The sequence below is a fragment of the Meriones unguiculatus genome, chromosome 2 (genome assembly GCF_030254825.1).
Source record: "Meriones unguiculatus strain TT.TT164.6M chromosome 2, Bangor_MerUng_6.1, whole genome shotgun sequence".
NCBI classification, from domain to species: Eukaryota; Metazoa; Chordata; class Mammalia; order Rodentia; family Muridae; genus Meriones; species Meriones unguiculatus.
The window spans coordinates 73,601,136-73,673,224 of NC_083350.1; the positions used below are offsets into that span (position 1 = coordinate 73,601,136).

The 72,089-nt window shown below is 44.9% G+C and overlaps 1 long non-coding RNA gene across 1 annotated transcript; it reads right to left on the reverse strand.

Moving 5' to 3' along the window:
* Nucleotides 1–7,189: 7,189 nt before the first annotated feature.
* LOC132652147 (uncharacterized) lies at nucleotides 7,190–47,609 on the reverse strand. The gene is made up of 3 exons (XR_009589630.1): nucleotides 47,505–47,609; nucleotides 14,921–15,009; nucleotides 7,190–8,020 (listed from the first exon to the last, which is right to left on the reverse strand). It is a non-coding gene; the product is annotated as an uncharacterized LOC132652147 (long non-coding RNA).
* Between the last annotated feature and the right edge of the window lie 24,480 nt (nucleotides 47,610–72,089).

Sequence of the window (72,089 nt, forward strand, 5' to 3'; positions counted from 1 at the left end):
AGGTAGTGCACACAAATGCTATCAGATCTCGCACAATGATACCTAAGGATGGTTCTTGGAGGGGTTACTAAAACAGTTTAGCTTGCACACCCTCCCTCAAGAACAGGAGGATGAAATGCAAGCTGCCGGAAATGCCCAAGTCACCCTTCCTGGCTCTTTCTCATCTGGAGCCTCTCTAGGGCGTCTTCAGGGGTGGTAATCTCTGCGCTCAGTGCCAAGTTCTGGTTTCACACTTTAGATTTGTGGAAGACCACTGTGAACCATTCTCTGACTTCAAGAGTTTGCTTGCTTAAAGTGTGAGTCTGAAATTTAACCATTCTCTTACTATTTAGCCTCGATGGAATAGCCTTTCTTAAAGCCTTGTTTTTCCATAGCCCCGATTTTTGCTCAGACTGACGGTTGACAAGCTATTCTCTGAGCAGAGGGGCACTGCAGGGCTGTGAGCAGGCCACTGAACTGCTCGACACGTCTTGGTCTTGAAGAAGATGGTATCCTGATGCACACACTGTGCAAATGCCTTTCAGGCACGGAAGGCAGGCCAACTTGCTTATATAAATTGCCGCTGAACCCTCTAGATAATCCCATGTTTGTCACCTAACAGCCTACATAAATCTTAACAGAAGGAGGGTCGCAGCTCAATTCCTTGGGTCAGTATTTTTCTCATTCCGTAGAGATTTTATTAGTCGCCTGGTTTTTGTTATTCTATTTTCTGTCATAGTCCTGCTAATGGGAAAAAAATGTGTAAAACAGATCAGGTCTCTTCTCTAGTAACATTTGCATGTTAGTATGAAATCACTGGGATAGAAACATGAGGAAAACCTGCCAAGGAATCTCAACGTGCAAAAGAAACTGCTCACAGACATAGTACAGCAGGAAGGAGGGGACAGAATGTGGGAGATGATGTCCTGCCTCAGAAAGCAGTGCAAAATCTAAGGAAGGAAGATAGAGTTGCCAGGCAACCTTGGAGGTCCGTGCTTATAAATCTGCTCATCACTACTGATCAATAGTATTGAACTAAGCAATTACATGAAGGAGTACATGGGTATTTGTGAATATAATCAAGATACACTGGAAGTGTGTACGGAATTCTAAGGCTCAGGGAATGCTGAAGAAGAGGCGGAAAGATTTTAAGAGCCAAAGGGCCAGGACGTCTGCTATGAGACAGTATCTTCTACATACAACAGGAAGCTGTGCACACGAAATCCCAACAACATGGTCGCCTAAAGAAGACCAGAGCAGTAATAACACCAGTTGACATGAAATAGGGAGGAAAATTTCACAAGGCCCAGCCTCTAGGTGAAGAACTACACGCAATTAATGGCTGCTAAGAAAGGGGGAATCAGAGACAAACCTCCTGATAGCTTATCTAACCCAAAGTGGCCTGCTATGGACACATATACATACATGTGAGCAACAGGTTGAATTTATATATGTTTGTGTGCATGCAACAATAATAATTTCAGAAGAAAATGTTAGACATCTGAGAGGACTTGGGGGAGACACGGAAGGAGCTGGCGGGGTGAAAGGATGTAAACACAGTATTTGCATATGGAATTCACCCCTCCAAAATAAAATAAATGTAAAATAGTTAACATGTTTAGAATTAAAGAACTCTGAAGTCCTAATGTTTTCATAAAAGGAAGATTTTAAAAATGAAATATATTAGATCTTCTTAAGCTATCTAGATGTGGTAAAGTTTCCAGAGTCATACTTACAGAGCAAAGGTGGCTGTGTTTAAATCATGGCAGGGGGCCAAAATTAAGAGTCAAGGAAAGCAGAAAACACGAAAATTGTAATAAAGATAGATAGAAGATAAAATGGTGGAAAATGCCTACACCTGTGATCACCAGAAGGCAACCCTCCAACTGAAACACTGGTGCTGACAGAAGTTTTCAACCTAGGTATACGCTTTTCAAGCAGAAACCTGCACACAACAGAAGGACATAAAGAAGTTAAGACAGAAGACAGGATAGCATCTGGAGGCAAAGCTTGTAAGAAAATCCATGTTTTCTGATAAATATCAGGGACAAGAGAAAATTTGAGGATTGAGAAGAACCATTTAGTGTACACCAAATATCTATTTTTATGTTTTTTGTTTGTTTGTTTGTTTGTTTTGTTTTGTTTTGTTTTGTTTTTTACTGAAATCATTACTAAACTACATTATCCAGCATCCTTTGCAGGTGGTGGGGCCATCTGACTGAACCCAGTCAAGGCTCTGTGATCAGAATGAGCACAGTACTTCCAGGCCTGCCACTTAAGCAAATATGACTGTGTGTTACGGGTAAATTTGAGACTACCACTACCACCTCGCCTTCTTCCTCCTCCTCCTCCTCCTCAATTCCACCACACACACTCACACTCCCACACACTCACACATCTCACTAGGCAACCTCAAGTTCCTGGGAAAAGAGAAAAGTATGAAATGGAGAGGACGCAATCCCTGAAGCTCAGAAGAAAGCCACTGCTGACCAAAGGCACGGGCTGAACACAAAGAAGTTTGTGTTAAAGCTGGCAAAGCATTTTGCTTAATAAGCACGAAGGAATGCATGCATTTACAAAGCATCCGTGTAAATATACTAGAAAATTCCAACAAGGGAGGAGCACTGAAGGGATTAATAAAGAGCAGAATAAAAATTTAAGTATTATAAAAACAGAAATTAAAAAATAAAGCCTGCATTGAGGATATAGCTCAGCCATAAAGCTCTTTCCTGACACATGCAAAACCCCAAGTTCAATCCCAATATGAAAAGGAAAAAAATAAATAAATCTAAAAATTCAAAATTAGGTCAAAATAAAATTTAAAATCTTATAGCTACTCCATTGAAAAATTAAAAAAAAATAACTTAAAATAGATTAAATCAGGAATTAGGAGGTAACAAACACAGAAGATATCCATGGAATCTTAAGAGAGTGGCCTGTTTCCAAGAGAATATAAATTGCCAAATGTGACAATTTGTATTGCGAACTTGACAGAATCTAGAAGCAGGAAACACCTGGCAACAGGTCCCTGGACATTATTGGGTGGTGGGGTGGGAGGGCATCTTTATTACATTAATTACAGTGGGAAAAGCTGTCCCCTGTGGGCAGCACCCAATTCCAGGCCTGGCATCCACGACTGTGAAGTGGAGAAAGCCGGCTCGGTGGAAGTAGCCTGTGGTCACTGTTCTTTGTTATTCTCTATGGATACGGTATGACCAGCGGCTTCAGGGTCCCACTGCCTTAGACTCCCTACTGTGATGGACTTGGTCTGAGAGTTAAATTATATCCTTTCTTCCTAATGTCAGAATCTTCTCATCATAGCAACAAGAAATGAAAATGAAACTAAGCTTCCCTAGGAAAATGTAGAGAACCAAAATAGTAAAATAATTAGAAATAGACATGGACGACATTAATGCCTGTGTTTACGCAAAATACTACATGGCATAATTTTAAGTTTTTATTTAATTTTACAAAGCTAGCATATAATTTTATGAAAACTCAAAATTATTACCACAAGAAGAAAAATTGTAGGCTTCCGTGTTGAATAAAAAACATTCTGGACCTTTCCATTGGTTCTCTACAATTCCATCTTTCCCCTTCCCTGTACTGTTCAAGGAGGGTACCCTTCATTTTCATCACCCAGCAGGTCTACTGCGAATGCTTTAGCCACTGAGGTGAAGAGTTCATCAAGACAGTGACAGAACCCAGATGATTGGTATTATTTTCCACCTCTTAGCACCTCACATGAAAGCTCAGCCAAAGAGAGGAGTTTTCCTGTCACTCTTCATACTTCAGAAATTTAAGTAAATGCAATTTACTAGGGCCTCGGAGAATTCCACATAGACAAACACAGGCTAAGGGGGTACATTTGCCAAGAAACGCACTTAGTTCATCACTGGAAAACTATGTAATTGCCCCTGGCACCCAGCACAGGTTGATAGAAACTGCAGATTCCTTCCACAACCGAAGCATCTCTGAGTATCTTAAGAATGGTCTCTACTCTCTTTTCTGGAACCAGGGCCAACATCCCCCTGAAGGTACATTCCCTTGGCCTCTCCACACTGTATGCCTTCTCGGAGTTAGGAAAACAGAATCAGAGTGTCTTCCTTCCGTTTCCAGTTGGTAAAATCATCAGCTTTTCTCACATCAAGAAGCCGCCTTGCTCTATCACCAGGCTTCCACTAGCTTTTCTCCCCATCCACCCAACTCTATACGCACAAGTACTTAAAGTCACCAGTGTGCTGCGAACAAAAGGCTCAGTACACATGATAAGCAGAAGCAGAACATCAAGTCACAGCTAGCGGCATAGAAATACAACCGTCCCTTCAACCTTCCACAGTTGACCAGCTGCTAAGAAGCGGGGCCCTGACTCCCTGTCTAAGCCTGGGTACCAGAGACCGTTGAATCAGATGGCAAGTTCCCTGACCAATTTCGTCTAATCCTTGGCCTGCAAGATTTGCCTCATGCAGCGCCCCCCCCCATTTCAACAGGCACCTTACATCATATGGCTTCACTATGTCCCCAAAGTTCACAGGAGAAACTCCATTCTCTGTGCAACAGTGTTGAAAAATAGAACCTTTAAAAGGGGGATTGGGTGGGTCTGAGGAGCCGAGGGTTTGCCACTGGAACTTGAACACATGAGCAGAGGCGGGTGAATATCAGGAAGCTCACTGACTTGCTTTGGTTTCGGGACCCAATTGTTTTGTCTATTACTCTAAAAAAAAAAAAAAAAAAAAAAACACTCCTCTGATGTGCAGATGCTCAAAAAGTAGCAGCTGAACGTCATAGGAAGCTCTGAGTCTGGAATGCAGATGGGACAGGCTAAAGCGTCCTGCTCCGAGTGGCCTTGGCTGAGGTCAGCCACACTGCAGCACTGAGCCAGGAGGATTAACACACTCTTCCTGCTGTGATAAAATTTCTTTTTCTCCATAAGGGTTTTTGTTTTGTTTTTGTTTTTGTTTTTGTTTTTGTTTTTGTTTTGTGGAATTTAGCTGGTGAGTGAATGCAGGCACAGACATATCACTTGCTCACATCCTCAATATGCTCTCAAGAAATCCACAGTCACACTGTAGATGCTATTTAAATATACAAGACAATGGCAGCAAGAATGAGAAAGAGAGTATTCAAATTAAAAAAAAAAACAGATTTAGGAGACGAAATCAAGACATGTTGATCGAGCTAAAGGTAATGTGTGAAGAGACAGAAGAAGTAAACTCATTGGCTTTACTCCGGCTTGTCTGGGCAGATGGTGCCGACATGAAGTGAGTAAAGATCACGAGGACGGCTCCAGCTTTGAGTGGGAGAGAGAGAAGAGCAAACTGAGCCTACGTGGTACTTGAGAGCATCCAGGAGAAATGCCAACCGTTTAGTCGGTGTATTTGTCAGATGCTGCCGCTGGGACAGCTTAGGGTTGGATGTGGATACAGGAGAGGCCTCTTTTCTAGGAAATGCATGCCCTGAGCATCAGTGTGAGCCCAGAGAGAGTGGGGAGAGGAAAGAGCTGAGAGACAGCAGCACTTACCTACTAGACAGAGGACATAGGGGTGGTCTGTAACAGATAGGGGGTACGCAGAATGAGGATCTGAAGAGCTCAATGGCCAGTGCAGTATCCCTAGGAGGCCCACTTGTGAAATGGCAGTAGGAGGCCTTTCAGCATGGTGATGTGGAAAACACACACACACACACACACACACGACTGAAGCAGTTAGGAAAACCTTGCTCACAGCCTTGCATCTGTTGGTGAGCCAACTCCATGACTTGGGCACGCTCCTCCTTAGTCTCTTCATGGCCAGCCCCTCATCTAAAAGACACATACAAATGCTTTGGTAGCGGTAAAGCACGTCACACCATAAAAAAATTTAACTTTGGGAGAGGGCTTAATGATTATGTAGAAATGCCAGAAGCGGGCAGTATTTGAGGAGCTCATGAGAACATTGCTAAAGCTCCTCAAATGGACTGAATCACACTGAGTGCTCCTTCCTCCGAGACCCGTGTGAGCAGCTGCATTATGCTCGGCAGCCTCAGCACAGGCTCCGTGTCCCGCCCTATAACTGTCTCGTCAACTTGCCACAGCCGGCTGTAAGTCTGTAACACCTGGTCCAGTCTTTTGGACTGTGGGTGCCTTAGCGGCGGCCCATGCTTTACCCTTTCTTCCATTTTCATCTATAGCTCAGAGCATACTACATGACACATGTTGGGACCCCATCAACATTCACCAAAGTGCAGAATAGTGTCTTTGGTCATTAAATTTTAGTTCTGTTACTAGAGAATTAAGGTAGAGTGTAAGCATTCTCAAAATCCTTATGCCATTAACATTTTCTTCAGAAACATTAATCACATTATTCAGAATGTATAATTATGAACATGGAAATGAAAGAGTATGAGTATTTGCAACCATCTGTGTCAATGGAAACAAAACTCAGCAAATAGCACTACAGTTACGGTTCAGTATTTAACACTGGCAGAGTGATTTCCTTCACAGAAAACAAAAAATAATGACAACTTGGGCAGCAAGTAAACACCAGTCTAGAAAAGACTCTTGCCCTCCTCTTTCCCTCAGTTTTGTTGCTTTTGTCTGAATGCATCTTCACCTGTCAACCCCTATCTCACCTTTCCATCACACGAAAGATACTTGTCGGTTCTTTCCCAGCATCAAAAAAGGTGCTATGTTGATTTGAATTGGAATGGCCCCCATAGACTACATTTGTGAATGCTTGACCCACAGGGAGTGGAGGAGGTGTGGCCTTGTCAGAAGAAGCATGTCATGGTGGGGGCGGGCTTTGAAGTCTCCTATGCACAAGCTAAGCCTAGCGTGACAGGCAGTATCTCCCTGATGCCTGCAGATCAAGATGCGGAACTCTTGGCTCCTCCAGCACCATGTCTGCCTGCATGCTGCCATGCTTCCCGCCATGATGATAATAGACTAAACCTCTGAAATTCTAAGACAGCTCCAATTAAATGTTTTCCTTTGTAAGAGCTGCCTTGGTCATGGTGTCTCTTCACAGCAATGAAACCCTAGCACCATCAGAACAGGAGTAATTAGAGGGGAGGCAATTCGAGCACCTCTGGGTGGCACCTCTTTGGCCTGGAGCAGCTGCAGCCATGCTGTGGGAGAAATCATGGAAAGTCAACACAGGACATGTTTATCCAACATTCTGTTCATTTACATGGGCAGCAAAAGGGGCAACTGCCAGTCATAGGGATTTGCTGCAAATATAACTGTGTTTATTGAATTTAGGATGTTACATTGGAGCTGCCCCCCATGCTATCTGCCATCCTTGGAAATTTGAAAACAAGGGGTCCAAATTCAGAAGTCTAACGTCACTGAAACAATGAGGAACAGGCACAACTTCCAAACGGGAAACTGTGTGCCTCAGTAGTCAGGCTACAAAGCCAAATTGCTTTTTCTGCTTGGCTTCCTCTCTTATTGAGGCTGTTGTTGTTTAATCAAAATCTCCTTCGTGGCCTAGCATGGTGATATATACATGACTATAGTTTAAATACTCTAGAGCCGAGGTAGAAGGATTGTGGAGACTATGTGCTCAAGGCAAGAGATAGAGAGTGAGAGTGAAAGACAGACAGAGAGAGAGAAAGGGAGAAAGGGAGGAAAAAAAGGAAGGAAGGAAGGAAGGAAGGAAGGAAGGAAGGAAGGAAGGAAGGAAGGAAGGAAGGAAGGAAGGAAGGAAATCTCTCTGATAAACTAGACACCACAAAGCACTCAACTAGGAAAGGCCCCTCTTGGAAAGGCGTCATGGAAACAAAAAAAATGCTAGAACATATCTGCTTCAGTCATGCATAAGTGTACAATTCATAATTCACTTATATGTGGGAGTCTGGGGTCACTCTCTGTCACTTCCTGTGGTTTCAGGATGAGTCTCACAGCCATGTCATATGTGGTGGTGTGGGGTAACTGTCTGTCACGTCCTGGGGTCCAGGGATGAATCTCAATGCCATTTCAAATGCAGTTTCATCTTCTCTTTCAAGTGACACTTGATGCATCGTGACATGGGTTCTAGAAGAACGAGGCAACCACAAGGACAACCTGAGGACACACATGAATTTTGTCAGTGCCAGGGAACAAACTAGATAGATAGATACACACAATTCCACAACACTGCCAAAGAGAAAACTGAAAAAGGGCAGAGGCCCGTCTGCCTTCCACATCGCTCTCTGGAAAGACCTTCTGTTTAACACCTGAAAAGGTGCTTTCCGATGGAAGGGTTCTCAGTGGGGAACTCATGGTCCAACTGAGACGGCAAAAGGTGAAGGGTCAGTAACACTTCCATTATGCAGCTGTGAAACCCTAACGGGTTCGGAAAGTCGTCTTTCCAAGACTTCAATCAATGAAACATCATCACTCAGGCAATGCAGGTGTACAGGCTTCACCCAAGTTAGATCCTTGCACTTGTTCTTCTAATTCATGTCATTATCCAGTGGGATTTAGATTGTGTTTTATCAGAGCATCGCTTTTCCTCACTCTGTGACTCCTTTAAAGAATGTCTTTCATGTCACTCTGTCCTCCAGGGATTATGCCCTTTGAAGCATGCCCTTGGCCTCTTCTCTAGGAGTTGGGGGATGCTGACTGTGAACCAAACACTGCGCTGAGCTCTTCCTCAGACACCGTCCTGAAGATCACACACAGCCTTGCCATCAGGGTTCAAGTACTCCAGTGTGGTCACACAGCCAGGCGTTTAAAGGTTGGACTGTCTAGCTCTAAGCTCTATTCTTTCTCAGCGGGGTGTCATCTTCTCCATGGGAAGTATCTCCTGACTGCATCCTCCCCTTCCAAGGACATGAAAAAGTATCCAGTTCAATTTTTGGGGATGCATTTCAAGGCAATCACTTCAAGAGCTATTGGACGATCTGATACATTTCTTCTGGTTTTTCTTTCATGTCCTATTCATGCTCACAAAACAATGTTAGAACCTGTCCCTAAGGTTCAGAGGCATCCAAAACAACACAAGTTGCTGTCATTGCTCTTCTGCCTACCAGAGCTAAGTGGTAAGATCGACCCTATTGCTGAAAACATGACACACTCTAGTTGCAGGACATAGAGAAATCAAGCTTAATCATCTGTCCTACTGGCTAGCTTTCAGAGTTCCAGAAGGTACTATGGAGGTCACTGGGAGAGAAAAATCATCATCAATGAAATCATCTAGCAATGAACTTGGGAACTGCCTGACAGACTGCACTCACTGATGTAGCAGTGACACAAAGGTGATGGGGGAGACCAGGGGCTTTTGCATTGTTTTGGAGGGCTGCCCCTCAGGAGGGAATTCAAGACTGATACTGTAAACCTGGTCAAAATTCCATGGCTCGGAAGGTCATAAGCAAGGCCTAAGGGAGAGCCTGGTGTCATCTTACTGGGTGGGTGTTTTTCCAAACTGCCGTCTCCACATTTATGTCCATACCCACAGGTTAGTCCTGGCCTCGACCGCGGCTGGAAAACATTCCGCTGCAAAGATCAGCAGTTAATGCAGACTCATCACCGGTCAAGGGCTGAGAGGAAGTGGCTCCTGAGTGCTCTCCTCTACTCTGGGAGTCCATACCAACCTCCCACACAAAGCTTAGGGAACATCAAGGAGAGGGGGCTGAAACATGTAAGAGCTGGGAATGTGCGATGACGCCTTCTGGACATAAGATGAGCGTGACAGCCCTCAGGAACTTGCCGTAGCTGTGTCCTCCTGCCCAGGTTCAAGCCACCAGAGTCAGGCAACTTCCTCAGGGGCAGCCCTGTGTGGACTCAGTGACTTACAAAACTAAAAGGAGAGGACGTGAGGGGGAGGGCAGGTGCTGTGGGTTCCTGAAGGGGGGAGGGTGTTGTGGTAGGTACAATTAAGACACACTGTTTACATCTATGAAAGTGCCAACGAATAGAATCTATTTTTTTCTTTTCATAGACTTTATTGTTCTAGATTCTCCAGTTACAGAAGGTCAGAAGCAACAGAGCGCTTGTCAGAATTAAATCCCGAAGAGCATTAAATGTCATCTGTTTGCCTCATGAGTGCTCGTGCTCTGGAACGCTGCTCATTCAAGCACATCGCTGTGCTGTGCTGTGCTGTCCTAAGTAGCAGCGGAGCCATTCCTGCTGCTTTCATCTGCAAGCTACAGAAAAGCCATCTCAAAGTAGCTGAAGGCTGTGGAAACACGTAGGTTGCATTGTCTGCATGCATGTGCACATATATGATATGCTCTGATGGATCAGGAAGTCTGATGGGCTCGGCTCACAGAAGCTGGGTGACTTGGCGTCCTCATTGTTACCACTGGATAAGCCCTCCTATGTCGTGACAGTTGGCTATAGCAATTGCAGCTGGGACACACAAATGTGGCATCCGACAAGATGAGGCCACTCTTCCATGCTTCTCTATGATGTCAGAGAAAAACATTTACTTGAATACTTCTGACCACTCCAATTAGAGAAAGGTACTTGTTACCTCATGGGAATTCATAGTCTAAACAAATTAAGTTCTCTACAGGAAAGAGAAAGGAGATGGTCGTGAATAACGTGGATACCAGATGTTCAGCAAAATGACTCCATCGTGACCTACTCATAGCAGGATTCCTGCATTTATTTATACCTGTTCAATCTCTCTCTCTCTCTCTCTGTGTGTGTGTGTGTGTGTGTGTGTGTGTTTTGTTTGCTTGTTTGGTTTTGACCACCCATCACACTCATGCTTCCAGGTATGAAGGAAATCCATTCACGTTATCAACAGACTTTTCTGTCTTGAGCCATCTTTTCTAACACTTCAAAGTCATACACTCCTGCAAAGAGTTTTGACTCAGTTTTGATCCTTCTGTGAGGAAACACGTCAAGGTGCCTCCGACCTGTCCTGATGGAGGGTGATCTAGTGAAACCTCCCAACCCAACTCTCCTGAGAAAATGCGCCTCACAGAGTAACAAAAATTAGCATTGCTTAACCCACCCTTGTGGTGGTTCTCAACCTTCCCAACGCTGTGACTTTAATACAGTTGTGGTGACCTCCAACCATAAAATTATTTTCATTGCTACTTTGTAACTGTAATTTTGCTACTGTTACAAATCGTACTGTCTATATCTGTGACTCCTGTGAAAGGGTTGTTCACCCTCCAAAGGGGTCGTGACTCCTTTGAGAACCATAGCTTTAGAGGCTGAAGAGTGGAATCTGCAGGAAGAGAGGAGGTGTCCAGAGATCCTGCTGGGTACAAGGACTGAAAGTCATTAGCCCTTTCTCTGTTGTGGTTGTTTACACATGTGCATGGGCATACTAAGATTACAAATGCCTCAGAAACTTTCCACCTAAACCTGAAAATGGAGGGCTACAAAGGAACTCTTCCACAGACAGCCTCCTGCGGGGGAGGGGGGCCTTTGAAATCATCTTCACCTGAACTTCACTCTGTTGCAAGGACCCGGTTAAGTAGAAACCACATAAAATGCATGGCAAATCCGGATGGATTTGCTTGCTAGTGTCTTTCTTCTAAAATAACGTCTATTTTCATAGTAGCCTCATCCCTGTCTACACTAGAGGGCACGGGAACGCTATGTTCTTTGTAGACCGTCTTTGGCATGTGCACTAGGCGTGCTCTGGGGAAGAGGGCAGGAAGAACAACTGTGGGAGGATGATAGAAGGCATCTATTTATTTTACCATGTCTCCCCTAAACCCATCACTATCTGAGGAAGCTACCGAGTCCCACTTGGGAACCCAAACCTTAATTATACACTATAATTGTTGTTAATGGAACGTGTACATTTCAACCCAGCAAGATCGGTGGCGCGTCATGCCAGTGTGACATAGCTCCCAGATTGCTGTCTTTATTTGTATAAATAGGAATGAAGCAAAATCTCATCTGCTCTTCGCATAATGAAGAGGGAGGAGATGTGAGCCTGGGCTATGATGGCCAGATGCTCTTTTTATCTCCTTGAAAATCAACATGCAGAGCTGGTGATCCTCAAATAGAAAGCATCTCTCCTTGGGGATGGTAGCTCTGTATGTTTGGAATGATAACATTCTATAAATAAATAAAAAAGATTATTAAGAACACTGTGTAAATCTCCTAGTCAAACATCCCTTCAAGCAACTATCAGCAGTGGTTCGGCTTGGTCCCCTAATCCCACTGTATACAAACACATGGCATAAATACAGTATTTAACAAGCACCAGAGAAGATGCTTCACGCTTGCAGGAGAGGCTCCTCCTGTAGGAAGGAGCACTTCCTGTCCCTGTGCTGGCTGCTTCCCGACTTTAGTTCTTGCATTGATTCTTCTACCTGACTGAGGCCTCCAGCTCACAGTTGAATGAGTCTCAGGTATGGCGTGCTAATTAAGTCAAACCTCAAAATATTAACTTGTTCCCATATCCTTTTTGTTCTGTTTCAGTGAATTCATGAGTACCCATTAGAAAGCACATTACATTTGCAAGCACACATGGGCTTCTTTAAAGCCTGACCACAGTCTCCGGGTTTAAAACAAAACCAGAGGAGGTCAGGGCAACCCCCAAAGAGACGGGAAAGGCAATACCAGGGGACCCACGCTCTTCTGGGGAATGACAGTCCCTCGGGACTCTCTTTCCTGGTGACTGTCTCCTTCACTCTACTGCTTTCGCTCTCTCCCCCATGCCTCCATTTGTGTGTGCAGGTGTGTGTGTTTGTGTCTGTCTGTTTGTCTGTCTGTCTCTGTAGGTGTGCATGTATGTGTGGTCATGTGTGTGCACATGTGTGTGCCAGTGTCTATCTATTCTTCTCCTCTCAGTCTGAGTTTGTAATTCTCCTTCAGTTTCATTTCACATGAGAGAGTAGGTGCTTAGGAGCACACACGTGGTCCAAAGGTTCACATGCACACATGTGTATACATATGGAGATCAGAAGATAGCATCCACCTTTTGTTTGAGAACAGGTCTCTTCTTGGCCTCGAACTTACAAGCAAAGCTAGGATAGCTGCTAGAAAGTTTTGGGGTCCACCTGTCCTGTCTTGCCATCTCTCAGAGAATGAAAGTGTTTTTGCAACCACCACACTTAGCTTCTTACACAGTCACGAAGGAGGGATCTTGAGTCCTTCCACACGTAAGTCAGGAGCTTTAACAACTGAGCCACCTCCCCAGTCCTCGGTTGCATTCTTGGCCATTCAGTGACTGTGTCTAGGGCTTGGCACACGAGTGCTGTGCTAACAGACAGCATGGCTCTCGAATGGTGACGATCTGGACATCATGCTCTGACTTTCTCTGCTGGCCTTTGACAACATTCCATCTCCAGGTTTGCAGCCGCAGAGAAGCCAACTCGGAAGTGTTTCCTCGGCCTCGTGACAGGCCTGGAACAAGCGCTGTTTAGCATATAGTTAAATGAATCAACTGCTGTTTTTCTTTCCCAGCCTGGTTATAGAAGTCAGCCACTCCTGCGAGCCCAGGAGGCTCAGCCAAGGAAGGATCTTCTCTGTGGGAGGCGGTCTCTCAAAGTCCACTGCAGTGTCCTCCCCCCAGGGTTGGCTTCTATCCAGAACGATGATAAAATGAGGGAATGGACTCTCCAGTTCTCGGCCCACCGGGGACACTCACCATCAGAAGCACCCTTCGCTAATCTCCTCTTCCTCTTTCACACCTTCCCTATCAGGCAAGCCTTCCTTGAGGGCTCGGGAGACCCTCAAAGAACAGCTCCACCTGGAAGCTCGAGACCAGGCCAACTGGATGCCTCGCAGGTGACCCAGCCAAGCCGCTCCGTATGGTTAAGTTTCTCTGCAAGGCTCTAACATTTAAATTTGCCACTCTTAGCCAAACTGGGTTAAGAAGTGTCTTATCCATATTTTTTATATGGTCTTTTAATATCCAGTTTAAAACTCAAATACAGATAAATATAAGCTGTATTCATTTGGCCAAGGTGCTATAACAAGAATCCATGCACTGGATAGCTTAAACTATAGAAATTCGTTCTCTAGCCGAGCTGAAATGCTAACATTCCAGACCACAGTGTCGGCAGATTTGGTTTTCTTGGATGTTGCCGCCCTGCCATGCCTTCACACGCCTTCTCTAAGTTCAACCCTGGCTTCTCAGAACGTGTCTAAATTTCCCCCTCTTACACAAGGTCCTTACCTATGTGAACTCGTTGATCCCAATTTTCTTTCTAAAAGCCCAGCTAGCTTCAGTGAGTGTCAGAGGCTGAGACTCTGGGAGTTAAGAACTTGGAGACCCGATGTCTAGTATCCTGTGTCTCAAGTAGCATCTGGATTCCTTCCACATTTTGTCTGAACCTTAGTTCTCTGATGTCACGCTTCCCATAATGTGACAACGAATGTTAACAGCACACCAGCTACAGAGAAAATATTGTGTTGTGCTCACAAAGCAGCAAGGTGGTTCCACTCTATTTAAATAAAGAAACGGGGTCTTCTCTGGGACAGTTTGTGGTCTGGTGGGTTTTTAGTTAAAGGGGGAGATAGAACTGTATTGTTTTTAAGATGCTCTATACGGCACTTTAAATGTTTAATTGTTTAAACCTGTATTGCATAGATATTAATATTAATAGGGCTCGGTGTGGTGTTTCCACACATAGCTGCAGCGAGTCCCTCACTCCCCAATCTCTCATGAGTCTTCACTATCCTACCGTCAGGTTGACTGCTTTTGGCTCCTATGTATAAGAGAAGCCTTCATTGATCTGGTATTTGTCCTTCCACGTCTGATTTGTTTTACTCAACACCTTGTCTTCCAGCTTCACTCATTTTGAGGAAAACTACATAATTTGATTTTTCTTTGATGCTAAATAATATCCCGTTGTGTTTGCCTGCCATATTTTCTGGAGCTTTTCCTATCTATCCTAGGCTGACTCACACCTCAGCTATTCCAAAGAGTGTGTCTGGCAGTTTCTCAATTGTCTAATAGGTTGCTGGCTTTATTTGTATGTTATAATCACCTTCTTTTAACAAGTATCACTTCTACTCTCTTCAAGAAAGTCTGCGAGAACTTCAGAAATGCTGGTTACTCACATCTGGTAGATAAAGGAAGGAGGGTCTGTTGAGTCCATTCCCGTGTGACAAGATTTCTAGGACATAATCTTCGTCTCTTCATTTTCTTCCTTTAAGAACATCACCAGCAGTGTGGAGTGAGTATGAATATCACAGAGAGATAGGAGGAGTCCAGCTCCAGACCTCAATTAATTATACAAAGCCCTCCCAGAAGCTGGCCTCCCAGACTCCTGATGTTGCAGCAGCTGCTCGAGGGGAGACAATTCTCTGAGGCTCTTAGCCCTAGCCTCACTGGAGCCTGGCACAGTGAAGGATGCACAGAGGCCAGAAATGCAAATGGCTGTTCCCTACACAGTGACTCAGAAGTGTATGAAATTCTTAGTTATGGTGTTCTCTGTGCCTTGGTGCTTGCTCTCTCTAATTGTCTCTCTCTCAAACACACACACACACACACATACACACACACACACACACACTGCTGCCATTTCTTGAAGTTATATTAAAAAAAAATAACATTTTGCTTAAATATGTTAGATGGAGTAAACTTGTCCCCCATCTAAAACCTTTCTGAAATGACAGGAGAGAAATCAAATACTTATAAATGCTTACACCAGAGTGGTAACAACAATGGCCAACTGTCAAAACATTTGGGGGAGGAAAAGGTGATAGAGAGAAAGAGGACCTGAGCAGGGTGGAGGCATCCAGAGTCTCAGGACATCTGGTCCACCTGCAGAACCTGGAGACGATGGGTCCTCAGACACTGAGCATTCCTTGAGCAGAGGGTGAAGAGTCTGCAAGTGCACATGGCTTCAGTGTCCCTCCCCTTACCTACCCCAGCCCACCAAGCACTAACTGGTCCTTTCCCACCAGCCTCCATCACCTGGTCTCTTTTCTCACCCCTACAAGAGACTTGAGAGAACCTGAACCAGAGGGGATCTGGTCTCAGCTAACGAAAGGATGCTGGGCTCAAAGTAAAGCCATTGAGTAAAGGTTGGTTCCAAATGCTCCTGGATAAAGAGCTCAGATATGTTTGTCCCAGGCAGAAATAAGGGTGGTTCTGCAAAGGAACAGATTGGTGCTAAGGAAAAAAAATCTGCAGAGACTCGATTTGAGATCTTTATCAAATAAGCCTGTTTATATTTTCACAATCCCTTCTGTGGAACCAGCTGCCCCCTGCACACAGTCAGCTCATTCTTACAACACCCACCGAGAGACCAGCTGCCAGGGGGCACTCAGTCTTCCGTGGACTGAATGTGTGACTATTTCGTAAACACTGACAAGGGTACAGCTACTGCCACAGTGGAGGACAGCACCAAGCAGTTAGCAAAGGGCAAAACACAAACAAGTTCACCTATCATCTATCTATTTACCTACCTACCTACCTACTTATGCATCATGGACTGTGCAGTTAAGACACAGAGGCAGAAGACGGAACAAAATAAAAAACTGCACAGCAATTATCACCAGAAAGTTTTGAGAATATACAGTCCGCCTTACACGGGAATGGGATACAGCTGAAAAGAACAATCAGAGGGCAAAAGAAAGAGGGCAGGAGTCGCACATATAATAGCCAAATGCAAACAATCTTCAACAGATCACGTGGAAGTCAAGATTTACCAACGCTCCTTTAAAAGTCAAAGAAATAGACCAAAAGAGAAGAACTCTGAGGCTTTATGCACGATCTTATAGACGGTGTGGATGCTACAGAAGTCAGGGCCTTAAAACCAAACAGAGTCAAGCCTTCGTAGAAGTGGGAAATCGGAGTGTATTCAGAAAGGCTCAAAAAACTCCGGGTAGAGTCGAAGAGCAGCAACCCAAGGACAAGGTATTTTGAGGAAAAGCATGAAGGTGGGAAGAAAGCCGTGTTCAGAGAGGGGCTATGTCAATAGCACACAACCAAGATTTGGTTGATGTCTTGGTGAGCCCTGCTGGGTGAGCAGAGAACACTGCTTTTAAGAGCAGCTGTCCAAAACCTCAGTGGAGGAGACATGGATCAGAAGTATCAGAACTTGAACGGGAGAAGAACTCGCAACCCTGCCGACTGTTAGCATGTCCAGCCCATATTGCTTCATAACTATCAATAGGCAGTATGACCCTTTCTTTTGTACATTGATCCAACTCTATATCAATTTGACTGTTCTCTTGCTCCTTTAGGACTCTTTCAAAATAGGAAGAAAAAGAAACACACACACACACACACACACACACACAAATCTCTTTAAGTCTCTTTGGTATTACTAACGCCCAGATACTGGACACTGGACCCACAGCCTCAGGTGTGCCAGGAGGCTAGGTTGCCTATAACCCTGCCCAATGAGCCACTGTTTTCCTAGAGAATCTTATGTCCTTATGTTGTGGCTCTGTGTAGATTCTATACAGATAGAGACACGCAATTTAAGGAAAAAAATATTTAAAAAGAATGTGAATAACTTCAGAAACCAAAGGTTCTATGAACTGTTTCTCAGCAATTTCACGTCCTATGTGACTACTTGTTTCTTGGGGCCTTTGTGATCACTGAACTTCAGCAAGAGGGGACAATTCTGCTGCCACCGAATGGTTCTAGTCAGCTTCTCCTCAGACCATTAGAGGTGGTAACCACACAGGCTGTTCCCAAGAGAAACCTCTGACCTTCCTGAGAGAGGCTCTAGTGGAAATGTGAGGTTGAGATTCATCAGTCAAACAGGTCTCCCTCAGAACCTGCCCCCTGCCATTCAGCAGAGGCATGAGGGAGATGGCTGAAAGCTGTCATAGGTCAGAACTTGCTACCTAGATCCCTGCCTCACAGAGACACTTTTTTTTTCTTAATCTGTGCACATGAGTGCCCATGGATGTGGTGGCTAGAAGGCAAACTTTGATTCAGAAATGCTGTCTACCTCCTTGGAGACAGGATCTCCCAATGGTCTGGAGCTCGCTGACCATGCAAGAGGGAACGCCCACTAAACCCCAGAGATCCTGTCTCTCCCTCCCCGGCATGAAGTGTATAAGCACACAATGCCATACCTTGAAAATTTGTCATGGGCTCTAGAGCATAAAACCTGAGTCGTTTTACACTCAAGGAAAGCACTTGAACAAGCAAACTGTCTTCCCAGACTCCGGGTACCATTTGTATCATGTAATATTAAAACCATGACACAAGAAAGGAGGGATGCAGGCAGCATCCGCACTGGTCACCTCCGAGTCCAAAGAACTTTTTGCCCCCCATGACTGCCTGCTACCACGTGGCTAGATGCTCAATTGACCTGGGAAAAACGTGAGTAGTAGCCTGGAGAAAGAAGGGGAAAGTGTGAGAGAAAAGAGGTATGCTTTCCCTCCTTTATTCAGAGAGCGATAGAGAGACAGAGAGACAGAGAGGGAGGTGAAGGGGGAGAGAGATTAAAGATCTAGAGGAGAAATAACACAGAGCCCACCCCAGGAACCTTCACACACTGTGCCAAGCCACGCTGCGGCTATTGTGTGGAAGGGCTTTGATGACTTCATTCTCCAGCCAGACAGGAGGCTGGCGCCATGGGTCTGGGTGCACAGCAGCTGTGCTGTCTCTACCTGCTGCCACTGGCTCTGTCCTTTAGGCACCCGTGAGGACGCATCTGCAGGAACTGCCAGGGCAATTGATAAGCTGTTGGTCAGGAAGTGGGACTTTTCACAGGTTCCGACCTTAAGCTTGATCCTCAAAATGCATTGGAAGCATCTGGCTGTTTTGCTGTCGGTAGGTAATGATGCAGCCGCGTCACACGCCCAGATGTGATTCTACATTGCCGCAGCTGTTCTGGTGGGAGTTTCAACACCCAGAACATCTGCTGCTGGGGCTCTGTGGTACCATTCTCACTCCATCTCTCTAGGCTCTTATTCTCTTCCTAGAAAGTGTACTTTCTTTCCACTCAGTTTTTTTTTTTTTTTTATTTGCCAAAGGTGTTATTTCCAGCCAAGGCATGCCCATGAAATTCTGTGGAGCATGGAAGAGAGAGATGCAAAACCTCTGAGCCCAACCAAGGGGGTGGGATACAGATTATTTTTCTGAGCTTTGATGAAACATAATATTTTAAGCAGACAAAGGATACATTGTATGTTGCACACTTGAAAGGAATGGCAAATAATGAAGCGACCTTTGGGGTGTTACGCATGGTAGGCAAAGGACACCTTGACGTCAGAAAATGGCAATCTCAGTCACTTCCTTGCCCTTGTGGTACAGCTCATGTGACCCACACAGCGCCCGCAAAGAGCACAGTCCTCAAACACCTCAGGTGACGCTGGACCCATCTCAGTTGTGAAGAGCAACAGGAGGTATGCAGAGCCATAAAATCTTCACAGATACTGAGTAATATCTGGGACATATTCCAAAGAAATAATCTCCTACGTGGAAAAGTGTGACATATAAATATGCTTGTCATGGGATTCATCATATTGAAAAAAATGGTTTTGATTGATGGTACCGTCTATGGAAATGGTTAAAATAATGGGGTGTCTCTGCTTTTGCAGAACTCATGGAAAATCCATATGAGGGACTGAGTTGTTCCAGCTGCTCGGGCAGCAATTAAAAAGATATTCACTGATGCTAAGAGTAGCACGAGAGAGTGCCCCTGACATCTAGCAAGTGAAAAATTGCACAGCAAAGTTGTTTGCACATTGCGCATGCATCCTACCAAAACATGGAATTTGAAAATGACCCCAAGTAACAGCCCAAGAGCAATAGAGCTGTTGTATTTGAATGGTGCAATTATGGGCAATCTTCTTTTCTCAATTTTCCTAATTATTTACAAAATGACTGTATTATTTGAGTCAATAAAAAAGACAAATAAAGGTGAGTTGATGCAGTACGACCAAGACCTGCCAGCTGCCACCACTCAATCAAGTTTACCCCTGTGTTAAGTAGATCCAAAGTCAGCAGCCTTCGCCCAAGAGATGTTTTCCACCATAGCCCCCTGCCTGCTTTCTCTAGCATCATACTTTCCTATTTGCTTCTTATCTATTAATTTTCTATGTGTGTGTGTGTGTGTGTGTGTGTGTGTGTGTGTGCACGCGTGCACGCACACACCCATGGCCACAAATGCCACTGCATAGGAATCGAGGTCAGAAGACCACTCTTGGGAGTCTATTGTCTCTTTCTACCCAGTTCAGTCCTGAGGATTGAACTCGGGTCCTCAGGCCTGGCGGCAGAGCTCCTCAGAGTGGCACCTGCTGGGCCAGCATTTTAAGGAATGTAGAATGAAATTAGTCCAACGTTCCTTCATCTGTCGGGGTGGGTAATAACAGTGATAGACCAATCCAGCCTTGCATGACACTTCATGAATAAGTGGAGTGGGGAAACTCACTTAGTGATTGACAGGACATGGGGGCTGGCATGACGCCTCAGCAGGTAAAGGGGCTTTCATCCAACCCTTACTACCTAAATCTAATCTCTGGAAGCCACACCGTGGAAGACAGCTCACCCCTGCAAGTTGACCTCTGACCTCCACACGTGTGCCATGGCACACGAGCAAACACAAGTTCAAAACAAGGACCATCTCTCTTGTTCCACCTGGTACATTTCTGAACCCCACAAATTTGGGAAGAGTGATTTGTGCCCAAATGTCTTTCCTACCCTCACATCAGAAGAAGAGAGAAGAAGAGAGAAGAAGAGTCGTCGGCCGTGCTTTGGGATGGCTTGTCCCCCAGAAGTCCTCTCAGCTTTTACAACTGAATTGCGAATATCTAAAAACGCATTACTATTTCTTCGCATTTTGGAGGCCAACTTAATTGAGGAGTGGAAAGGGATGACAGAGTGGCCACAAACTGATTAATTTCAGAATTTCTCAAGGAAATGCTGACCCAGCGCTGTGGCCCTCGTACACACCATTATAATGCTTTGATTTCCTGTCACTGTGGATGGTTTAAAAAAGCGTAAGTAAATAGGAGACATGGAAAATCGATGTGAGGTGCTGAATCGTTCCAGCTGCCGAGGCTCTGTTAATTACATCATATTTTCCCGGAGACATTCAGCTCAGACTTGCCAAGTGCCCGCATCTGGAGGCTGCCTGTCATCCTGCTGGGGGAAGCGCCTCTCCCCGGGCAGCTCAGTTAACGGCGAAAGGACAAGCTAGCCCAGGAAAGCAGCTTGTTCAGGCCAACTCTCTGAGGCAAATCTCTAGCATCACCATGCCTTCCGTTACCATAGAGATAAGAGGTGCCAGGGGCTGGAGAGGGGCTCCCGGCGCCGGCGCCGGGGAGGAGGTCGGTCAGGGTGCACAGTACGAACCTGAAAAAGAGGCAAGTCCATCCTATCTGGACGGCTGGCCGGGCGATGTGGGGGGCGAATGGGGAGGGAGAGAAGAGTTGAGAGGCCATGGACGGCAAGCAAAGAGAAGCAAAGAGGCATTGTGAAGAACCAGCCACAATGGCCTCCAAAGCAAAGCCTCTGAACACCTACTAAGGCTGGGGCCGTAAGAAGCAGCTACGAGGACCGTGGCTCTGCGGGCCTCCACTCCTCCTCATCACCGACTATGCCGAAATCCACTCACAGGTCTTCCTCTTCTCCGTCTCATCCCTTCTCTGCAACAGACTGAGAAAACAAAGCCAGCTTTGCATGACACTTCCCGTTCCTCCAGAAATTTCTGAGACGCCCTTCCCTGGTAACGCATACTGGAAGACAGCTTTTGCGGTGTCTCTTTCTTACGCTCTGTTTTTATCTGTATTTCTGACCCTCCCATTCACCTCCAGCTACTTCTCATTTTTAACATTTCTAAAATCTATGTGTACGTATGTGTGTGAGTAGACACAGATGCATGCTAAGGTGCCTAAAATACTGAGTGCCGAAGAGAGAGCACCTGTGAGCATTTGGAAGACACCCAGTGGGTCTGGGGGACTGAGCTTCAGGCCTCTGCAAGAGCACAAGTGCTTGGAACAGCTGAAATGCCTCCCCAAGCCTCTTTCTATTTTCTCTCAGCCTGGCTTCTCAAGCCAAGTATCCAGGGATAAAAAAGGTCCAGGGCTATAAAAAAAAAAAAAAAAAAAAAAAGCTTTGAGATACTCCCTAATGTCCATTCCCTGAGCCAGGCTCTGGCCTCCACGACAGGGTCTATATTAAGCAACCGCAGCTCAGCCTGTCTTTCCCAACCCCGACATTCCTCAGAGAGGCTCCAGGATTTGCATACATATTTTATTTGAAATCCACCATCCAAATATCTATTTCCCAATGTGCGGTACCTACTTTGTATTTTCTCCCTGACGTCTCATGCATCTGAGTTTCAGTTAAAGGTATGTTCCTTTAACTTAACATGCATACAGGTTATGTATATGTACAGCTAGCACACATGCATGTGCACTTGATGCCACCGTTTACATGGAGATAAAGTTAAAATCTTCCCACGTTTTAACACGCTATGGACTTGAGCCAACCAACTAAGTCACTGTTGGTAAATTTGGAAATCAGGATTCTTCTAGTTTTCAGGAACTGACTGAGGACACTGCAGGCCTGCACCACTGAGCAAGGACAGCCCAGGACTGCACTGGTGTTGCAGCTGTGCATGGCTATGTATGTGAAATGGCACGAAAGCACAGCGTTGTTTTTCCCTTTACATCTTTAGTGTCTGAGGCTTTTGTTTGTTTGTTTTGAGACAGGGTCTCCCAGACCATGCGTCTGAATGGGCCTCAAACTCAGCAGTGTTCATTCACACTTCCGTAGCAAGTGTCAGGAGTACAGGCCTGTGCCCGGCACCAGTTGAAAGCCTGTGAGTGAAGGGCTGGATTCGGGGCTCAGCCAGAGCCTGCCTGAGTGCAAGATGTCCTCTAATGCAGGGAAAATGCCCTGAGATGGTAGTAAAGTAAAGAGGTTACTGTCACCCTAAGTGACAGTGGCTTTAGCTCTGGCTTTAGTGTCCTGGTTGCTTTCCAAGTGGCTGTTAATAAAAAGGTCTGGGGATACAACTCACTTGCTAAGAGTGCTTGCCAGCAGGCACACAGCCCCGTGTTCCCGCACATACCAGACATGGTGGCACACACATGAAGTCCCCGAGCACTGGCGGACAGGCAGAATGATCAGAAGTCTAAGGCCATTCTCGGTTACGTAGAAATTTGAGGCCTGAGATACATGAGTTGGTGTCCGAAAAAAAGGGCGGGGAGGGGCAATTTGAACCCTTACTAACTTATCATCATTGATCTAACTTTAACATAGAATTTCCTGCTACTCCCCACTCAGGAATCCAAATCAATTTGATTAAGGGGTGGCCTAAAATTGGAAAGCCAACTATCAACAAACCATTACCATTTATATATCATTTATCTCAGCCAACCTGCTGCCTACAGAGGCTGACAAGGTTGAACCACCATCTGTGGTTCCTGGTTTCAACTTTTTTTCTTGTTGTTGTTGTTCAGTGAAATAACTTCAGCTGCATCATTTATCAACTCTGTAAAAATAAGTGATATAAATTATGAATGAATTGTATATTAATAGTTATTTTATTTTTTTATATGTTGATATTTATATACTAAAAATACTTGCCTTGTGACCAATAATCACAGTTGAGAACCCTGGGTGTCACAGGTCCCTTGGTGCCCACTGTCCTGACTTCAGCTTCAGCCCTGGAAAGACCTGTGTCTTCTCTCTGATTGTCCTTGCTTGTGATCAGCTTTCAAAGTTGTTCCACGATCTCCTAAGCCTCTAGCTCTGGTGAATTCCCCTTCCAGTCCTAAGCAACAAGCTCTTGTTTCACTGACCCTACATACCAAAAACCTAAGAGGCCGCTGCTGTCTTGCAGGGGCAGATTTACATCTAATTTTGAATTTGCAAAGTCTTAGTGAAGCAGTATAAAAATGTCACTTGGACATAAAGGTTCTCCTGAGCTATACTCAGTCAACTCCCCTTTCAAGGCAATGAGCGTAGTTAACATTCAGAGTGCTTTGGAAGTGCTCTCTAGAATCAGGGGTGTCCCAAGACATAGGAACTCTCTGTGGGAGAAGAGCTGAAGTCCCAGGGGCTGTGTCACTAAACTCCTGCACTTTGGGATAGAAACTGGGGTTGTGAGGAGAACTGGCTCCCCTTGCCTCACAGAAAAGACACAGCCTAGGAGGTAACCTTTGAAGTGCACAAGCAAAATAACAAATATACCAAAAGAAGACAGAAAACATCACAAGAGATTCCCAAGACCATGAGAAAAAGAAAAAGAAAAAATCTAGGTCTCTTTTCTCCCTCCTCAGACTGATTGGTCAGCAGAAGCAAAACAGAAACCTGAGCTAAGGAAAGTAGGAGCCAAAGAGGCCCAACTCCATGTGTATCTTGAGGGATCGTAGCAGGAAAAGGAGGGTGTTGAAGAATAGGAAATGAAGATGAGTCTACAGATACTGGAGGGCAGGGGTCTAGTGAGGGTACCAAGCCCAGCCCTATGCCTACAGGCCTCTGCAGAAAGGGCAACAGGATGGCTTCCTTCTTCAGCTCTCTAGGCAGACCCCAAATCCCTGAACAGAGGACAGAGAGAAGCTGACAAAGCAAGCGGCTTCCCCGCTCTAAGCCTGAAAGACGCCGTCTGTACCAGGCTTCCTCATGAAAATCTGAAAGAAGGACTTCTTCGTTCTTACTCCACGAGCAGCTCGTTTGTCTTCAGTGGGTTCGTCCATAATCTCATCATTATCGCTATGGCCCTCGGAGGACTCCTGACTTGCATTCATCAGCCAGGCCCCTCATCGCTCACCAGATTCCTTACACTTTTACCGAGCCCCAGGGCATCCTAACTTACTTGAAAAATTAATAAACCTCCCCCCCTCTTATCTTACCTTATTAATGTCTGTCATCGTAACCCATTATCCCCTGCACATCATCAGAGATCACTGAAGGGTGCAATGGTCACCAGCTTGTGCCTCCAATTCTATCCTAAAACTGGACCGCCTCTCTTTGAGTGACCAGAAAGAAAAAAATGGCCTTCATGGGCCTGCATGGGCGTGCGGCAGCTTTGCTCAGCAGCTCAGACAGCACCATGGAGGGAAGGCAGGAGGACTCTCAGGCTTCAACTAAAGGCCATTAAGGCCCATTAAGTTGTTCTCCCATTCTCTACCTCCCCCCTCCCTCTCCTGTGCACCCTACTAAATCTGACTCATTAGCTTTGAATGTTTTGAAATACTGGTACATTAATCACTTGTGTTTGCACACAGTTTATGTGGGTTGTTGGTCATGGTTTGTAGTTATACTAGCTGTCTCCCTTGCTTACTTAAAGGTACAATCCAATTGAAAATAAAGATTTTTGCAGGTTTGCTCATTACACACAGTGTCGGCAGCTGGTGAGTGTCTTTTGCAATTCATCAGAGGCCTCCCACACCACCTGCTCACGGCAGCCTGCAAACAGCTGGCTCTGGTAAGTACCATAAGCTCTTACCTTATACAGCAAATAAATAAATAAATGGATGGATAGGTAGACAAATAAATTAATTGAATTGTCAGCTCCGAATCCCTGCTATTTGAAGGATAAAGGGTCTATTTTTAGAGAAAAAAAAGTAACTTTATCGTCCCACTTTAATGAAAAAAAAGGGGGGGCTGGAAGGAGGTGACACAAAACTTTGAATGGAAATGTTTTGTCATTTGGGAAGCAAGGAACCACAGAGTAAATAGAAAGACAGGCTCCCAGGCTGGCAGTGTGGCTGGGGGTAGGATGGGAGATGAGGGGTGAATTTATCTGCCTGATGGATTTTTCCCCGTTATCTTATCTAACAAAGCCACAGGGACACTTTGCAGAGGTGGAGCTCTGGTCACAGATGTCTCGGGGTTGAGAAGCTGGTTCTTCTCTTCGGCATTGTTGGGACTTTGTGACTATGTGACTAGCGTGAGTGCTTGTGAGTGCGTTTGCAATGTCTGTCTGACGGTGAATGTGAGCTGCTGCTCTACCCCAGCATCTGAGGAAAGGCTCCAGCTGACAGAACCTGACTGCGGCGCAGAGGCGTGAGCACATAGTAGGAAGGACAGCGTTACGCGGGAGATGTGTTCTTGACTGACTTGTGGCAGGACATGGCAATATAGAAAGTTAGGGGAAGGAGGGCTGGGTGTTCGGCAAGGTGTCATTCTGAACAACTTCTGAGGTTTTAGCACAGCCGGAACCTTCTTGAAGTCTCCATGGAAACCTCATCATGTGAGGGTCTTATGAGAATCACCCGATGCAGCTAAGACTCTCACTAAGGGAGAAACAATGCATGACATCTGTCAGATAGAGACGCTGCTCCAAGTGGTATGCTGTCATCCGGAGGGAAGGGACAGGGCGAGCTCAGCTCCTGGCCTTACAGGAGTCTTACTCCAGGAAAGCCAAGAGTAGTCAGACACTATGGGTAGATGGAGGATGGTGGGAAGGACATGTGATCAGGCTTGAAGGTCATCAGACACCAAGTAATCAGATATGCATACACTGCCAGGGATTTGAGCAACACTGGCTTAGCAACTATGTTAACAGGCTTGGTTTTTTATCCTGCTAACAAAACACCTTAGTCTAGCCGCTTAAGAAATTGTTTTGTTTAACTCATGTCTTGGAAGAATCAAGGGCCTAGTGCTTCCTCAGCTTGGGTCTGGTGAAGGTCCTCTTGCTATAGCATGTCACAGCAGGGACATGCGCAGGATCAGGCGATCACCTTGTCAGCAGGAAGCCAGGGAGAACTGTGCCAGGCTAGGCTCGGGCTTTGAGAAATCATCCCAGAGAACCCATTTTAGGAGCCAGCTTTCCCCTCCCTCAGGCACCGCCTCTTAAAAGACCATACTACACTGTACACCTAAAGAAACTAATCAAGAGGGAGGACTCTGGCTAAAATGCTCAATCCCTATCCAGAAAGGCAAAGAGAATGGACATCAGAAGAAGGAGAAAAGAGGGAACAAGTCAGGAGCCTGACTCAGAGGACCTCTGAAAGGCTCTGCCCTGCAGACTATCAATGTAGATGCTGAGACTTATGGGCAACCTTTGGGCAGAGTGTAGGGAACCTTATGAAAGAAGTGGGAAACAGTAAGATCTGGAGAGGACAGGAACTCCACAAGGAGAGCAACAGAACCAAAAAATCTGAGCACAGGGGTCTTTCCTGAGACTGATACTCCAACCAAGGACCATGCATGGAGATAACCTAAGACCCCTGCACAGATGTAGCCCATGGCAGTTCAGGGTCCAAGTGGGTTCCATAGTAATAGGAACAGGGACTGTCTCTGATATGAACTGATACTGATTGGCCTGCTCTTTAATCACCTCCCCCTGAGGGGGGAACAGCATTACAGGCCACAGAAGAAGACAATGCAGCCACTCCTGATGAGACTTAATTGACTAGGATCAGAAGGAAGGAAAAGAAGACCTCCCCTATCAGTGGACTTGGGGAGGGGCATGCATGCAGAGGGGGGAGGAAGAGAGGGATTGGGACGGGAGGAGGGAGGGAACCATAGGGGGGATACAAAGTGAATAAAGTGTAATTAATAAAGAATTTTAAAAAAAGACCATACTACCTCATTCCCACTACCTCTGGAAGCAAGCCCCAGCCGAGACACACAGGGGCTGAGCCACAGCTAAGCAGAGCAGCTGGCTCCCTGCTAAAACCAAGGATGAATGGAAGTGGATGAATCCAGACCTATAAAATCAGGGCCTTTGGATTCAGAAGAACCTGACTAGACTTGGGTCAACTGAAGAATCCCTTCCCCCAACCCCCGTCATAGCTTACAAAATGGCTCACTCTGGTGCGGTCTATCAAATTTTGGCTGTCTCTGACTTGTTGATGTCTGCATTGGACAGGTAAGGTATCTACCTCAGCATTCGTCAGCTTCCTTGATCACACATTTGACTGAGAGTCCCAGAAATGGTTATTTTATAATGTGGCTGATTCTATTTTGATTTTTCCAGCTCTATTTTTGTTATTGTGTATTTGCTTTTAGATTTTCATGGAATGGATTGACATGGGAATACATTTCATAGCTTACCAAACTGCAAAGTTGGAAAGTTATATTTGTGCATCTTTCTTTCTTTAATGTGGCAAGAAGTTTTCTATAAAGAACCACGGCTCTGTGTGGTCAGCCAGCAGCCTCAGCAGGACCCAAGGATCACGTCAGAAACACAGACCTCTACACTCAGAATCCACATTTGACTGTTAAGATCCCCAGCGGACATGCTTGCACACTGAAAGGTCCGCAAAGCCCTGCTCTCCCATGTCCTTGATTCTTTCAGGTCAAAAGTATGTGATAAAGATTCGCCACCAGCCACATCAATACTGAAACGATGCTCAGAATCCAAATGAGAACATGCAAACCAGACAATTCCTCATGAGCTCTTTGGAGATGCAGCACAGTGAGACAGAAAGGCGTGAGCACGGATGTTTGCGTTGACACTGTGACCCTGCAGCTCCAGAGAATCCCAGCTTTGAGCTAGCCGTGCCACTGGGGCTGGTTCTTTATCTGAGAAAGAAGAGGGCTGAACACATAGCTCAGTGAGTGGGGTAAAGCGCTTGCTGTGCCAGCACGAGGACCTGAGTTTTACCCCCAATATCCACAATATAGGTTTAAAAAAAAACAAACAAGCTGGACATACTGGTGTTAAGAGTGAAATCCCAATGCTGGAGAGATGGAGCCAGTTGGATACCTGACTCACTGATCATCCAGCCTAAAACTAGTCATCCAGTTCAAAGCCATGTGTCAAAGGAAGGAGGGGAAAAATACACCCAAGGTTGTCTTCTAGACTACACACATGTATGTGCACACATACTCACTTGCACACAATCATGCACACACGCTCATGCACACATACACTAAAGGAGATGACAGCAGCACTGACATCAGTCTTCAAGTTCAGAAATAAGTGAGGGCTTGTGTGGAATCACATTGTAAGATCTAAAATGTCTGCGTGTGTATAATGGGACTGTGGCAGGAATAAGTGGCCGGAGTGTGAAATCATTCATCCTTTGGATGGAAAGGAGAACTCCATCCTGACAGTCGGTAAGAAAGAGAAAAAATGAATCCGGGGATGCTTTGATGGGACTGTTAATATTTTCACTAGTGGAAGGCGAGGGACCAGCTCACACAATTGCCAGCCCTTGAAGACGATAAGAGAGGTGTCAGATGCAGAGAATTGGATAGCAGCTGCTGAGAACTGATGATTTGCTGAAGCAAGATTATGACCATCCGTGTGGATATCTGATAATTCAGGTAAATGTAGGGAAGCCAGGCGGCATTCTAGGCAGTAATTAAGATGCTGATCTTCCGCAGCTGGTGGGTGGACAGAGCAGACAATGACACTGTTAACTGGGGAAGTATCAGCATGTCAAAGCAAATTAAACACTCATCCTAGAATGTTTCTAATACAGAGATCAAATAGGGACAGCGCAAGACACTGAGGCCTGGGGTATCTGAGGGACAAACTTGGCCATTTTACTCTCAAATTTTCCTGAGCCTTCTGGGTCCACGGAAGAGGCCCACTCCCTTGTATTAGAAGGTGTAACTCCTCCTGACTTTCTTGATGGTCATTCAGAGACCTCAGATAAAGCAGGGTCAGCAAGAATGTGTCAGAGGTCCCCAGGGCCACCCTCAAGTTTGATGTTTGGCTAGGCAGGTCCACAGGACCCAGCATATGGTCCTACTCATGGCTATGATTTATTACAGCTCAAGAATACATAACAAAATCAGCAAAGGGAACAGAACATGGAGGGAGTCCCAAGGAACCCAGGCACAAGGCTTCTCAAGTCCTCAGTGGGCCCTGGGCTCCAAAGGAAGACAGAGAGAGGTTGTGTGGGCTTTACGGCCTTGGTTCATGCCATATAATACCACTTCTAACCTTCCTGTTCAAAGCAAGTTATACAATGATCCCAGGCTCAACACGAGAAGAGTAGACTCTGCGTACTAACAGACGTAAATGACAAAGAAGAATGGGAGGCATTCGGCACGTTTTTCAACTCACCACATCACTTCTTCCAGTCATCAGCGTGTTTCCCCTGAGTTCCACGCCATGTGTTTATCACTCTGTTCTGTCCTCCTGGAGCTCTGCTTTGTCACTAGCCCTTTTTTTGGGGAGTGGGGTAATATCTTGATCAACAGAAGATGCTGGAGTGACACTGCATATCCACAGCCCCAGCTCAAGGCTTCTCTGATTGCTTCCATTGGTTTATTTATTTATTTATTTATTTTGATGGAATGGATACCAGCAGATCTGCATGCAGGAGGTCTGGTCCTCCAAACCTTCCCAGCTCTCCTGGACCAGGTCTAGCCTCCCTGCATCCCCCAGAAATTGTCTGCACCACCCAGTGGGCTACCTCCTGAAGAGAAGCTCCATCTGTGCCTTCTAGTCGGTTTCTACATTACCAGCACTCTGTGTGTTCCCATAGCAACTGCATCTTCTCCAAGGTGATCTGGACCTCAGCCGCAGAGGAAGACGGTAGGCATCTCAGGTCCTGAGCTCTCAATCCTCTCTATATTAAGCTTCATTTGGGACTATCCATGGACACCATCTCCCTTTGTTTCTGCATTCATTAGACACCTCTTGTTTATGCTTAAATGCATTTTACTACTTCACACTTCTCTGGAATAAAATAACTTTCTCTGTTCAGCTTATTGCTATAGCTCTGGCTCTCCACTGGACTCTGATGCCATGCCCTAAAGGACAGGCTTTGCCCTGTGGCCTCTTGTAGAAAAAAAAATTAACATGGCAAATCTTAGTGTGATGAATCACCCGAGAGTTGCTATCACAGTGAGAGTACACAGAATGTGCAGCAAGAGAGTACCTAGCTAATAAGTGGGTGATGTGTTCGTGAGAATGGAGATTGAGATCTGGGGACACAGAAGCGGACAAAGGGGCAGTCATAGTAAGTGGGGCAGAAATGCCAGAGAGCCCTGTAAGATACTGAAGGGGGACAACTCTTAGAATCTTAGAAGATGTAATGGTCCCCGTGATTAGACCAACTGACGTGTGGATGAAAGGCTCAGGGAAGCCTAGCAGTGACATCCTGAGCAAGTGAGGAGACCCTTTACCAGTCAGTAGTGACCTCTTGGTCAAGATGCTTTCCCACAGGAAGGGGGTCTCACTGACACTGCTGAGAAACTCATTGGTGACCATCCTTTGTGGGCCAAGGTTGGGGCCAGGAAAACAGAACTAAGTGTTCCTGGAACAGTAAGATCTCAAAATAGCAACAGCGTGGGGACAGCACCGTGTCATCGAAGGCAAGGTCAGAATGGTAGCCAAAAGCTATCAGAGTGCTTTAGACATGGCCTCAGAGGAAGAGTGGCAGACAAAGCTCGTGGGGTTGGTACGTTACCCACTCACTGAAAGGGGAAATGGATGATCAAGACTGCAAGTCACTATTCTAATGTAACATTATGACTGACAGACAGGCTAACTAGTAGCCTAAGGTGACATCATGACTCACTGACAGAAGCCAGTGCTGAGCTCCACAACAGTTCAAGGAGAAGCCAGGTCGCCAAGGTAACAGAAGCTGCAATACCACAGCCAGTGCCTCTGACAGCGTTTTCTTCTTGTTTCCCCAAAGTGACCATAGCAATTTACTTATCCAGACAACTTGCCGGTGAAGAAATAGAAACACCAAAACCTTCCAAGGATTAATGGGCCCAAAGTGCCATGGTGTCCCTTCATTAAGATAAGGTAGCCTGGGGACTGGGCACAGTACTTATCGAGATTATTAAAACTCTATAGGGCCCAAGAATACCTCCAGTGGTTATTTCTTAATATTCACATTTTACGAGGATGTTAACCCCCATGTTGGAATTGACCTTGATACCCAGATGCCCAAAGCACTGTCATGCCCTCTTTATAATAGTGAATACTGAGACTAATGATGACCTCGTTCCAATTCTCTAAAGCTTCACGTCCTTGCACCGAAGTATAAGCAGTATGGATACACTTGATGATCCCAGAACTCTTATATCGGTCTCTTTATTTGTACAGTAAGAGCTGTTGTGGTGAGGAAAGCCTATGGAAGCCTCGTGGCCCACAATAGTACATATTAAATAATGTCACAGCCCAAGGACAAGGTCAACATCCAGTCCCATCAGCAAAGTTTTAATGAATGTGGTAATGGGAGCGGCCATACCATGCTATTTAATTTTACCTCCCTACCCCTTACTCAAATGATGATAACAATGGATGGCTGACTCTTCTGCTCCTGATGATGAACGTTTCACCAACTGCCCTTCAGGGCTCAGGGGAGGACTGCATTTAAGCATTCGTCAATTTACTTGGTGATTTCTTTCCTTCCTATAAGTTCAACACCACCTCTCAATACCCCTGAAAACAGAATGATGAGTCTCACTGTGGGCCTACTTCTACACACCAATGTCATAACCCTGACTAAAGAGAATTTGCCATCGCCGCTGCTGTTCTAGTCATGGTGTTGGTTAGAAAGAACGACTGTACTATGTCAGCTCCACAATTCAGAGGCCTCAGAGTAAATCAAAAGGCAAGAGCAAGCAAACACCAGCCTTTACCTCTCTACTTCCTGACTGTGATGCATTATGACCAGTCCCTCACATTCCTGCACATTCCTCCTGTGTGTCAAAATAAATCTTTTTTTATGAAGTCGCTTTGTCAGGTGTTTGATCACAGCAATGAGAGAAGTAACTAATACAAAAACAAACAAATTATTGCGTCTTATACTGCAAGCCTTCTAAAAAGCATTAGTGTGTCAGCGTGGTTAGAGCTGCTACACAGACCAGAAGACACAGTAGATTGCCTGTTACAGGAAAAAGAAACACAGAAAAACTATACCACGTGCTCACTTGGACCTGCTTCAGGCAAGGTTACTATCCCACAAGCCCAGAGACAGCCCAAAGCTAATGAACGGGCAACAGAAAAAAGCCATAGTCCTTTCAACAATTCAGAAAAATTTCAAAGAACATTCCACTGTAAGAATTCCCCCACAGGACACCAATCCATACATAAATACTTCAACCCAAAATTTGTTTTGCCTACAAGAAGTGTAGGGATAAAGATGGAGCAGAAACAGAGGAAATGACAAACCAATGTGGGTCTTTGAACATGGGAGTAAGGGCTGTCTCGGACTCTGTTGCCTGCCTCTGGGTTCCTTTCCCCTAGCTGTGCTGTCTGGTCTGGCCTCAGACAGAGAGGATGTGCTTAGTCCTCCTGCAGCCTGAGGTGCCAGGGGGTTTGACAGCCCTTGGGGGCCTCCCCTTCTCTGAGAAGGAAAGGAGGAATGGGATTGGGAGGGACATGAAGGTGGGATTGGGAGAGAAGGAGGGAGGGAGCTGGGATCAAGCTGTAAAGTGACTAGATAGATAGATAGATAGATAGATAGATAGATAGATAGATAGATAGATAGATAGAAAATAATCCCCCCACAGAGTGCCAAGGGAGGTTCAGTGCCAGCTGAAACCTCCCTTGGTAATGCAGTCTGCTGGACCTTCTCTCTGCATTCACATCCCCACCTTGGAGCTGTCTCCAGTCAGGAACTGCTCCATCTCTGAGCTTGTTTCCAAGGGGCCCGATCTGTCTGTACCCAGTCGAATTCTGAATCTCACTCTATCTGCCTTTTTAACTTCATTGCTTCTGAGTGTTGCTGTTACTCTTAATGCTTCCTAGTAAGATGTCCTTCGAAGGGGAAAAAATGGCAAAAGTAGAATCAAGTAGCACCTCACAGGTGAAGGGATTCCTACATCCACTGCTTATGATGAGCCGCTATCTGCTGACATGTGATGTGTTTAGATTTTGTAACAAGGTCCAGGATGTCAAGTACGGTGCTGTGTCATTTGGTGCTAGCAGCAAAACCATAAAAGGTATTCCGGGGTCATAGTAATCAGAAAATTACCAGGATCAATTAATCAATTGCCTACCTAAAGCCATGGGACACTAGCTGCACTGACACCTCTTGATGACCTCATCTTCAAGCATGAGGACATCTCTGCTGTCAATCATCTCTGGGTTACTAAGTTTCTCCTGGTAGGAACACTCCTCAGATCTTTCACCACTCAGGGAGACTGGGGCTGTAGCTCAGTTGGTAGAGAACCTCCCTTACATAGCAAAAATGAAGCCCAAGACTCCATCCTCAGAACTGCATTAAAACCAGGTGTGGGAGGGGTGCAGGGGGATCCAAAAGCCACAATTACCCTTAACTTCATAGTGACTTACAAGAGATCTCATCTCAAAAATAAGAGATGGCTCAGCAGTTAAGAGAACTGGCTGTTTTTCCAGGGGACCCCGATTCGATTTCCAGCACCTACATGGAAGGCTCACAACTGTAACTCAGTGTAGAATCCAATGCCCTCTTCCTCATCAGACACTGCACACACATGGTGCAAACATTACACGCAGGCAAAACACCACGCACATTGCATGAAATGAAAGGATGATGCTATGAAGCATAAGTTTGCAGAAACAACCTATCATGGATAGAAAAAGAATTATAGACTTGAAAGCAACTGGACCTGTGGGTAATGTGGTGGCTGGAGTGTGAAAAACTAAAATATAAATAACTGCGATGCCTGAAAGAAATGAAGTAGCACAGTCAATAAAATGTGTGGTGGGAGAAAATATTTCTGAAATAAAGGAAGATTTGCGTGTAGAGCTCATCAGGCTCACCTTATACTAGCAAAATCCTCATCGCCACCACCATCATCAACATCATCATCATCATGATCATCACCAACAATACCACCACCAGCAGCAGTAGCAGCATCCACTGCAAATGAGACTCTAGCAAATTTTACACTTGAAATATAAAAAAAAATGTGAAATAAGAATTCATACAGACGTAATAATTTTTCAGCATAATAAAGAAGCTCGGTAATTTTGAGGGTTCTCAGGAGACACGTGAAACAGTCAAAGGTGGTGCTGCCGGGTCTACAGAATGCAAGGGAAGAGATTCCCATAGGCACATGAGTGAGTGCGCATGTGTGGGAGCAGAAACGAGAGGATGTCACAGAACGACCGGGAAATATGGATGCCTCCTGGAAACAAACGGAAAGTCTGTCTGCCAATTGAGAGAAACTGAAGTAATTCTGACGCCAGCTCAATGCATCCTATTACTTAAGAAGCTGCAACTGTGAAGATTCAAAAGAGGCGCAAATCAGTTCTTGATGCCGTGCGCCTAGTGCGGGACGGAAGTCTCAGAGTGTCCTCGGAACAGAAGGGTTAGATAGGTGGAAAGATCGCACACGGGGCAGCCTCCTTATCCTAACCGAAGCCCGACGGTGCCTGCATCTGAAGGATGTAGAAATACATTTTTATCTGGGAAAAGAAGCAACACTCTAAAGCATACAGGGGAACAAAAAAGCTGAAATGCTTAACAATAAAACATGTTTACTCAGTCCGCATTCTTTGTTGAGTTAGTGAGTTTCTAGTTTTACAGAAAGTTGAAAGAATAATGCTGAGAATGCTTGTATACCCTACCCGGAATCCTGTGTCATGGTAACGTACTATAGCAATGGATAGAACCCAGGTTCGTGCTGTCTTTCCCCAGTTTCTAGTTCTTTTGCCTGGAAATAATTCCTGGGTCCATTTAGATTCCATGGCCTTGCAGGTTTCTTCCTTGGTAAAGAGCTGTCAGTGTTAACTTATAATTAGACCAGGAATCAATACCCATTATGTTGTTCCTAGTGGCATCTCTCCTATGACTACAGTAAGGTGGATCTATTTTCATTGCAAGAAATTTCATTCTCTTTTGTGATAAAGTGCATCTTTAGGAATATACTCTACAAATTTTGTCAAATTCTCTTCCTCGGCCTCCAAGTCATGAGATAGATTTTACTTCCATGCTATTTCATGTCTGTATTGGCTATTACTGTAAAATGGCTACGTAGTACATTTACATCGCCTCCCTTCTAGTTAAACAAGAAAACTTTTATTTCTATATCTTAATCAATTATATCAATGTAGACTTCAACATGCCTACTTTATGTCTGGATAATGTTAAAATTGTTCTTTAATTTGATGTTCATACCACCTGAGAGGCAGCCAGTGGGAGCCACTGAGAACTGGCTCTGTGCCCTTATCTCTCCTTGAGTAATTCCTGACACAGAAGACTCCTCTCATTTCCCTGCTGTCTGTCCCAAGCCTTGGAGTCAGAGCACAAATGCAAGCCCTACTAAAAGAATCAGGGGCCCTGGGGGAATCCGACAGCCAGATGTCAAGTGAACACACAGCTACTGGGCTTTCATTATCCCCAAACCCTGAAGAGGGGCAGAGCTACAGAATGGTCATATATATATATATATATATATATATATATATATATATATATACTGTTAGGAAAACCCACACCAATCTGCCATTACGGGGGATTTTGTTTTGTTTTTTGTTTCTAAGTGTTTCTAATAAAATACAAAACGTCCATTTAAATTAGAATTCATATAAATGGGGGAGCTGCAAGACGTAAAGTTGCTTGCTGCCAAACCTAAGTTTGAGCCCTAGAACCTGCTCTAGAAGAAAACTAAATCCTACAAGTTGTCCTCTGACTTCCCCATGTGTGTACATACAAAATAAATATCAAATAAAATGTTTTAAATTTCCAGATAACCAACAAATATTTTCATATGAATGTGGTCTAAATGCTGGCTTGTACTTTTGTTTGTCAACCTCAGTTCTAGCTGTCTCCCACCTTTCCCACAGATTGGTAACTTACTCTGGACCGGAGAGTTGGCTCAGCGGGTAAATAAAGCATTTGCAAAACAAATATAAGAACCTAGGTTCAGATCTCCAGAACCCATGTAAAGGTGCCATGACACTCTCTATCTATAGCCCCAAAATTCCTGTAGAAAAAAAAAAAAAAGGGAGGTGGAGACAGGCAAATCCAGAAGTCCGTGGGCCACCTAGTCCAGTGTAGACTGCAGCAAACAAAATACCCTGCTTCTGTAGGTTTTATGTCCTTAAGCCTAAACTGGGCCCATAGGGGCTCACAGAGACTTAACCACCAACCAGGGAGCACGCATGGCACAGACCTAGATCCCGTGCACGTATGTCACAGATGTGCTGCTGGGTCTTCATGTGGGACTCCTAATTGTCTCTGACTCTGTTGCCTGCCTTTGGATCACTTTCCCCTAACAGTGATGCCTCTTCTAGCCTCAAAAGAAGAATGCGTGCTTAGTCCTGCCACAACTTGACATGCCAAGGCTGGTTGACAGCTAGCTGGGTGAGGCCTCCCTTTTTCTGAGGAGAAAGGGAGAAGGGGTGGATAGCGGGGGAGGGGAGGGGAGGAGGGAGGGGAAGCTGTGATCAAGATGGAAAATAAATTAATTAATAATAAAAAATATACCCTGCCTCAAATAAGGAGAAGGCAACCCAGCATTTCCCTCTGACCTCCACACTCCGCACACAAATACATACACACAATCGAATCCTACACACACACACACACACACACACACACACACACACACACACACGATTAAAAGGCCAGAGGGAGGTAGAGAGATTCTAAGTGATCAAGAACACTTGCTGCAGAGGACCTGAGCTCAGTTCCGGCACTCACATCAGGGAGTTCACAACTGCCTGTAACTCCAACTCCAGAGAATTCAGTGTCTCCTTCTGGCCTCCACAGGAACCTGCACTCAAGTATACATACATGCACATTCACATACACATAAAACATACATGTATACATACATACAAACATACATGCATACATACATACATCTATACACACGTGCACACATAAATAAATACAATTAAAAGAAATCTCTAATAAATAAAAAAAGATAAATGGCTCCCAGTATTCTTTTTTGTTTGTATTTGGTTTTTTTTTTCTTTTTTTATTATTAGTCATATTTTATTAACTCTGTATCCCAGCTATATCTCCCTCCCTCATTCCCTCCCAAACCCTCCCTCCCTCATCTCCTTCCTGCCCCTTTCCAAGTCCACTGATTGGGGAGGACCTTCTCCCCTTTCATCTGACCCTGTTTTATCAGGTATCTTCAGGACTGGCTGTAAAGTCCTCCTCTGTGGCCTAGAAGGACTGCTCCTCCCTTAGGGGGGTTGGGAGGTCAAAGAGCCTGCCATTGAGTTCCTGTCAGAAATAGTCCCTGTTCCCCTTACTATGGGAAACCAATTGGTTACTGAACTATCACAGGCTTCATCCCAGCAGAGGTTCTAGGTTATATCCATACATGGTCCTTGGTGGAGTGTCAGTCTCAGAAAAGACCCCCATGCCCAGATATATTTGGTCCTTGTGGAGCTCCTATCTTTTCCATGTCATACAAACTCCCCCTTCTTTCATATGATTCCCTGCACTCTGCCGAAGGTTTGGTTATGAGTCTTAGTATCTGCTTTGATACACTGCTAGCTATACCACTCTGAGGCATATACCCAAAATTTGCTCAAGTATGCAACAAGGACATTTGCTCAACCATGTTTGCAGTAGCTTTATTTGTAATAGCCAGAACCTGGAAACAACCTAGATGTTCCTCAGCGGAGGAATGGATACAGAAATTGTGGTATTTTTACACAATGGAAAACTACTCAGCAATCAAAAATGAGCAAATGGTGGGATCTAGAAAAGATCAATCTGAGTGAGGTATCCCAGAAGGAGAAAGACACACATGGTATATACTCACTCATATAGTCCTATAAGATATGATAAACATAATGAAATCTACACACCTAAAGAAGATAAACAAGAAAGAGGACCCAGGGTAAGATGATCAATCCTCACTTAGAAGACAAATGGTAGGTGCATTGGACATAGGAGAAAACAAGTAACAGGACAGGAGCCTACTGCAGAGGGGCCGTGAAAGACTCTACCTAGCAGTGTATCAAAGCTCCCAATATTCTTACCATAATTCTTCATCCTTCAGGATATAGCTCCTCCCTCCACCCCACACAGCCTTGCTGCCACCTCATACCCAGAACCCAATCTTCCTTGACTTGCTTACTTCATTATAGCCTCCTGATGGTTTTTGATGATGAGTAATGGAGAGAAAGACAGGAAGATCATTATTTTTAAGGCCTGTATGGGAAAAGGGGAGGAAATGTGGTAACCATAGTAACAGATAACTCCCCATCTCCATGCTTGCTATGGTAAACATTTATCGCTTGAACATAGGTGTCCAGGTGAACTGCAGCTTTGCAGGTCTCAGCTACCCTCTGCTTGGCTTCCTGCATATTCTCGTTCCACATTTCCTTTCACAAACAGGCAGCAGTCACTGGGGCTTCCTATTCCAAGAAGCAGTAGCTCAAGAGACAAGCCTAAGCCTCTGTCCAAAGCAAGCCACCCTTGTTTGCATTTACACTGCACTGGTCAAATCATCCAAGCAGAGTTCAAAGTCAAGAGGTAGGAAAGAGAAGCATCCCTCCTGCTCTGAAGGTCGAGTAGGGAGGGGATGAGGAGCTAGGAGCAAGGGGTGTGACTGGCCACCAAGCAACCTGATAAGAACAAGCACAGCCAGGCTACAGCAGTACCTGACCTCTTCCTGGAGAGCAAACACCTGGCAAGACACAAGTTAAGGGAGAAAGGGTTCATCTTGGCTCGTGTTTAGTTCATCATGAGTAGAAATCAGGGCAGCTGGGCTGGAAGGCGGGCAGCTGAAGAGGAAGGCAAGGAAGCTGGGGAGGAAAACAGGGCAGCTGTGGAGAAGTCAGAGATGCTGGGGAAGAAGGCAGGGCAGCTGGCATGGCTTGAGACTGAAGCAGCAACCATGAAGAGCTGCTTGTTCACCTCTGAGCAAACCAGGAAAGTGAATGAAGAATGCTGGTACCCGACTAGCTTTCTCCTTTTCACCTTTTTGTTCAGCCCATGAGGTGGTGTCACCCACATTAAGGGGCCTCCCCCCTTTCTTTAAACATCTCCGAGGAAACCCATGCGTACTGTTGAGTTTAATGGATGACTCAGAATCCAGCAAAGTTGACATGGATTAACTGTCACACAGACATAAAGGATAGAGCAATAAACACAAAGAAAAGAGAAAGCCAGACCGGTCTATATATGACATACACATCTGAAACAAAACACAGCTGCTAAAGAGGAAAAAAACAACAAAGGTCGCCGTTATCATCTGAAAAATTTGAACCTCAAACTCTATGTAGAATTCTGCTAAACTGGACAATTATTTTATCAAAAAGGCCTCCTTCCCTGACAAGCCAGCTTCCAAACTAGCTTTCTGAAAGGCACTGAACTGTGGGTCTTCTGCACAGCAAGCAGGCAGTCTACTACTGAGCCCCAGACCTAAAGCCCCTATTTTAAAAGGTCAAACACTCATTTAATACAAATATAACAGAAAGAATTCGGAGGGCTGCACTATTTTGAGACTTTTATCTCCTTGTCAACTTTGGAAAAAATAAGTCCCAAACAAAAATTAAAGTGCATTGCATGACAGAGGAGAGACAGTCAAGGCCAGCTGTGAGGATGGTGCTCTGCCCAGCCCACAACTCACCGAAGACTGTAGCAGGGACCAGCTGTGGAAAGAGTGACAGATAATGTCATAACAAGAAGCAAGAAGTGAAACCACTCCTAAGGGACCACAGCATTCTACATTTTACCATTAAAGAAAGAAAAAAAACATCAAAACTGTAATTGTATTTTAGAAAATAACAATAACAGGGAAACATTATATGCATATATATATATATGCATATATGCTAACACTGGTATTTCTAATCAAAGGGGAAAAGATGTTGGAATAATTAGCTTGCCTTCGGGGGGGGGGGAGTAAATTTGTATCCTTACTACATAATTCCTTATGCCAGATGAATTCCAGATGGGTTTAAAATTAAAATATAAACAAAGAAATCCATATTTAGCCATAGATTTTTTTAAATATAGTTTAGGGTGGCCAATGTCTTTCTTATGTTAAGACAAAGGCAGAAACTAAAAGTTAATATTGGTATATTAGACTCCATTAAAATTTAAAGTTCTGGAGAGAAAATCATGGCTAAAAGAAATTAAATTGGGAGACAGATATTGCTAAAGTTTTACAACAGAATATTTAGTAGCTTTAATATGCTAAAGCTAGCATATAACTTCATTTGAAGAATTGAAACCCACCCAAATACATGGAGCATTTCAGAAACAAAAGCCATAGATGGTCAGAAAGTAAAAGATTTCTGGCCTTGCTAGTAACATGCACAAAAGCATATTATAGACCTATAGAAAAGAACCAAGGAAGACAGACACCAAAGTGCGAATAGAGGTAATTTGAAAATGAATGAGGTTTCAAAGCGTTCTTTCTTTTCTCCTATTTGGTCTTAATTTTGCTTAACTGCATATATTCATGTTATATTTACATGGTTAAATCATCTAGCATATGAAAATGTTCAAATAAAACTGATAAATCTACTTTGGTTTTTCATCAACATATTTAATGGCTTAAAGACTGCTCAGTGGGTAAGTCACTTGCCATGCAAGCATAAAGAAGTGGGTTCAAATCCCCAGAGCCCACATAAAGTCAGATGACATAGCATGTGCCAACAATCCCATAACGCCTGTAAAAGAGTGAGGAAAGACAAGGGAAGCTGTGGGCTCAAGGGCCAGAGGGTCTATGCACACCAACAGACAGCAGAGACCCTGCCTCAAACAAGGCGGGAGCAAACTTTTAAAAGGCCAAAATAAAAAATAAGAATAAATCAACAAAAAGAAAATGTTTAAATTGATGTGTAATTACATGGGAGAATACCCCAAAAACAGAAAATGTTTCCTTTGTATTAGTAAAGAAAACTACAAAATTATGATTTAGTATTTATTCCATACCAAAGATGTACAAATGTTGGTTATTCTCTCCAGTGATGGACCTGTGAGTTGATACACACTCTTTTTTTCTTTTATTATTATTATTATTATTATTATTATTATTATTATTATCGTTTATTACAATTTAATCAATTTGCATCCAGGCTGTGGACCCCTCCCTCATCTCCTTCCAAGCCTACCCTCCCTCCCTCTTCTCCCCTTATGCCCCTCCCCTAGTCCTCTAATTGGGGAAGGCATCCTCCCCTTCCATCTGATCCTAGCCTATCAAGTCTCATCAGGACTGTTTGCATTGTCTTCTTCTGTGGCCTGGTAAGGCTGCTCCTCCCAGGGGGAGGTGATCAGAGAGCCTACCACAGAGTTCATGCCAGAGAGAGTCTCTGTTCCCCTTACTAAGGAACCCCACTTGGAGACTGAGTCTATGGGCTACATCTGAGCCTGGGTTTCGGGTCCTCTCCATGCATTCATTGTCTTTGGTTGGGGTATCATTTTCTTTAGGGTTCCCCTGGGCTCAGTTTTTATGGCTCTGTTGCTCTCCTTTTGGAGTTCCTGTCCCCTCCAGGTCTTCCATTTCCCCTTCTTTCTTAAGAGTCTCTGCACTCTGCCCAAAGTTTGGCTATGAGTCTCAGTATCTCCTTCGATGCCTTGATCAGTAGAATCTTTCAGAGATGTCTGTGGTAGGCTCCTGTCCTGTTCCCTGTCCTTTCCTGTCTAAGTGGATCAAAGACCTCAACATAAAACCAGACACACTAAACCTGTTAGAAGAAAAAGTAGGGAAGAGCCTTGAACTCATTTGTACAGGAGACAACTTCCTGAACAGAACACCAACAGCACAGGCTCTAAGATCAACAATCAATAAATGGGACCTCATGAAACTGAAAAGCTTCTGTAAAGCAAAGGACACTGTCCTCAGAACAAAAGGACAATCTGCAGACTGGGAAAGATTCTTCACCAACCCTATATCTGACAGAGGGCTAATATCCAGAATATATAAAACGACCCTGAGATATCACCTTATACCTATCAGAATGGCTAAGATCAAAAACTCAAGTGACAACACATGCTGGAGAGGATGTGGAGAAAGGGGAACTCTCCTCCACTGCTAGTGGAAATATAAACTTGTACAACCACTTCGGAAATCAATCTGGCTCTTTCTCAGACAATTAGGAATAGTGCTACCTCAAGACCCAGCTATACCACTCCTAGGCATATATCCAAAATATGCTCAAATATACAGCAAGTACATTTGATCAATCATGTTCGTAGCAGCTCTATTAGTAATAGTCAGAAGCTGGAAACAACCTAGATGTCCCTCATTTGAGGATGGATACAGAAATTGTGGTACATTTACACAATGAAATACTACTCACCTATTACAAACAAGGAAATCATGAAATTTGCAGGGAAATCATGAGAACTAGAAAAGGTCATCTTGAGTGAGGTATCCCAGAAGAAGAAAGAGACACAGGGTATATACTCACTCATAAGTGGAAATTAGACATGTAATATAGGATAAACATACTAAAATCTACAGTCCTAAAGAAGCTAAACAACAAGGGAGACCTTAGGGAAGACAAATACTCTAAAGCATTCTCTAATTAGCTACCAAAACCAGTTAGGAAAACTGTTAGGCTGGGCCCCGAGGCGCTGACCTATAATCCCAGCTATTCAAGAGCCTCAAGCAGGAGAATCAGCCTGATGTAAAGTGAGTTCAAGGTTAGCCTGGGCAACTTAGACTCTGTCTCATAATTAAAAAGTGAAAAGAGAGCTGAGGCTGTAGCTCAGTAGTAGAGTATTTGCCTGGCATGTGTGAGTTTTTTAAACAGAAATTTTTACTGTTATGCTCGTGTCAGAGACTGCGTTTTCCAGAAACAAAAAGGCATTTGCTCAGCTGAGTACCGCAAATGCCATGTTATCCAATTATTATATGCTGAACCTGAAATAGGGGGGAGAGTTCTCATGGCCATGGCCTGGGATGAGCTATTGCATGGTGAGGTAAACATATATTTGAATTTTCTGGAACAGCAGATTTCAAATGTTCTTATCACTAAAGTCTGCAACATAATGGCTGTGTTATCTAGTGTGAAACAATCATGCTACAGTACTTACCAAAATATCACATTGTGCTCCATAAATATGTACCTATATGTTTCGGATTTAAAATAAATGCAAAATTTAAATTAAGAGCACAGACATGTATCCAGTACCTAAGCCTTCAGCAGCAATTCAAGTTCAGCTGAGATCCTGGCCACCTGTTCAACACAGGCATGAAGAGATAAGATGAGTGAAATGGAAGCCCCGCCTTCATGAGCTCCACAGTCCAGAAGAAAAGCCCAGAGAGCACAGGATGTGACCTGTTCAATAACGGACAGAGCCTGAGGGAACGCCTGAGGGAAAAAGGCGTGAAGGAGGTGACCAACCATCTGGTTACCTCGGACAGAGAAGTTTTCTGGGACATGAAACCAGGAAAATCCTGACCAAATCAGAAAAAAATAAAAAAAGGTCTCCCTAGCCTCCAGTGAGGATCTGTAGATGTGATCCTGAATACGGCTCTAAAGATGCTCAGGGACTGGGGATGTAGTTCAGCTGACAGGATGCCTGCCTAGCAAATGCTCACAGTCCCGAGTTCCATCCCTGGTACCACCTAAACTACACTTGGCGCCAGATACCTCTAATCCCAGAAGGTGGGAGATAAAGGCGGGAAGATTAGAAGTTCAAGGTCACAGGCATAGAAACTCTCTCCCCGTGGTGGGTTTGAGGCCAGATTGGCTTACACGAGTCCCTGTCTAAAATGAATAAAACCCACACATATTTGTAGGAGACGGGCCACCCTTTCCGCCAGGTCTTTGGTGAGGTGATGAAGGGCAATGTTGGCAATCAGACCTGGGTTTCCATGAGGCCGTTCTCTGCTTTTGGAGTTATTCAAGCCTTTAGAAAGTTGCAATAAGGGGGAATTGCATCCTGTCGATGTGTGGTCCTTATATTCCTTTCCCCGGAGATAGAGTGAGTCAGGACTTACCTGTGGCCCATTGGTCGCACGGAGGGCACCAGCTATGAAGCACCGGTGCAGCCCCGATGGAAAGAAGCATTGTCCATACAGAAGCTGGTTATCCCACAAGAATGAAGTGCGTACCCAACGGGTCCTGGAGGACTTTGAAGGCTGCTTGAGGAGCTCCAAACCATTCTGTAGTCCAGTTTTCAGTATCCCAATCTCAAGCAGGAGAATGGAAACAAAGCAGAGACCTCCACAATAGGATGATGGAACAGAGAGGTGGGGCAATCCAAGGATGAGTAGAGCCAGAGGGTCGAGCCAGCAGATCCACATGGGGTCCAACAGCAGCATCTGAATGAGTACCAGGCCGCAAGAAGAGGGCGTCTCCGAGACTCCAGTAGAGTTCATGGCACCTCCTTGTTTACTAAATGCCTAGTGTCTGGCCTCCCTGATGACTTGAAAAGAGGCTGCCAGTCTCCAACACGCATGCTTACCTCCAGAACATTCAAGTGAACTGAGCTCCGTTTGTGAAGGACAAACAAGGTGCAGAATTTAAAGACCTCCTCACTCAGTCTTTCTCACCCCAGCAGGCCTACCTTACTGAACACTTAGACAAGCTACCTGGACTTTGTAAGATGGTGGAGCTGGCCCTTCCACACCTTCCTGTGAGACCCCTCCCCTGTGAGCAGACAGGACAGAAGACCCGTCAATACAGAGCGACAGAGCTCCAGGGAAGAAAAAGCTTATCTGGGAATTACGATTCAAAAACGGCTATAGCATACCTCCCTTTGTCAGCCAAGCACGGACTTGCTTACACGATGCTGCTGTAGGACAGTCTTTCCTGGGGAGACACCATCCACACGTATCTACTCACCCCACAGAGGTAGTCCATAGCAGACCAAAGTACAGATACGATTGGGGCCCAACTTGGTGTTCCAATGAACTTTATTGGGGATACTTACGGGAGCAGAAATGACTCAAAGACAGCTGCATCATCAAAAATCCACCACACTGTGAGTGACAACTCACAGATCTAGGTACCTGGAACATACCGCCCAGCTTGCAGACAGCTGGACGGGTTAGAGGGTACCCTTTCCAGGTACATCTATTGACCTAAGACCCTTCCATGTGGCTAGGCTACTTTCTGCTTCTTCCAGGCCTTTGATCTGCTCTGAGTCTTCTCTGTAGCTTGACTTATCTGAGAGGGAATCTCCAATGTATTTATTATTTGCTCTTTGGAGAGAGGGGCCTAGAAAATCTAATCCATTTCAGGGACTTCCTGAAGCTATCTTCAGTTGTTGATTTTCTATCTTAAGGAGCTTCCCTGAGGGAATGTTTTAATCGGGGCAGAAACTGCTAATATCACTATTGCTGAAGAGAATGGGAGTCAAGAGCAGCTTGCACTGAAGAACAATGGTGTCTTTACCAGATACAGCTCCCATCAGCTTCTTAAATACCCATCCTCACCAAACTCCTCCCATACTACACCCATCACCTCTAAAAGGCATTCAAATATGGAGACCTGAAAGACGGGTCTGTGGATACTAGTTCCTGGAGACACACACACATAGCAAAAGATTTCTGTGGCCACATAAGGTAGGGCAGTAACAAAATATTGAAGCCAATCTTATTTAGACCCCCAAACAGCCCATCTGGGCCCAAGATCAGAACAGCAACAAGACCTTGTGAACCGTCACTAAAAGCCTAAATATTTATCTACAAGGACATGAGGCCCAATTTGCAAGGTTCCAGAGATGGAAGGGTAGAGAGAAGGAGGGACACAAGGAAAAGATGAGAGGCAGAAACCAGCAGAGGTGAGACGCTCTGACCATCTTGAGTCAAAGGGCAGGGGAGGAAAGAATGAATGCCAGTGAAGGTTGAAGTCATGCTGAGGGGTTGCAATGCCTGGAAGAGTCTAGGAGGACCCACAGGCTTCTGGACAGAGAGCAGAAAAGAGGGCAGAGCTGAGAAGTCTCAGCTGGCAGATGGGGGGGGGGTGTCAGCGGAGCATGTGTGAGCAGAGCGAGTCTCTGGGAGGTAACAGGTGTCACCATGCAAAAAAAGTCAGGGAAGGCAACAGACGCTGTGAAGATCCCTTACTGGTCAGAAGTTAAGTTTATTTCTGCAAGTTCCAAGAAGGGGAGAGGACTGGAGGGAGGAAGGGAGGGGAGCATTTAGCCTTGGTGTCACCAACTGGCCTGCAATTTCTGTGCTAGGCAGAGCAAGAAGAAGGCTAAGGCACTATGTCCATCTCAGGATGGCTGCTCTCCCAGGCTGACTGACAGAAGGCAGTAGGAAGGACCTCCCTCCTCATCCTCTCCCAGTGGCAAACCAAACTGAGCCAGCTCTGAGCCCCACACACTCATGAGCACTGAAGAGATTCATTCAGCTTCCAGCGACGGTGAGGTACGCCCAGGTGATATTTCATTCTGAGTTGTATAGGATATTAAAAGACAATAAAATCTCTTTCATTTGGTCGCTACCTCGCAATGTCCTGAAATTTACATTTTATTGTACTGAAAAAAAGAAATTAAAAAAGGACCTGGCCCAGAGATGAGAGTTATCTCTAATTCTGATGGCTCATAAAGCATTCCTCCTTGCAGAACTATAACATGCATTATTATAGTCTCTAAGCAGCTCTCTAGAAAGAGATGCATGTAAATGCTTAATCCAGGATTTCCAAAGCTTATGTGAAAGAAAACAGACTTTTTTTTTTTAATACAACTGCCCTCAGGAAAGCCTTAATTCTAGCTCTATGTTAAGCAGGAATCTTAAGCGCTACAGTAATTCTCTCATCAAGCAAAAGAGAAGAGCCAGGGTCGCACTCGGTTTATCTGAGAGGGTGTGTGAAGGGCCCCACCACTCTTAGGCAAAATTCATAAAAAGAATAAGGCTGGTCTCCCAGCCTGCTGAGAACCAAGGGGGTGAAAACCTCCATTCAGCCCACCATCATTTAAGGTTACAAGGTAAGAAACACCTTACCTAATCTTAACAACAACAAAGGAACAGCAAAAAACATACCCATATCATTTTCGGGAGAGAGGAGGGGAAATGGCACCATAGGCTCGAAGTGGGCTGCTTGCAGGCGTGACTCCAAAACATCCTGAGCAGAGGGAGCAAGGCTGTTTGTTGACTGTTGACCAACAAAATCTAAACATGGGCTACAGCCGGGAACAAGGACACCTGTGTAAATCAGTAACCAAGAAAGTTCCTGGAAGGCTACGTTTAAAGTCCATCCCTCCTGTGGAAGTCTGTAAATAGAAAACAAAACAAAACAAACAAACAGAAACTATGTCCTGAGGTGAAAGAAGACTGTATCAAGGTCAAGAAGCCACCTAGAAGGTCTTACTAATACTCATTTAAAACATCAAGGACCAGGACTGGGAAAATGGCCCAGTGTTTAAAGCCCTTACCCTACAAGCAAGACAGCTGAAGTTCAGAACCCCAGGACTCATGAAAATGTCAGATGTCCCACAGGCCACCTGTAATCCCAAACCTTAACACATGGAGACAAAGGATCATCTGCAAGTCAGCTATTGATACTTGGCAGAAGCTCTGGACTTGATTTGGAGTTTCTGCCTCAAAAAGTAAGGAGGGAGGGAGGGAGGGAGGGAAGGAGGGAGGAAGGGAGGGAGGAAGGGAGGGAGGGAGGGAGGGAGGGAGGGAGGGAGGGAGGGAGGGAGGGAGGGAGGGTTTGGGACAATGATTTTGTCAGCAAATGCCTGCCACATGAATATAAGGATTATAATCTTGGATCCCCAACACCCCAGACATAAAACCCAGGTTCGGTGGCTTACATTTGTGATCCTGACACTCAGACAGCTGAAGTAAGAGGATCCCAGAGGCCCACTGGCCAACCAGACTAGCCAATCAGTAAACCAGATTCACTGTCAAAAGCTAAGATGGAGAGAGTCATTGAGAAAGACATGGCTTCTGCATGCATGTACATGCACACACACATAAGATAACTCACAGCAGTAAACCAATTCTATCCTATGATCATGAGCCCAAAATCTTTCCAGGAAGTCATAACTAAGCTTTCGCACCTCTCATCTCCACCTCAGAGCCAGGGAAGCAGACATACACTGGTGTGCAAGTGGGCTCAGCTTAAATCTTCCACATGTCCCTAAAAGCCACCTCATAGCATACCAAAGCTCTTATCTCCCAACTGCTTCCTGAAGAACACCACATTCAAGTAATGGCTGCACCCGAAAGTTCTCTTATGCTCTGTTCTGCAAGTCTACCATATAGCCATTTCCTAAGACATACCTAAGTCCAAGCATGCCCCAAAGAGGGCTGTGGAGATGCCCAGTGGTTAAAAGCACTCATTGCTCTTGTAGAGGACCGAGTTCAGTTCCCAGCACCCACATCAAACAGCTCACCACCACCTACAGCTCAAGCCCAGGACACCTGATGCTTCTGTTGACCTCTAACGTATGCATGCACATGGCCCCTCCACAAATACACATAAGATATCAAAAACCATGTTCGTAGCAGCTTTATTCGTAATAGCCAGAAGCTGGAAACAACCCAGATGTCCGTCAATGGAGGAACAGATACAGAAATTATGATACATTTACACAATGGAATACTAGTCAGCATAAGGAAATCATGAAATTTGCAGGAAAATGGTGGGAACTAGAAAAAATCATCCTGAGCGAGGTGTCCCAAAAGCAGAAAGACACACATGGTATGTACTCACCTATAAGTGGATAGTAGACATATAATACAGGATAAACATACTAACTAAAATCTGAACACCTAAAGAAGCTAAGCAAGAAAGAGAACTCTGGGTAAGATGATCAATCCTCACGCAGAAAGGCAAATGGGATGGACATCAGAAGAGGGAGAAAAGAGGAAATAGGACAGGAGTCTACCAAAGAGGGCCTCTAACCAGCAGGGTATCAAAGAAGATGCTGATACTCATAGCCAAACTTTGGGCAGAGTGCAAGGAATATTATGAAAGAAGGGGATATAGAAAGACTTGGAGGGGACAGGAGCTCCACAAAGAGAGCAACAGAACCAAAAAATCTGGGCCCAGGGGTCTTTTCTGAGACCAATACTCCAACCAACAACCATGCATGGAGATAACCTAGAACCTCTGCACAGATGGCAGCTCAATCTCCAAGTGGGTTCCCTAGTAAGGGGAACAGTAGCTGTCTCTGACATGAACTCAGTGGCTGGCTTTTTGATCACCTCTCCCTGAGGGGAGGGGTAGCAGCCTTACCAGCAGCCTTACAGAGGAAGACAGAGCAGCCAGTCATGATGAGACCTGATAGGCTAGTGTCAGATGGAAGGGGAGGAGGACCTCCCCTATCAGTGGACTTGGGGAGGGGCAAGAGGGAGAAGGGAAAGGGAGGGGACAAGGGGGGGGGCTACAGCTGGAATAAAATGTGAATAAAATGTAATAAATAAAAAAAGAAATAATATAAATAAATGCCAAAGAGACCCTGTGTACAAGACATATGCATGAGATAAATGTGATAACATTAAATACTGCTTGCTTGCATTCTCTCTCCCCTCCCTGTTTCTCTCCTTCCCTCCTTGTCTCTGTCTCTATATCCATCATCTCGTCTCTATCGCCACTTCTCTGTCTCTCTGTATTTACCTCTATATCACTATCACTATCTCTATCTTTCAAGCAGGTTTCCCAATGTATACTATTTTGCCCTCAAATTTGCAATCCTCCTGCCTCAGCTTCATGACAGCTGGGATTATAGGTGCACCCCCCACGCCCTGACGGTGCTTCCATTTTCTGTGGGGACAGCTCCAGCCAAGAACACTGACTGGCATTGCCTTGATATTAAGCATAGCCTAGTTCTTCAAACATTTAAAACCTCCCAAGTAAGGAAGTGTCCACGTCCACTGGTCACAGTCTTTCCAACATCAAAACCACTTGATTTTTAAATTCAGTGTATGTTCCAGCCACCTCTACTTCATCCCTTTACAGACAAAATGCCATTTTAGTGCAGGTGCCCTTCAGAGTCGATGGGAGGGCACCAAATCCCTTATAACTGGACTTACAGCCTTGCACAGCCTTCTGTGGAGGCTATGAACCAAACTCAAGTCCTCTGTAAGGGCAACGATTGCTCTTAACCACTGTGCTATCTCTCCATCCTCAAATCTCTGTCTCTTCCGACCCCAGGGCAGCTCTGAACACAGGCTGAGTCGTCTTAAAGTGAGTGACGTTGATATCTGAACCTCTCTGTTGAACAGAAGCCCTGAGACCCAATGCAGCGCCTTTCTTATGCCACGTTCACATGTTTTTGATCTCGCTACCCTCAAACCCACTCTTCAGCCATGAGCTAAACAGCATGTTAGAGCCCACAGCCCCTTGCAAAGTGGACGTAGATGCAGAGCATGCGAAGAACATCAATGGGAGGTGTTGCTGCTCCAGCTGCTGCAACACTGGTAATTACACAATACTTTTATTGAGCAATTTGGTGGTAATTCTTGCTGCTATTCCTTCTTAATAAGATCCATTGTGCACCATAAAAGAGTAACTCAGATGCAGTTTGTATTCTGCACACATCACACGCCTTTCTTGCAGGTTCTTCCATATCCGTAATCTCATCATTATTACTATTACCCTCGAAAGACAGTTGACTTGCATTAATCAGGCCTGCTGCCATTCCCTTGCCAGATTTTCTGCGGTTTTATTGTGCTTTTGGACATTTTAATTAACTTGAAAAATTAATTTTAAAATCTTCCCTTATTAATGTTCTGCCCCCTTGGAGATCTCCTCTCCTTGTTTATTATCACTGACCATTTGAAGATGGGGGTCGTTAGCAAGTCAGTCTCCAGAGAACAGCACCATCTTGCCTCAGACTCCATGCTATTTTTAAATAAGATGAGAATAATAAGCCAAAATTGGGAAGGTGGGAGGGGGAGAGGGAGCTCTTGCTTGGGGACTTAATGGACTTATAATTTCAATTATACCAGAGCATTGACTCCTCAACAGTCCGCTCTCCACGGCAGCTCAGCAAAGCAGTTTAGGAATGACACCAACAGACATGAGAGATTCTTTTCTCCTATTTTTCAAGGTGAAGTGAGTAAGACATGGCTTTGATGCACTCAGAACATTGACACAGGCCCAAATAAAGAGAACACATTGCATAAAATTAATGTTCTGATCCTTCATTCCCTTTCTGGGCCCTGGCAGATAAGCAGATAGGTATTGACTGCATAAATGTTACACTTCCTGAACAAGATTGTGTCTGTCAGTTTGGGATGACTGTAACAAAATGCCTGAGATAATTAAATGCTATAAAGGTTTATTCTAACCCACAGTTTTGGGATTTCCAGTCTGTGATAGGTTTGGGCCCTGGGCAAAGCCATAGGTGGCAGGAACAAAAATCTCTAAATTTGTAGCAAAGAAACAATACGAGAGAGCAAGGACCACCCAGGGCTCCTCATTCCCCTTCAAGCAAATACCTACAATGACAAAAGACCTCCTAACGAAGATTTTGTGTCAAAGATTGGTGCTCCCTGCCATTTACTAGAAGACTATTCTAGTTAGAGGGTGGCCTCTTCAGTCTCTATGTTCTCTGCTACTAGGAGTCTCTGCTTGAGTTCTCCTCATATCCTCCTGGGAGCCTGCCCAGCTTGTCACAGAGATGTCTCCACCCTCAGTTTCCCTTTTCTGTACAGGCTTTCTGTCCTCTCGCCCTTGCTCTCCTCAGGTCTGATCTCCATGCTCTTAACTCTCTATGCCTCCTCTCCTACCTTGTTCCCTCTCTTCAGCCACTACCTCTGTCTATTTTGTCTCCCCTTCAAAGTGAGATTTATGCATCCTACCTTAGATTCTCTTTATTACTACCTTCTCTGGGTCTACACCTCATAGGGTGCTTATCCTATACAATATGGATAAAATCTAGTTGTAAGTGAGTATATACCATGTGAGTCTTTTTGTGTCTGGGTTACTCACTCAGGATAACCTTTTCTAGTTCCGTCCATTTGCCTTCAAATTTCATAATTTCTTTGTTTTTAATAGCTGAGTAGTATTCCATTGTGTAAATGTGCCACAGTTTCCTTATTCATTCTTTGGCCTGTCAGAGTTGTCCTCTGAGAGGCTCTACCCAACATCACCTCAAAACAGATGGTAAGACTCAGGAAAACATTGGCCAATGCATAGGGACTCTTGAGGAATAGTGGAAGAAAAGAGAAAAGGACCCAGAAGTGACAAGAGCTCCACAAGAAAAACAATGGAGTCAACTAACCAGGGCCTAGAGACTGACGCATCAACCAAGGATCATGCATGAACTGCACCCAGGCCCCCTACAAAGATGAAGTAGATGGGCAGCTTAGGTTTCAAGTGGGTCCTCCAGTAAGGGAAGTGGAGACTGCATCAGACATGGACTCACTTGCTAGCTTTTAGATCACTTTCCCCTGGCGGGCTGCCTTAACAGGTCACAGGAGAAGAGGACACATTCAGTCCTGATACAACTTAATGAACTGGGGTGGATGGGAAAGGGAGCCCCCATTTTCTGAGGAAAAGGGGAGGAGTGAGGGAAAGGAGAGAAGCTAGAAGTAGGAGGGGAGGAGAGGAGGGGCTACAAGGATGTAAAGTGAATAAAATAAATGAGAAAGAAAAGACCACCTGTCTGGCCCCACATCTTAAAGATTTTTTTCCCACCTCCTAAGTGGACCATCTGGGAACCACACCTTCATAGGTGGGACTGGGTCTTTCTTAAGCTGATGGCCTATATACAGCACCTTATATAGTATTTCCAGGGGAGAAATGAGAGCATCCACAGACTCTATCAAATGTCTGCAAGAAGCTACTCAAGCAATGCTGCACGAAGGGGACATGGTGTCTCAAGAGCACACAGTGGCCTTGGGACTGATGACTCCCATCTCATCAGGAGAAGGATGGCCAAGTTTCCAGGAACCAAAGCCGTCATTCGTCAAGGCTCTGGTCGCAGCCCCAGACTTGTCTGCTTCTAGGCAAGGACAAAGATCCAACGTTCCCCTTGTCCTTTCTTCAGAGCCACTGGGAAAGTTCTGAGATGGCTTAGCTTTCCACACAGTAGCTAGGCTATTGAGGGACATTAAAAAGCTGAGCTGCCCTAGGACACACCCACATCGACAAGATAACACCATTGGTTGGTAGTGGTTTCCTGGTCACGCTAATGAGGGTTAATATAGAATCTGCCACCCAGGGTGTCGTAAGTGTCCACCAAAAGTGGTTTGTAAATGGCAAATGAATGGCCTAAATATCTGCTTTCCTATCGTAAAGATCGGCACCTTTTTCATGTCATTTATAATAGTGACCCTCAAGTTTGATTATGAAAATCTGCTTTTAATTTAATAAAGTAAGTAGATCTTCACATAGCTGCATATATTCTGTTAGTTAAGAAGATAGACACAGGGGACTACCCAGATGCCTCAGCAGGTAGCATGCACAGCTCTAGCAGAAGAATCAAGTAGCATTCTCAGTGCCCATGGCCGGCAGCTCACCCATGTCTGTATTTCCAGCTCAAGAGTTTCTGAGGCCCTCTTCTGGCTCCACAAGGAACCTGCACCCACATGGGAAACCCCGTCCCCAAGAAATACACAAATACCCATAATTTAAAATAAATCGTAAAAGAAATGGAAAGCAGATGGTGAAGGGGATCTGAGAGGAGTGGGAGGAAGGGGTGGGGTGGAGGCTGATACAAACACATTGCATGCATGTATGCAATTCATGAAAAAAAATTAAAAATCAAAGAAGGTAGCTGGTGAAAAAGCTCACACGGATTCAGCCAGGTGACAGAAATTCTTGTTTTGGTGACACTAAGTTCTACCTTTAGAGCTCAAAGCTGTAACTGTGTGGAACATGCTGTGTGCTCAGTTTACAGACACTGCCTGGCATGCTTTTGCGTGTGCATGCTCTTTGGATTAGCTCCGTGACCAGCTCTACCTGGGTCCTTATTTAGACAAGGCCTACATGATCAGGATCTGAGAACAATTTAATTAAATACCGTATTACACATATAACTCACGAATTGAATCTTCAAACCTAGGCGTTCTTCAACTTGGAATACTTTCAAGAGGACCTTTTTTTGGTTGTTGTTGTTGCTATAACTCTATTTTAAATGCTTGTGCTTTTGTAAGGTAATAGAAATATAGAGAACCCTATCCAGCTGGCTCCAGTCTAAGTCCCACGCATAGCTATCTACAGTGCTGATTTAGTTGACAATTTGCTATCCAATGACACTGCTTAGTGCAGGCATCATGGAAAAAAATCAGGGTGACACAGTGAAACCTATTTGTAAAGGGTACCGGCTAATTCACATTTCTTCTGTGTTATTTAATAGCTGTCTGTTTGTTTTTAAATGTTTTGCCTACCTGTCTGTGCACCACATACGTGTATAGTATACAGGTATTTCTGGCCACAGAGGTCAGAAATAGGTGTCAGATCCCCTAGAATCAGAGTTACGGGCTACCATTTGGATGCTGGGGATGAAGCATCAGCCAGTGCTCTTAACCACTGATTCATCTCTCCAGCCCCTAGCAGAGCTTAAGTAACTCACCTACCATTTCACAACCTCAGCTTCTTATAAAATACAGTCAACACAAGATATCATGATTATTGATACTATCGAATGCACATCAGAAGATGAAGGGGCGGGGAAGATGGCTCAGTGGAAGAAGTGCTCACTTGACATGAGGACCTGAGTACGGGTACCCATCACCAGTATAAATGGCCAGACGTGCAATACTGCACTGTGGCAAAGAGACAAGTAGGTGCCTGAAACTCAGTGGTGGTTAGCCTAGCCGAAGCAGCAGGTGGCAGACTCAGGGCAGAAACTGAAAACCTAAGATAGAAAGTGATACAGAAGGAAGTCCAATGACAATATCTAGCCTCCACACATAAAAACACAAGCGCACAGACACACACACACACACTTCACAGACTCAGGAGCATTCCTGGTGTGTTTTGAGTGATGGGTAAGAGTTAACAAGAGATTGGCTTTTATAACACTAATTTTTAGAAGCATTTTACAGTAAATATACTCTAAAATTGGGGGAAGAGGTGTGATTTCTACTGTGGAAAGAGCTTTGTAGAGGGCACTCAGTGATACGCTAGCTGGTCCAGGATGCACACGTGAGAAGCAAGGCTCTGTCAGTGCAGAGACTGAGGAGGTTCTTGTAGGAGAAAGCCAGGTGGAGCTTGGCCACCTGCCGAGCATAGGCGAACCTTAGGTTCAGCATTTGTGTGGGTCCCTGCAAATGCTAGAGCCTGAAGAGGAATGAACTAAGTGAGGCAAGAAGGAAATCCGGTTCCGCACAACTTACTTACGTGGGCTGGCTCAAACTTCTAGAGTCTGATCCGAGCCGTTTCTTTTGGCGTACTTAAGCACAGTACAACTTTGAAAAGACGTTTCCTTGTGACAATTATCACTGCAAAGCTTAAGGCATGGCTACGTTGAAACTCCTTGGCGAAGTGCATGCTTTTGGAAAGTTCCTAAGACCTCATGCGCAGAACGGGGCCTGTCAACTGGGAAACAACGCTCAGGAGTCTGAGGTGCGCATAACAGTCTGAGTCATTTGGGTGAAGCTGGCTCTGCAGACAGCAGAAGATGAGCGAGTTTTTAACCCCATCGTAGCCCAGCTTTCTGGGCAGAAAACAGGCACAAATACCTTCTGTTGAAGAGAAAAGTGTGCGAGTTTATATGTTCCTGGTTTCCCTGTGCCCTCCAGAAGCACTGAACTCAGCATGAGAACAAGGGGAGAAGAGAGGCGAGTGTGGACTATTTTCTCCCGCTCCCACCAGCACCCTTTCCCCTCAGATCCCCTCAAATCATGCCCGGAAATAAGGGCTCCCTTAACTTGCTTCTTGTCATCTCTTCAGCCACAGCCATGAGCAAAGTGATAGACACAGACTATAGACATGTCGCACAGTGCCCCAGTGGTCTCAACACAGAAGAGAAGAACCTCTCCCATGGGTTGAGGGTCACAATTTATCAAAAATGTTCCTTCTGATCTTTTCTTGCTTCATTTCCAAATTCAGACCCACGCTTCTTCCTCCTAAATAGTTCCTAAATAATTGAATACAGCCTTTCAACCGTCATTTGGTATTTCTTTCATGGCTACTAGAAATATATTGACTCTTCCACACATATATCCCTCTTATAAGCTGATGCACACTGTTGAGGTAGGCATAGTCTCAGTGCTCTTTGGGAATAGACACTTGGCTCATAACTCATCACCTTTTTTTTTTCTAAGTATGAAATATTTTAAGAGAAAAGTGAATAGGTGGACATGGCTAACTGAGTTTGAGGAGGAGAGAACAAGATATCTAAATCTGCCTGAATGTATGAGGGGGGGAAACAGCCATGGACTCAACACCCCTTGACCACTCGGTGCCCTATTCTTCGTTGCGTTCAGATCCAATGAATGAAGTAAACGGAGAATTTCTATAGAAACTTAAAATGGTGCCCTGAGCTGGCAGCTTGGTGCTTTTGCAGGTGCCAATGGCCTCAGCACAGGTTCACAAGAGCAGATATCATTTCCTGGAATATTGAAAAAGATAGAAGGCTTATAGGATAGGTGAGCCTCACCTGGAAATTTGCACAAGTTGCTGCTACTTTCCAGTCAAATCAACTACAATGGACAAATGATCTGTAGATTCTTGAGAATCTGCGTGTTGAAATCCAGGAGTGATTTAGTCAGAAGGGTAAAGCCTCATCCATGAGTGGGAGCCATGGATTCACACACATGTGTACACACAAAACACACACATACAACAGGGAGATAGGTGATAGATTTATAGGTAGATAATAGGTAGTATCAAGATAGAAGATAGATAGATAGTTAGATGATAAACCAAAGAACTCCCTCACCCTCAAACTGCACGAGGACACAGTGTTACGACAGGACTTGGCCTTCACCAGACACCAAGAATGAACTTCGCAGTCTCCCTGGGTGTAAAGAATATATGTTGTTTAGAAGCCACTCAGTTTGTGTATTCTCTCCTAGGACCCCAAACAGACTACAACACAAAAAACACTTTTAAACACTTACAATGGAGGCCTGTTCCAGCAAACCACTAACACAAAGCAGGCCAGAAGAGAGAAAAAAAACTAAGGCCTGGAAAACACTTTCTTTTATTCCTTCTCAGGTGCTGGAACAGATGTCCAAGTCTCTCGGCCCTCGGCTCCAGCCTAAGTGTTGAAAAAGCCTTGGGCTTCTGTCAACGATGCATCGACCCCACTCTGAGTGGGCAGCGTAGTCAGAGTTACCAGCTCAGGCCTGTCCTACCAGCGGGGCCTTCCAATCACGCTATTTAACTCTAGGACAGCTCCAAAACTTCCTTGTTGTAGGAATATAGTGCTGTAAAGCACCAAAAGTTATCCATGAGGGCTCAGGATGGAGACTGGTGGAACAATGCTTGCCTGTCATGTGCAAGGCCTGGAATTCGATCTCCAGAGTTGCAAAAACAAATAAAAATTTAAATGGCTAGCACAATGTCCGGCACAAAATAAGGACACAGTGTTCGTCTCTTCACATGCTGTTGTTGGTATTATTATCGTAATGATCGATTGTCGTCCTTATTACCACTCAGTGTGTCCTGAAGTTACCCCCAGTGCCTGAGGCGCTTGACAGACACTGAGTGACTGAATGAATGATTGGGTAAATGAATGCACAACAATAGGTCAGCAAAGGCTATAATGATGAACTGTGAATTTATGGGCTTTGGTATAAATCACTTCCATGCTGCCTCACATGTCCTTGAAAACATGCGTTCATTTTTAAATCAGCCTCAACATTATAATTTGCAGATTTTTCTAATATTCTTCTGGAAGACAACTCCTTTTAGTGGCTGAAATACCACAAAAGTTAATATTTAACAAATAAATAGTTCTTCCAGATGGAAAACAGCATTCGGGAATCCTCTTGGTAGGGAGATCTGTTGAAAATTCTAATTTGTTTTGTTGAAGGCTGAGAACTCGGGCTGTCATTTTCACCCAGAGAGGGTATCTGTTAAGGAGTAAATTCAAAATTGCATGCACAGCTTGGGAGGGACTGTGTGTTCCATTTAGACATCTGCAGAGACACGTTCAAATAAAAGAAGAAAGAGAAGGCCCACAGAGCCCAGCCAGGCATAACAGGTCAAGGGTAGGAGCTACTGCACAGAATCATCTAGGAGGCTTGGAGGAAATCAACAGATGTGGGAGGGGGAGTAATTAACACCAGCATTCTAAGGAAAATTGAAAGTCAAGCTGTAGAAGGGATTAAATACATTGACAAAAATGACACAAGCCAACCATAAACCAGAGAAGCACAAATGTCTCAGTCTTGGCATTGAGATTATTATACAGGCAAAACGAAGCGAAGAGCCAAGTCTTCTTTCACCTATTGGAGAGGACCTTAAGATTCAATAGATGCCTTTGTGGTTTCAGCCTGGCCTCAGCTTCTGACAGCCTCATCTCTCCATCCAGCCAATCATTTCTTTGTGACTGCTGAGCCTGGCCCAGGGGCTGTGCAGGCTTTTAGCTTTTACACTCAACAATTCAGCATGTCTTCCTGTGACACTCACTGTTACAGGCTGAATCTGAAGTGCCCCCATCCAACCCTCCTAACACCCATGCTCTGGATACTTAATTCTCCAGCTCTGGAGCTTTCAGGTGGAAAGGTCACCAGGGAAGACTCCATGAAGGTTACTATCCTGGAGCCAGTTCTTCCTGCTGTCTACGTCCCAATGCACCCTGTAAAATACCGCTACAACACCCTCCTGCTATGGTGCCTTCCCTGCCTTGGTGGGCTGAGAACTCTCTGAAACCATGAGCCCAAATAAACCTCCATTCCTTTCACCGTTCTGTTGACTATTTTCTCACAGCGACATGAAGTGAGAGGTCTGCTCACAGCCTGGACTCGGATCTTCATTTCTGCCTGTGTGGCCAAATGCGTGGCCTTGAAATATAATCTTATCATCTAGAGAGTTCTTACTGAAGAAACATGAAATCAAGTTACAAAAACATTCCAAACAGAAATCCTCTTGTTTTCAAAGATTGATAATGAGGTCTTTGATCCACTTGGACTTCAGTTTTGTTCAGGGTGATAAGTATGGCTCTATTTTCATTTTTCTACATGTAGACATCCAGTTAGACCAGTTCCATTTGTTGAAGATGCTATCTTTTTTTCCACTGTATGTTTTGGCATCTTTGTCAAACATTAGGTTCCATAAATGTGTTAATTTATTTCAGGGTCTTCTTTTCAATTCCATTGATCCACCAGTCAGTTTCTATGCCAGTACCATGCAGTTTTTACTATTGTTGCTCTATAGTATAGCCTGAGATCAGGGATGGAGATACTTCCTGAAGATCTTTTATTGCAGAGGATTGTTTCAGCAATTCTAAGTTTCTTGTTATTCCATATGAAGTTGAGAATTTTTCTTTCAAGGTCTATAAAGAATTGTGTTGGTAATTTGATGGGAATTTCATTGAATCTGTAGATTGCTTTTGGCAGAATGGCCATTTTTACTATGTTAATCTTGCCAAGCCATGAGCAAGGGAGATCTTTCCATCTTCTGATATCTTCTTCTAATTCTTTCTTCAGAGACTGGAAATTTTTTTCATACAAGTCTTTGACTTGCTTGGTTAGGTTCATACCAAAGTACTTTATGTCCTTTGTGGCTATTGTGAAGGGTGTTGTTTCCTTAATTTCTTTCTCAGTCCTTTTGTCTTTTGTATACAGTAGGGCTATCAATGGAATTGAATAGAGGACCCTGAAATAAACCCACATACTTATGGACACCTGATTTTTGACAAAGATGCCAAAACCATACAATGGAAAAAAGACAGCTTCTTTAACAAATGGTGCTGATCTAACTGGATGTCTACATGCAGAAAAATGCAAATAGATCCATGCTTATCACCGTGCACAAAACTAAAGCCCAAGTGGATCAAAGACCTCAACATAAAACCAGACACATTAAATAAGTTAGAAGAAAAAGTGGGGAAAGCCTTGAACTCATTGGCACAGGAGACAACTTCCTGAACAGAACACCAACAGCACAGGCTCTAAGATCAACAATCAATAAATGGGACCTCATGAAACTGAAAAGTTTCTGTAAAGGACACTGTTGTCAGAAAAAAAATGACTGCCTATAGATTGGGAAAGGCTTCACCAACACTATATCTCACAGAGGGCTAATATCCAGTATATATAAAGAACTAAAGAAGTTAAACAGCAACAAATCAAGTAATCCAATTAAAAAATGGGGTACAGAGCTAAACAGAGAATTCTCAATAGAAGAATATCGAATGGCAGAGAAACACTTAAAGAAATGTTCAACATCCTTAGTCATCAGGGAAATGCAAATCAAAATGACCCTGAAATTTCATCCTATATACCCATCAGAATGGCTAAGATCAAAAACTCAAGTGACAACACATGCTGGAGAGGATGTGGAGAAAGGGGAACCCTACTCCACTTCTAGTGGAAATGTAAACTTGTACAACCACTTTGGAAATCAATCTGGCTCTTTCTCAGATGATTAGGGCTAGTGCTACCTCAAGACCCAGCTATAACGCTCCTAGGCATATATCCAAAAGAGGCTCAAGTACACAACAAGAACATTTGCTCAACCATGTTTGTAGCAGCTTTATTTGTAATAGCCGGAACCTGGAAACAACCCAGAGGCCCCTCAATTGAGGGATGGATACAGAAATTGTGGCACATTTACACAATGGGATACTACTCAGCAATTAAAAACAAGGAAACCATGAAATTTGCAGGCAAATGGTGAGAATTGGAAAAGAGCATCCCGAGTAAGGTATCCCAGAAGCAGAAAGACACACAGGGTATATACTCACTCGTAAGTGGATATTAGGCATAAAATATAGGATAAGCATACTAAAATCTGTTTACCTAAAGAAACTAATCAAGAAGGAAGACTCTGGGTAAAATGATCAATCCTCATTCAGAAAGGCAAAGAGGATGGACATCAGAAGAGGGAGAAAATGGAACAGGACAAGAGCCTACCACAGAAGGCCTCTGAAAGCTCTACCCTGCAGGGTATCAGAGCAGATACTGAGACTCATAGCCAAACTTTGGGCAGAGTGCAGGGAATCTTATGAAAGAAGTGGGAAATAGTAAGACCTGGAGAGGACAGGAGCTCCACTTGAAGAGCAATAGAACCAAAAAACCAGGGCTCAGTGGTCTTTTCTGAGACTGATACTCCAACCAAGGACCGTTCATGGAGATAACCTAGAACCCCTTCACAGATGTAACCCATGGCAGTTCAGTGTCCAAGAGGGTTCCCTAGTAAGGGGAACAAGGACAGTCTCTGACATGAACTTAGTGGCTGGCTCTCTGATCACCTCCCCTTGAGGGGGGAGCAGCTTTACCAGGCCACAGAGGAAGACAGTGCAGCCATTCCTGATGAGACCTGATAAACTAGGATCAGAGTGGACTTGGGGAGGGACATGGGTGGGGAAGAGGGACGGAGGGTGGGATTGGGAGGGGAGGAGGGAGAGAGCTACAGGTGGGATACAAAGTGAATAATCTGTAATTAATAAAAAAATAAAAAATATTTTTTTAAAAAAGTTGATTGTCATTTCCTGTGCTACTTTGGGGAAGGGTGTTTAATGTTGTTCTTGATTCCTGTCATAATCTAAAGGGACAGTTTCATGCAATGTTTGCCAAAGAAAGAAGATGTCCTCAAATTCCTTGCAAGTATCAATCTTAATTTCCAGATGGAGTATTTCAACAGTAGGAAAGAGATGGAGCTCCACTGTAAATATTAGATTACCTGAAAAGTCTTTATAGACAATTTTGTGACATCCTTGCCATTGAACCCCTTACTGGGGTCATTGTCTTCCAGCCAGTGGGTTATGCTGAAATTTTCCACTGCCATTGAGCAACCCCAGGTGCTGGCCACTTCACTCTGGGGCCTTCACTAACCAGATCCAGGCTTCCTCTAAGTTACATCTCCTGGTGGTGACAAGTTCCAGGGATGACCACCAGGCAGTCACAAGTGCACTTCTCATCAGCCTGACTCCACCACCCTGTGTAACACAGATTCTCCTCTGAGTGCCCCTCATTGGCGTCCCTTAGGACCCCCAGCACACTCATTCCCCGGTTTCACCACGGTGGCTAACCTCAGAAGTTCTTCTTTTCAAACATGACACCATTTCTAGTGACTGCTGCAGAGGGCCATGTCCAAGCTCCAGGTCTGAACAGTCCTGCAGAAGCAGGCTGCCCCTAATGAAGCCATCAGGGAACTTGGGATGAAAAGACAGCACCGGCTCCTGAGGCCACTGCAGCTCATCCTAAGGCCACCCTAAGGTCTTCGGAGGAGTAAGAACCCAGCGCATCCATCCAGCAGGTTGGGGCACTTAAGCCAAGCCCCAGAGAGCAGCTTCTGGCTTCCAGTGGTCAGGCTATTGAAGGTATGAAAAGCCAGTGGGAGGGACTGTTTTTCTACAGCCACTTACAGCAAATTTGACAGAAGCACAAGCTGCTACTTTTGTTTTGTTTTGTTTTATTTTGTTTTTCAAGACAGGGTTTCTCTGTGTAGCCCTGGCTGTCCTGGAACTCCCTTTGCAAACAAGGCTGGCTTCAAATTCAGATATCTTCCTGTCTCTGTCTCTCAAGGGCTGGGATAAAGGGTCTGTGCTATCACCACCTGGTAAATACAAGCTTCTTTTTTAAAAAAAAAATTTAAATTTATATATTCACTTTACATCTCATCTCTCCCTCGTCTCCTCCTGGTCCCACTCTCCGTTCCTCTTCCTCCTTTCCTGCTTCCCCTTCTCCTCAGAAAAGGGAAGCCCCAACAACAACAACCCACTCTAGCAATCAGATCACATCAGAACTGAGCTCACACTCATTCACTGAGGCCAGGCCAGGCAGCCCCATTAGGGAGAAGTGATCAAAAAGCAGGCAACAGAGTCCATGTCTGTGACAGCCCCCCCCCCCCCCCGAGTGTAAAACCCTTCTCAGTCTACCTTGGAATTCTGAGCATCCCAGTTACTGTTACTGCTAACCTCCTACTGCCTTGGGTTAGTTAGTTCCGCACAGAGACCACACAAACACCTACATCCACTATGCATTCTCCTCTCCAATTCCATCAGATTCAAATACGGACTCTGTATCTCCCTGTCTTCCCACCAAATCCAAAAAGTCTTATTCAGGAAATAGCAGATTTCAAGGCAGGTGCAGGAGGACAGGTGCCGGTCCTGACACAGGGTCCCTCCAACACTGCCACAGCAGGGGCTGGGTTCAGAGAGGGTGAGCTCTGCACTGGGGTTAGCACACTGCAGAGAAGAGAGGCTGGATGAAGGTAAGTGAAGACTGAGACGTGGCCAGACCTGCAGGTGTCACACCAGACGCCGGGCAGACAGGAACTAAATGGACAGACCCCCAGGCTTGCTGGCATAGATAGCAACAGGCCCCAGGCCAGGGCAGACACAGGCTAAGCCACTCCAGCCAACCCGCACCTGGATGGCTCTTCTCTGTCAAGCACCCTGACATTCCTCCAAAGCCCAGAAGCCAAGTGGCCAAATAAACATTCTGAACACCCTGCGAGAGATGTTCTCTCTAAGCCTGCCGGTATCACGGACACATCCCCACCTGCATGGCAAAGGGGAACAGAAAGAGGACTCTGTTTCCACAAAGACAGGGCTGAACACTTGAAGAACCATTTCTAGACATAACTAAGATCAGATTTCAAGTTGCCATCTAGAAATTCACTGGTGAACGACTTGCAAAGGAATCATACAACTCCAAAGAGCTTAAACATCTCTGAAGGTCTTAGATTCTCTTCGCTAACAAACACAGCAAGATAAAATTTGGACTGTACACCTGCACCGCTACGGCTGCCATTTATATGCAAATCCTATGAAGGACTCCAAGGAGTACCATGTAAGAAGAGAGTCTGCATCTGTGTGAAGAGAAGGGGGTTTTCCTGTGCTCTTTTAATTTTTCATTATTTTGATTCTTAAATGAAGGCAGGCTTGGTGCTTAGTGACCTCTGACCTCAGGTACTCAGGAGACCGAGCCAGAAATGCAGGATCAGCTGGGCACCAAGGCTAATCTGAGGAATTTAGTGAGACCCTGTCTCAAAATAAAACATGAAGTTGGGGGGCTGCGGCTTTATGGCGCAGTGCTTGTTTATATGTGATGCCCCAGGTTCAGTTGTCAAAACTAAAAAAAAAAAAAAACAAGAAACTTGGGGCTACTGCAGGAATAATAGAGAGAGAACAAAGGAGGCCAGAGGATGTACGTGTTCTACCAGAGATGAGGGGGCTAACCTGTGTTCACACCACACCAGACAAGATCGGAGACAACTCGACAACATAGTTATTGATCTGTGCCATGTCTTCACTGGAAAGCCTCAGAAAACTGGGGAAGTTCTCAGCCTGTGCATGAAGAAAAAATGGGCTCTGCTTGGAGATAAGAGAATTTGAAAAGAGACGGTCCAGGCGGGCAGAGCCCAGTTGTGGGAACCTGTGTTGGGCCCTTCTGTCCCCTGACACCAGTGTCAGAAGTTTCAGGATTCGGCAAAGCCATGGTGCTCAGAAGGACTGCAAGACTCGAGCTGTTTCAGAGCTCAGGGTAACCTGAGGACTGGACTGTCAGATGCAGACTGAAAGCTCAGTGGGAGTCTGGTCGACAGGAGCTTGATGGGATTCAGCAGCTTAGTGCGCCCTGGGCACCGAGCACCACGCAGGGCAGATCTTTAGCCATATGGACGATCTGTAGCCAGCTTAATCATCATCTAGGAAGACGTTTCTGTGAGAAATCCATGTCCGCAAGCGAAGCTCTTCCCCTCCCCCGCCCGCCCCATGCAGACACGCCACGCAGGGCTTTTAACTTGTGTGCAGGAGAGAAGGGAAGTGGCACTGTGCTTGGTCACCTCAGGTATGGTATAACTTCACACTGAATAATCCAAATCCAGGGGAGCTGGTGCCTCCTTGCTGTGTGGTTGGCCTCTTCATGCTGTGGTCATATCCCTGTAGCCGGGCATGTGACACTGTGAGTGGAATCAGCAGTCACATGCGTGGTCACCTGAGGAGGCGGCTAGTATGAGGTCAAATGATGCAGGAAAGTAGAGAGAGAGAACCCTATTTTCTCTCCACTTTGGTTAGCAGTGTGTGAAGAGGTTGAGCTGTTTAGAGACTAACCGGTGCTAGCCACGTGCAAGACAGACACAGAACTAACCTAGGAGAAGACCCTGCCCCATGATGGGACTATGTGTGGACATCTGCTGTCAATCAATCACTGTCCCTACTCTGCTTCCTTTTAGTAATAGTAAGGACTGTAGATTTCACTGTAAAGTTCAAATACTGGCTTATTGGGTCACAGGGTTCCAGAAAGGTTCCAACAATAAAACTGAAAAGTGAGTCAGTGAGATGTTTCAGTGGATGAAGATGCTTGCTGACAAACCTAACAACCTGAGTCTGATGCCAAGGGCCCTCACGGTGGAGAGAACAGACTCCTGCAAGTCTTCCTATGACTTCCATCCATGTGCCTTGGCACTCACACACCCAAGCCCCACACGTGCACATATAACGGGAAAGACAGGGATGGAGGTAGAGAGCAGTAACTCCTGAACCACAGTCCAGTCCAAACAACTCTAGGGCCCATCTCTCTCTCTCTCTCTCTCTCTCTCTCTCTCTCTCTCTCTCTCTCGCCTTGATGTCAACTGCATGCCTCTACCTCACCATTTCTGTCTTCACGCTGGGATGAAACTATTGGCGCCACTGCAATCTGAAGGTACATGATAGAATCACTGCTCTCAAGATTCCATGTGCTTGGCCAGTGGGAGGATTATTATTAGCTCAGTTTGTGTCCCAGGTCTTTCCCTGGACCAGTAGATGGAGCATGGTGTGATGGCTATTGTCACTCCCCACCCCATCTCATCACTCTTTCTACGTGTGGTCTCCATATCCCCACAAGAAGCCAAGTTTATTTATTTGGTATGTTTATTTTATCCTCTTGATTACAATAAAAACGATACATGGGCTGAGACGGTGACTCAGTGAACACTCAGCGAAACAATTTTGCTTGCTACACAAATATGAAGACCTAAGTTCAGAACTCCGCCACCTCTGAGTCCCCATAAGCCTGAGTCAGTTGTCTCTGTTGGTCTTCTTGTGGAGTTCTTGTTCCTGCTAGGTCCCTCTAATCCTTCCCCTAACTCTTCCACAAGATACCCTACACTCCGTCCAATGTTTGGCTGTGAGCCTCAGCATCTATTTTGATCCACTGCTGGGTGGAGCCTTTCAGAGGACAGTTATGCTAGGCTCCTTTCTTCAAGCATAGCAGAGTGTCATTAATATTGTCGGGGGTTGGCTCTCTCCCATGGGACATGTCTCAAGTTGGGCCAGGCATTGTTTGGCCATTTCCTCAATCTGATCCATCTTTATCCCTACACATCTTGTAGGCAGGGTACATTTTGGGTCGAAGGTTTTGTGGGTGGGTTGGTGTCCCTCTCCCTCCACCAGAAGTCATGGCTCTAGGAGATGGCCACTACAGTCTGCATGTGCCCAGCTGCTAGGAGGCTCAGCTAGAGTCACCCTCATATTCTCCCAGGAGCCCGACCCAGGCAAGTCTCCAGCTTGTCCCAGAGATGCTCCCCTTGGTTTCCCTTTTACCTCCTAGCCCTCTCATCTCCTACCCATTCTCTCCCTGCATCTAATCCCCGCCCTTGTTCCCCTTACTAGCCCCTCCCTCTCTTTATCCACTTCCAGTGTCTATTTTATTTCCCCTTCTGAGTGAGATTCAATCATCCTCCCTTGGACCCATTTTGTTACTTAGTTTCTTTGAGTCTGTGGATTGTAGTATGGTTTTCCTGGACTTATGGCTAATACCCGCTTATAAGTGAGTACATACTATGTGTGTCTTTCTGAGTCTGGGTTAACTCACTCAGGATGATGTTTTATAGTTCCATCCATTTGCCTGCAAATTTCAAGATGTCTGTTTTTAATAACTGAGCAGTATTCCACTGTGTAAACATGCCACAGTTTCTTTAACCATTTTTCAGTTAAGGGACATCTGGTTTGTTTCCAGTTTCTGGCTATTATTAATAAAGCTGCTATGGACATAGTTGAGCAAATGTCCTTGTTGTATGATGGAGCATCTTTTGGGTATATGCCCAGGAGTGGTATAGCTGGGTCTTGAGGTTGATCTCTTCTCAATTTTCTGAGAAAGTGCCAGATTGATTTCTAAAGTGGTTGTACAAGTTTACACTCCTCCTAGCAACAGAGGAGGGTTACCTTTTCTCCACATCCTCTCCAGCATCTGCTGTCACTTGAGTTATTGATATTAGCCATTCTGATGGGTGTAAGATGGAATCTTGGGTCGTTTTGATTTGCATTTCCCTGATGTGGAGAGCCGCTTGTTTGTCAGGCTGCTTTGTTTTTGAGCTCTCATCGAAAAACATGTGTTCACCCTGGCCTTCATCTAGAGACAGGGATAGGCAGGATGTTTGGCCAAGTTCACTTCCTTTTGTTTATGTGAGGATCACACAAACACATGGTCAAGGTAAAGAAGTTTGACTTCTCCATGAATGCCTTCACTGTATTGAGGTGCTTTTCTCTGACTATAAAAAGGGATCGTGGAATAAGCTGTTGCTACAGTTTCTACTGGCAGCCTTCTCAAACAGACCCCATGTGTAGAGTGTTGGTTTTTAAATTTTCTTTCAATCCTCACTCCCCACTCAAGAACTGTTCAACTCTGTCAGGCTCTGGCACCTGATGACTCCAGACATTGAGTATTTCTTTAAGAACGTCTTTGCCATTAGAGATTCCTCCATTGGGAATTCTCATTTTAGCTGGAACCAACGAGCGTGCATGGACTGAATCTAGGTCCCCTACACATATATAGCTGATATGCTGCGGTGGGTTGATATAAGGTGAGGGGAGCTCCTCTTTTCTAAGTAAAGGAGAGGGAGTAATGAAGGAAGAAGGTAGGGGGGTGGAACCAGGAGGAGAAGAGAAAAGGGGTCACGATCAGGATGTAAAATGAAAAAAAATAACATTAAAGAACTCTGGCACCCATGAGAAAAGACCAGGTGTGGCAGCTCAAACAGGCAGATCCCACCAGGGGCTCACTGACCAGTGAGTCCTGCTCCAGGCTCAGTGATAAACCTGCTCTCAAAAACTAAGGTGAAAAGCTGTAGAGAAGGATGTCAACCTCTGGCTTTCACACGTACTCATGGATGAGCAGGCACACACACACACATGCACACACAATTTATACATATTCATGGTGTGTGACATGATGTTTTGATATGTACATAGACTAAAGCTAATTATGTCACTTCACACACCATTTTTGTGACGACAACACATTAACTCAGTAGGTTGCTTAGCTTTTTCCCTGATTTGCATGTGAGTCTGCAAATGCAGATGCATTTCAGCTGGATCACCACTGCTTTCCTAACACCTAAACAGAATTTTGAGCTATTTAACAAACAATTATTAGTTGCTGTTATTCTATCTTACTGTACCTAATTAATAAACATGCATAGATACTCCTGTATAGGAAAAAGTATATATAGATTTCAGTACCATTAACTGTTTTGACATCTGTGGGACATCTTGAAACCCAAACTGTATAGGAAAGAGGAGTCTACTGTGTTCTTATTTCCTGAATTTAACACACTAATCCCTGAATATCTCAGTTCCCTTGGGGACACTCTATGCCATCTCTTACTGTCACTCTTCATTCCCCTGTAGAATGAGAGCAGGACATCGGTCTTTATACAATTGGTATCTCACAAAACTGCCATGAAGTGACTCCACACTGAAGGCTGAGGAGTAGCAAGCCACCCGTAGGGTCTGTGGCCTACAAAGTTGGGGTTGGATAATGTCACTAGGAGATGGCCCCAAGAAGCATCCAAGAGGAGGTCCATAAACTAAGACACCACACACACACACAGAGCTGATGTTAGAAGATTGGACAGTGGACATCTTTGGGAAAAGCCAAAAGCTTCCCTAAGATAGTTCAAGGACCAACCCAGGAGTCTTCCCAACCACCATGAAGACATAGATGTCATGTTGTGGGTGGGTAAAGAAGAGGTATCATTCTGAGAAGAGAAAAAAACCCTGGCAAAAAATGTAAAGCTCCAAATTCATCTATACCCAGTATTGCAACCAAGTTCCTCATCAACACAAACACTAGAGAAAAATGAAAAGCAACAAAGAAAATGAAGACCATCATCCATTTTTTATTCTTCTCTCAATATATTACATCCTGACCACAATGCCCCCTCCTACCTGTCCTCCCATTCCCTCACTGCGACAAACTCCTCTCTCCCCCAAAGCTGCTCCTCCTCCTCTGACTCCCAGGGATAGCAAACATGACATCAAGTTACAGTAAGTCTAGGCACATCCCTTCATATTAAGGCTGAGCCAGGCAACCCAGTGGGAGGAAAAGGATCACAAAGGCAGGTAAGCGAGTCAGAGACAGCCCTGCTCCCACTGTTAGGAGTCCCACAAGAACACCAAGCTACACAACTGTAGCATATATGCAGAGGACCTAGCTCAGACTCATACTGACTGTTGGCCCCCTCTGTGAGCCCCCTCTGAGCTCTGGTTAGTTGATTCTGTGGACCCCTTTCTTAGGCCACCAGACATTTCTATAGTCAACATGTTTATCCATACCTGAATGTGTTAGACAGTAGAGAAGTCTCCTAAGAGACAATACAGCCCTTGAAAATAACTTTTTTGTCCTTTCCATCAATGTGAAGAATAAGGTGCCAGGGCAATAGTGTAAAACAGGAGCATTTAGAAGGAAGTGGATATATTGTCATGCTCCCTTGGGGTGCTAGGTTTTGACCTTCAGGCTGATGAGAACTAGCCTCAGGGATGCAACACAGCTCAGGAATATAAGACATTAAAACTGGAAAACACTATGGAAAAGAGTTCCTGGAAAATATGTGAGCACGGGGGTATAAAATCTTCCACTTTAACGCATTCTCTTGTCTGGACAGATCCATAGTCTATGTCCCTTGCCATGGCCTGGCTGCAAGCCTTCAGGAAAACCCATCTGACACCAAAACCTCCAGAATGGGATCACTAATAGGATCACTAGACACTTAAAAGTCGGATGGTAAAAGGATGAAATCCTTCAGAGTCTGCAACCTGCATATCACACCCCCATGGCAGTAACCAGCCCAGGAAAAGAAAGGAAGAAAACATCTTGTCTCAAACTATGGAAGAATTAGGTGGCTCTCAAGGGAGACAGTAAAGGAAAAGTTGTGTGACTACCTGAATATAAGAAGGAGAATATTCATCAAAATGTAAATAACTGGGGCTAGAGATACACCTCAGTTGCCCGAAAGCTTGCTTGGAAGGCACAACGCCCTGGGCTCAATCCTCAGCACTGTATAAACCAGACACGGCTACATATCCTTGAAGCCAGGGAGTGGAGGCAGATGGATCAGAAGAAGAAAAACAGTAACAGTGAGTAGCAACTCTCTTTCCGCAGCACAATGGTGATATTGTCTCTCTACCACTATTGTGCAACGGATCCATGGTAGCTTTGTTCACAACAAAATCGTTAGGAATCAAATAATAACAACAGCAACAGCATAAAGTCAAACAGCAGTGGCTGTTAAAAAGCTAAGGATATGGTCTCACATCTGGACTACAATCCCACCTGCAGGGCACCTTAGAAAGTGAGGGTCCACCCTGAAAGACGCCCATGTCTACAGCAGGGGATGACATACCAGCAGAGTGGTTCAGAAACCAAGGAGGATAGGGCTATGCCCTAGGAAGACGGCCATAGCAGCAGCACCACAGAGACTGCCCAAGTCACAGAAAGGAGAGATATTTTCAGTCAGAGCTACACTGCCCTAGGAAGACGGCCATAGCAGCAGCACCACAGAGACTGCCCAAGTCACAGAAAGGAGAGATATTTTCAGTCAGAGCTACACTCCATAGAGTTGGCTCTTGACAAAGTTTGTGCGTTTCTACTTTGGTGGGGTTTTAGTGATGCAGTTGTTCATTTCTAGGAGACCTCAAAGTTTATTCAGTTCTATTTCCTCCTACTACAGATAATTAAACAGTTGGGTTTAAGTGCAGAGAAAATGAACCTTACATAGTGTAAGAATCGGAGCTCAGCAGAGAAACAGGGCCAGCCAATCTGATGAAGGAATGAGGAAAGATTGATTTATCTAAGGAATCCTGTCACTGTGGAGGCTGCCTAAACCAAAGCCTGCAGGAAGCCCAGAGAGGGGCGGGAGCCACAGTGAGGCTCAAAGACTGTCTACTCAGGGAATTCGCTGGGCTCTCAAAGGCCGGTCCTTTCTGCTGAAACTTTCAACTGTCTACATGAGGCCCACCCACATTAGGGAGCTCAGTTTTCTCCACTCAAAACTCCACTGATTTCGATGTTTGTCCCCAAACATGCTGTCACTGATACCCACAGAACCACTTGACCACCCATCTGGGTATGTGGCCCAGCCAGGTTGGCACATAAAAATTAGCACCAAAAACAGAACTAACACTTAAATCTTTTGCTTTTCATAAACCTCATTCTGCTTAATAATGCGGCCCCCAGTAACTTTCAGAAACAACCAAATTCTGGAATCTTACCTTTTTCAAGGCAAGAAGCTGGGGCAGTGAAAAATGATACTCAACAAATGCATTCACTTTTGCACTTTGC